The 71,793-nt window shown below is 41.1% G+C and overlaps 3 protein-coding genes across 6 annotated transcripts; 1 reads left to right on the top strand and 2 right to left on the bottom strand.

Moving 5' to 3' along the window:
- Positions 1 to 38,934: 38,934 nt before the first annotated feature.
- LOC116067246 (immunoglobulin superfamily containing leucine-rich repeat protein 2-like) lies at positions 38,935 to 45,320 on the top strand. The gene is made up of 2 exons (XM_031323618.2): positions 38,935 to 39,137; positions 41,204 to 45,320. The coding sequence occupies exons 1-2, from the start codon at positions 38,979 to 38,981 to the stop codon at positions 43,361 to 43,363; spliced, it is 2,319 nt and encodes a 772-aa protein (XP_031179478.1). The 5' UTR covers positions 38,935 to 38,978; the 3' UTR covers positions 43,364 to 45,320.
- Positions 45,321 to 45,598: 278 nt separating this feature from the next.
- LOC116067247 (receptor for retinol uptake stra6-like) lies at positions 45,599 to 59,332 on the bottom strand. 2 transcript variants are annotated; one of them, XM_035999227.1, is made up of 18 exons: positions 59,033 to 59,332; positions 57,883 to 57,949; positions 56,383 to 56,468; positions 56,154 to 56,293; positions 55,445 to 55,611; positions 54,592 to 54,699; positions 53,847 to 53,914; positions 53,612 to 53,691; positions 52,599 to 52,660; positions 52,308 to 52,470; positions 52,135 to 52,210; positions 50,988 to 51,121; positions 49,738 to 49,855; positions 49,532 to 49,633; positions 48,684 to 48,847; positions 47,689 to 47,826; positions 46,536 to 46,902; positions 45,599 to 46,491 (listed from the first exon to the last, which is right to left on the bottom strand). In XM_035999227.1, exons 1-17 carry the CDS (start codon positions 59,131 to 59,133, stop codon positions 46,622 to 46,624), a joined length of 2,055 nt encoding a protein of 684 aa, XP_035855120.1. In that variant the 5' UTR covers positions 59,134 to 59,332; the 3' UTR covers positions 45,599 to 46,491; positions 46,536 to 46,621. The 2 variants fall into 2 exon arrangements, with proteins under 2 accessions (XP_035855120.1, XP_035855121.1); XM_035999228.1 differs by having other exon boundaries at positions 46,536 to 46,881; positions 59,033 to 59,330.
- Positions 59,333 to 61,904: 2,572 nt separating this feature from the next.
- Positions 61,905 to 70,307, bottom strand: LOC116067333 (photoreceptor-specific nuclear receptor-like). 3 transcript variants are annotated; one of them, XM_031323757.2, is made up of 8 exons: positions 69,838 to 70,307; positions 69,070 to 69,220; positions 68,266 to 68,369; positions 67,593 to 67,886; positions 66,807 to 66,985; positions 65,300 to 65,540; positions 63,950 to 64,055; positions 61,905 to 62,462 (listed from the first exon to the last, which is right to left on the bottom strand). In XM_031323757.2, exons 1-8 carry the CDS (start codon positions 69,929 to 69,931, stop codon positions 62,330 to 62,332), a joined length of 1,302 nt encoding a protein of 433 aa, XP_031179617.1. In that variant the 5' UTR covers positions 69,932 to 70,307; the 3' UTR covers positions 61,905 to 62,329. The 3 variants fall into 3 exon arrangements, 2 of the variants coding, with proteins under 2 accessions (XP_031179617.1, XP_031179616.1); XM_031323756.2 differs by having other exon boundaries at positions 67,593 to 67,889; positions 69,838 to 70,306; XR_004896816.1 differs by lacking the exon at positions 61,905 to 62,462 and adding an exon at positions 63,627 to 63,724 and having other exon boundaries at positions 63,864 to 64,055; positions 67,593 to 67,889.
- Positions 70,308 to 71,793: the final 1,486 nt, after the last annotated feature.

The following is a 71,793-nucleotide window of genomic DNA, read 5'->3' as shown; positions in this document are numbered from 1 at the left end:
GGTTAGAGTGACAGATGACACAAAGATGTTTTTTGAGTGTGGTGTTGATGGACACACTTTTTGGTCCCACTTTGAAAATGCAACACAACTGTACTTACAGATAGAAAATAAAGTGAGGAAATAGCTCATGGTAGTGTAATAGCTCAGAAAAAAAGAAAAGAAATGTTGGCATTTAAATTTACTTTATTTTTACCCTAATTTCTAATTTAGGTTTTACATTTTTAATTCATCAAATAATGCAGCTCATTTAATGTTTGTCACACTAACTTCCTTAACGGTACATTCATTTCTTGAATACTAAATGGGGAATGACATCAGTTTAGACAGCTGCTTCATTCATGCTTCACTCGCTGCTTGGCTACCAGCTAGTATCCAATATGTTCATACAGATGTACAGTATGTATGTATGTACTCTGGATTGTAAATAGACAAAAAAGAAGTGCATTTGACATAACTTTATAACGTGATAATATGTCAATGTTGTGCTAGTTTCACTGGAGCTGACGAAGGGTCATAAATGCTCTGATGCATACTCCCATGTTCATCTAGAAATGAGCAAGGGTCAGCTTTCTCTTGCTATTTCATGTTATAGCACACCTAGCAGCAACGCTCAAACTGCAGCTCACGCTTGAGTTGCGTTAAGAATTTTGGGTGGCACGCTCCAGAACGCAACGACGTGTGAAATCGAAGCATCTGCGTTTGCGTACTTGCATGGATCATAAATGCCCTAAATGGACTTCATTTATATATAGCGCCTTCCTACCTTACCAGACAAAGCCCTTAAAGTGGCCATATTATGCTCATTTCAGGTTCATAATTGTATTTTGAGGTTGTACCAGAATAGGTTTACATGGTTTTTCAAAAAACACCATATTTTTGATGTACTGCACATTGCTGCAGATCCTCTTTTCACCGTGTGTTCAGGTCTCTGTTTTAGCTATAGAGTGAGGCATCGCGCTTCTATCACATCTTTGTTGGGAGGCGCACATGTGCAGTAGCTAGGTAACGATCACATCACCTAGCTGTTTGTTTCTACAACTTCAGTTAGTACAAGGCAGGATTAGCCGGGAGACTTCTTCTTCTAAACGAGGGCGCATTTCCAACTTTGCGTGGAATACCTGCAGAACAGGGACATGTAAGTAGATCTTTTGTAGATTATGGTGAACTAATGTGTGTTGTAGCAGTGTTTTGCCATTCAGAACGAGCTAGCATGCTAGTGCATGCTACGGTTAGCCACTTCGTTTCGGCTAGTGACGTAGAAAGCCGTGCAGATTTTGACCAGCTCACCCGGAGACTGAATGCAGGACACATTCAGAAACCATATCTCACTCAAAACAGCATGGATGTTTTTTTCTCCAAGTTTGTATGCATGTGGAAGCACCAGAGACACAAAATAACACCCCAAATCTCAGAAAAAGTGATTTTTTCATAATATGGGCACTTTAAAAATGTCTCATTCACCCGTTCACACACATTCATACATACACCGATGGTGGCAGAGCTGCCATGCAAGGCTGGCCTGCCCATTGGGAGCAACTTGGGGTTCTCAATGACACTCAACTCAAGACACTCAACGGACCACCCGCTCTGCCCCATGAGCCACAGCGCTCAACGCTTTTATGTCAATGTTTCTGCCGTAACTGTAGGTTAGCAGGTTTCTAGGCCTTTAGCTACATCCAACTGTCATCATTACTCATGCATTTTTAGGAGTTGAAAGCATGGACACAAACAAACTTGCAGAATTGAAAATTAAAGATTGTGTGTGTGTGTGTGTGTGTGTGTGTGTGTCCTGTAGCTTTAAATAATACATTATCAAACTTTTTTCAGCATTGGTAAGGGTCACATTGAAGAAATTAAGTTGTTTTGTCTAAAGTTTAAGTTTAGGAACATCTCTAGGTTTAAAACAAACTCCCAGTTGCAAACTTGGGTCATAAATTGGTGATTCATTTTGTATTTTTTTAAGTTTATTTTTGGAGCTTTTTATGGTCTTTAATTGACAGGATAGCTTGAAGACAGGAAAGGGGAGGGAGGGGGGGGGACGACATGCAGCAGAGGGCCGCTGGTCGGATCTGAACCTGGGCTGCTGCCAAAGACTCAGCCTACATGGGGGGCACACTCTCCTGGGTGAGCTAGAGGTCGCCCCATAAGTTGGTGATTGAACCACCGCATCACTTTCTTTTACTTATTGTTGTGTAGTCATGTCTCCTTCGTCTTATCCTTTCCGAGTAATGAAACTCATCTAATAAATGATGACATTTCCACACATTCCACAAAATGTTAGATTGCCAGGCTTTTGTTCCTGTGTGAGGAGAGAGTCAGTGGGCAGGACACCTGCAGCAGTGACCTGCTGTTGTGTTGGAGTTTGATGTATTCCTGCGTCGCTCCACGAGGAAGTGGCCGTTTGTTTGGGTGATAGATCCACAGCGGTTGCGTCCTTGCCTTAGCGGTGGCCCGTCTGGTGCTGCCAAGCTGGGTGATATCCCACTGCATCAGAGTACCGCTGAAGGTCACCACTGATGGGACAGAGGAACTAGCAGCGATCCATCCTGGGATGGGACACTGGTTTAACAAGGCTACAGGGCTGGGGAGGAGGGAAAAAGAACAATAAGTAACCCAAAGCTTTCTTTTGTGGATGTTGTTGAACCATTTGTTGGCAGCCTCATAGTCTGAACAAGTTGGTTTAATGAAAAAAAAACAGCCTTGACAAAATTTTTGATAAATATTACTACAAATGCTGTCCAACGTTCTTATTATTGAGTCACTGTAATGGATTTCTGTTGGTTTCACTTCATTTGATAGAGGAATGTACTGTAGAAAATAATAAAACTTTATTACAGATATAAAAAAAAATAAAAAAACAAGCACAGCAGACTGTTTAGGGGGAATGAGGGACAGGTGTGCAGGCCAACATGTTTGGGTCCTGTACAGTAAAATAGTGTTTTAGATGGCTAGCTGTAGTCTCGCTAAGTCCCGTGGGAATTCAGTTGTAGCAGGAAAAAGGTAAATAGCAAATTCCTCTGTACAGGTGTGATGAGATCCCACTCTTTACAGCACAGGCTTTCTTCCTTGGTAGGCATTGGGTCACAACACCCACACAAACACAACCAGTTGCCCGAAATCCATGTCCTTGAAGCAGATGCTTCATCTGCCAGTTGCCCCTTTGTCTGTCTCCTTCTTTCCAACTCTTGTGAGGCTAGTTCTTCGTCTGTATACTCGGGTTCGACTAAATAAGGACGACCATCAAACTCAAACGCCTCTTCCATGTGTTCAGTATCTTCTATATTCTCCAGTTACGTTACTCCAAACTTTTTCCCTTGTGAACAACTCCGATCTTCACTCTTCACACACTACGCTCCTCCAACCTGCACACTACTATTTACCTTTTTCCTGCTACAACTGAATTCCCACGGGACTTAGCGATACTACAGCTAGCTGTCTAAAACGCTATTTTACTGTACAGGACCCAAAAATAATTTGGTCCGTTTCCATGTAGCATAGTCACTAATATGGTCATAACCACTACAGTGCTCAATTATTTCTGAGGGGGAAATAAAATACAATTTTTTCGCAGCGAAGGCTTGAACGGTCTTCTGGAAGACATCCACCAGACCTGCGGGTGCTCGTTGGATTGTTGTCGGCCGCGTGAAACCAGGAGGGCGGGGAGGAAGCAGAGGCATGCTAGCCCGGCTAAGGAAACCACAACGATCGACACGGACAAGACTCCTACTCACCAACGCCAGATGGATTGCACACTAAATGGATATTTATGTTACAAATACACACGGGACTGCAGCGTGATGATTATTACTGGAGCCTGGCTGAACACACTCACTCATCCCAGACACTAGCTAGCAGCTAACAGGGTAGGTGAATTTCAACAATGGCTAAGTTGCTAAATGCATCTTGTTGTCATGTAAGGGCCCTGTTCATGTTGCACAGACATTTTAATAGCATTTTGAGTCTGTTAAGAGGCACAAAGGCACTCTTTAGCTTATGCCCCCATAACTGCAGTTTTAGCTAACGGGAGCTCTGGGCATTAGCTACAGAAGCTCCATGTTGCTAGCACCAATTCGGCTCGTGGTTTTTGCTATAGACAGTACTCAAAAAAGTATAGCGATCAAGATTAACGTAAAAATTGCCCGGAGTTCTCCTTTAATCGCATCGCGATTAACGCGTTAACCTAGTTTAAACCAATCACAATCGTCATGGGCGGCGCTAAGGAGCCACGGTGCCTCTGCAAAATAGCCTTGGGTAGGAACTTGTTTTGGTGGAACATGTGTACGTTCAAAAGTTGTTTTAGTCCTGCAACAGAAAACTCAGATTGGACAGATAGTCTAGTTAGCTGTCTGGATTTAACCTGCAGAGATCTGAGGAGCAGTTAACCATAGTCCTCATAAATCCACCGGAGTTTAAAATTCCAACACAAAGAAACCGGAAGGTACCAGACATCCAGCCGAAAAAGAGGGACTTCCGGTGGAATTTCCGGCAGCCACAGCGCAATCCGGAACGTTGTGGTTATAGACTAGTTTGGACCTAACTGAAATAAATGTTTTGCATCTTTGAATTTAGCCCCTTAAACAAAAATCACGCTGTACAGTTTTGATCATTTGTGTACAATTAAAGGGAACATTTTGATACCTAAAATAGTTTTACCATAAATCTTGGCGCCTCAATCCAGGCCGCTGATGCCTCAGGATCCCGATGGAGCCTTTCTAGGGCCGGCCCTCTCTAACTAGATCAGACCCAGCCCTCATAGATTCTATTACCCAACCACTCTATTACATTACATCTCCATTTACGAACCTTAAGCAGCTCGGAGCACGGCTGGGTCTTCGACCTTGTCAAAGAGGAGAAACTCTGACCGTATTGAGTAAGAGAGTGAAAGAGAGAAAGAGAGAGGAGAGAGAAGACGGAATAAAAAATAAAAACAGGGACAGGGCTGAAGTGTAGCAAGTGTGTTTGAGAAGATGGAGAGAGCTGGAGGACGGGGGGAGGAGGGGGAGAAAAGGGAAAATAGAAAATCGATAAGCCAGTGGGAGCAGGAGGATGAAGATTAAAGGATGATGTGGATGAAATTTGGGGCCTGGGGAGGAGGTGGCGTTTGAGAGATTGCGGAGTAGCTTAGGGCACTGACGGTGATGACCATCGCTGAAAACGTATCGATGAAGACGGCGTGAGACGGTGGGACAGGACGGACGGCAGATCTCAGAGGCGACCAGCTCATCTTCTGAGACATTGGGGGGTCACGGCTTTTTTCAACTTTACCAAAGAGACAGACAGAGTCTTCTTCTGGTATTAAGACCTGTTCATTTCCTCCCTCTTCTGATCTCAAAACATGTCTTAGGAACTCGTGAATCTGACACTCCATCCGCCTCACTGTCCATGAGAAAGAGGCGGACCATCACTTTGTCAATGATTGATCTTTTCAAGGTGTCTGCTACAAAAGTAAAAAACAAGTTGGTCAGTCCTCACTCAGAGTCCAGTGTCTTTGGCTGTTGAGATGAAGCCACTTCCTCAACAGACCAGAAGAAAAAGTAATTTGTTCATCGGTGATTGATTCATTTTATTTACCAGCTTGTTCCTACTGGAGTTAATACAACTGTAGTCTTGCATTGCCAGACCTATCTCCACAGTGCTGCGGAGGAAGGTCTGGCCTCTCCACACAATATTCCTGGGTAGGAGAAAAACGCGCTCTGGTTTATTGGCATTTCTTTAAACCAATCACAATCGGTTTTGGCGGTGCTAAGTTCCAGACGCAGCGGCAAACTCTGCAAAATAGTCTCAGGATGGAACTTGTTTTGGTGGAACATTTGCACCCCGCAAAAGAAAACGCCACATACAATATTAAATGTTAACTGTTGACACAATACAGTAATGTGAGCTACATAAATGAGCTGGATACATGGTTAAACAAAATTTTCTCTTATCAGTGTATCGCCATGTGTATTTTGTCCATAGCAAATCCCTGCCAATAGGTCCCAAACTGTCCCAGTTAGTAAGAGTAAATGCTGTAGACATATTCTTTGTAAATCTTTACAATACTTCCCCGAACGAACCAAGCAGGCCTGCCTTGTTGCACAATCCAAAATTTCAGCCTGTAATGCTGCTCAGAGGTTCTGGTTAATGTTGCTCGATCCGACTGTGTGGAGTTTAAAATTAACTCAAAGAAAGCGGAAAGTGAGGGACATCCAGCGGAACTTCTGGCGGCACCGGAACTATCCTGTAAATGAACCGTCATCGATATAGACTAGTACAACTGAGGTTCAGGAACAAGACAACACCTATCTCCGACTAGTTCAAATCTATGGTGTCTCTCTAATTGTAACTAATGCACTAATACAAATCACCAGTCCAGACCTGTATATGTGTGTCCAACCCTCTCTTTCTCCTGTTCATCTCAGTTCTCACAACACCCCCCCCCCACAACACCTTTTTCCAACAAGTCCTCCGAACCATTCAACGAAATAGGCCATTTATTCCTACCCTCTAATACGACCCGCAGCAGAGTTTTCCATCCTCGTATCTAAACCAGAGAGCGTAACTGTCGCGCCAAATAATCCGCTTACACTCCATCTTTTTCGATTCAAAATATGTCACACTGACCCCTTCAGATGAAGAACAGCGGGGAGACTTGTAAATGACTTTCCATTTGTCAGAATGAGCGATTGTAAATCGGAGGCATCCCTCTGTGATAGTGATGCATTTCCCCTGCCTCGGTCCACACAGTGATTATAACTCTCATTTGGTTCTTATATTACATCACTGGAAAGCTTGCCTGTGCTCATGGTGTGCATTACTTACAAACTAATGTACCCACCCAGCCCAGATACACTATCACCATGCCCTATTGTTGCCTGCTGCTCCATAATATGCCAATTATTTGCCAGCATACTGATGTTCTCTCATCATGTTTGGAAACTGAGGAATGTGTAGGCAGAAAAATATTCACATATGGAGACACACAAATTGAGCGTCCAGCGTCAGTTCTGACAGGCCAGGTAGTCAAGATGCCGCTAATAACTATTGGCCAACAACAAGGTTGCATCAGCTGATTGCATCAGTGCATCAGCTGGTCAACTCCCCTTGCTTCTAAATGGCTACACTCAAACAGGGCTTACTTAAAGCCGCTTTAGTTTGTTCATAACTGCTTGCTGCTCGCATCTATGCAACCCACCTCCTCCCCAGCTCCACCTTGTCGTGTATAACGTGGCATAGGCTTCTATGTCATCGTTGCTGCTCTGTTCATATGGGGTAATAGTTTAGCTCTCCCAGTCTTAAACTAAGCGTCCCCTAATGTTGCTGCTGTCCCCTGACTCTCTGCTTTTTCATGGTGCTCATGAAAAGTCAGGGGGCTCCTCTGAACAGAGCCATACCGCCAAATTTAATTCATAATTTATTCAATAAAACGTCCTAAACCATTTTTATTGTCTGTGTTGTTCTTGACTTTAATGGACCTGACAGAAACTCTACTTCCTCTCTTTCTGTCTGTCTCTCTGTCTACCCATCTCCCTCCTCTCCTCTCTATTTCAGAGGAAGAACCTAATGAATATTTCCCTTTGAGCGGGAGAGTGTAAAACAAACTCTCCTCTCCCTTTTTGGTGGTTCCTTGGAGGGAAAATGTAAGATGCATCGAAAAGCTGTGAGGCTGTAGATCACATGCAGTATTAGGGCATCTGCACTGCCTCCTCTCCTCTCAAATCCTCTCCAGTCCTCTCATCATCTCCAACAACCTGGCAAACACTAATGACAGAGAGCAGGGATGAGGCTGATGAGAGACAGAGAGATGCTGCTTAAAAAGGGATCTCTGCAACCCAAACTGAGCTGCTGATAACTCAGACTCAGATAACTAAGACATAATATAGATGCATGATGTTGGAAAAGTGAGAATCTAATCTAATCACAGAGTAAGAATGTGAAGAAGACACAGCTAGAAACTAGAAGTTGTTTGATGATGAAAACGTGGAGTGGAAAGATTTAATGGAATTACCAGCATGGTATCAAACCTCAATCGTTTCTGAGCTATGCCGGTTACACTCATAGACTGTATAAAAAGACGGACGACACGTCTCCACTTCCACCCACTGTACAAAAGTCAGGTCAAAATATCCTGGATACGGGCGCTGCCATCTTGTAATTTTGGAGCCAGAGTCTGCGCAGTTGTGATCGGGCGGTGGAGCCGCGATATCAAAGTCCCACCCATAAACCCGTCCACCACTGTTAATCATGACGTTTCACGCCGTTTTTATAGCATCAAATAACTAATAAAAAAAACTGAATTATAACGCTTGAACAAACATCAGCGTGATAAGAACTACCTAAAATGACAGAAGGCATCTTTGGGAAAAATGTATTTGACGTGTACTTTGATTTTTTTTTAACATGGAGGGGGCTGGACTTATAACCTATACTGTAGCCTGCCACCAGGGGACGATCCAGAATGGATCATTATCTCTGACTTTTTGCCCGGGACATGCCGCTTTGTCATGTATGTGCATGTTTAAAAAAAAAAAAAATCAGCTCGCAGTTTTAGTTAGCCTATACTAGCTGGCTACAGCTGATAAAATCTAGAAGCGACATTATTTTAGATGACAAAATCCACGGCTGTCGTCTAGAAATGAGAAGCCTGCTTTTGTTTACTTCCAGGGTTTCCCGCAGAAAATTTGTTAGTTAAGGTGGTAGAGTGGGGTTTGCCGACTACAGACTCTGTACTACATTTATCAATTATTTATTAAACACTAAATATTAAATTTAAATAATATGTAATTAGCTAGTAAGTGGCAATTTTTGGCAGCCAGCCTTTCAAAAGATAGAACAATTAAATGAAATGTTAACTGATCATTGACTATTGACCGACAAGCAGGAAACGGAGTCTCAGTTAACCCGTCCGGGAGGCTCTGACACGTTTTCAGCACTCTATGTCCGCGGACAGCTGTAGGCTTGAACCGGTTAATGTTCTGTGCATTGTCGGACACATGCAGTCACTTTCCTGAAACCACTTGCGAGACTGACAAGTCCACAGCAGCCCGTGGCATTTATGTCCAAGCCTGTCTCCACCGCCTCCACCTGCAGGTTGTCAACTGTGTGGTTTGGAATGAAAGGGAGAAAACAGGACAGAGTAACACGGCGGATATCGCGGACGTAGTTAAGGCGGCAGGCGTGTGTTGCTTAGGCGGCCGCCTTAGCTGCAAAGTGCTGCGGGAAACCCTGACTTCTGTGTGAAATCAAAGACACATTGTTTAAAAGATTACTGCAAATTTCAAGTGTTAAATCTACCGCAATTATCTACAGTATGGTATTTTATATCTCCTTCTCAAATGCCCCTACTGTAACCCTTGTAGCTACAAAATGGTGCCAAAAAACAGCAAATGTGTGCTGGGTGAAAGACTAAAAGATGAACTCCCAGTTCATGACAGCTTGTTCTCAACTGGGACATTATGTTTGCAACGATGTGCAGGAAAAGTGAAAATATTTTAGAAATAAAAAGTGACTGCAAGAAGCATTTGCATGACAAGGTTTTCATGCAGTGAGTTATATAGAAAAGATCTACGTCACTCATTTCAGAATGGGCAGTTTCACATGGTATTCTGATTGCGAGTTAAATAATAACTCCATGTAAACTCAGCTTATGTTACTCTCTGCTACCTCGCTGGTTCTCCAGGGTGGCTGCTTGGTACAGCAAGCCTCCCCGTGGCCACGCCTGGTGTATCGACTCTGATCAAAGGGGCTCCGGCGCGAAGACTACCCAGAGAGGGAGCACTCCAGCGGGGTTTCCGCCGGGCACAGATGGCACACAGCGAGCCTGGAGGCCCGAGGCAGGAGCTGGTGAGGAAAATCAGAGGGATGCGGGCATGGTGCTAAGGCCGTCTGGGGAGAAGAGCCCCCTGGCTGCTGACAGTCCATCCAAATGGAGGCAATTTTACAGCCCCTCAAGGGAATGGCTTGCAAATGTACCTTCCTACTAGCGTGCCTCTATCTCGTCCATCTGATGTATGAATGATGCCGAACAGGAGGGGCAAAAGGATGATGTGGAGGAGAGGCAGGCAATCTCTGTGTGTCCTTTGAAGCTTGTCTTATGGCTTTTCTCTGTCAGGTCTCTCTCCAGGGACACTCAGGGAATCTGGCTCTGGAAGGCATCCGTACTCTCAAAATCCGAGGCTGAGTTCATGCATCCAGCCTGGAAAGTCTCTGCATAACCTCCCAACATAACCTGTGACATTCAGACTTCCACTAGTACAGAGACAGTGACATGTGAACAAGGCACGTCAACATACACATATGTGGCTAAAGTAAAAATCTTATTTTTGTATTTTCTTTTCATGGCAGGAATGATGATAGTGTGCAACCCCAGCTGGGTGCAGGTGCAGGACAAAAAAACAGCATACAAAGGAAAAGGAGAGGTTTTCTGCACAAATTGATGCAACATTTTGATCTACAAGGCCTTTACAAGGCTTTTGTTCATAAAATGATAACATTTTGGAGGCTGGAAATTCACCAAACACAGCTTTACACCAGCAGCCATGAGAGCAATCAACACAAGTCTTTACTCTGTTCTTTCAACTTAATTGTTACTTCTCCATTGCACCGGTCAGGCCAAAGTCCTCCAATTTAAAGGATGAAATACATCTTTTGTAACTGCCTTCCAGAACAACACATATAAGTTTTTTTCTGATCTTACATCTCTATTGGCAAAACAACATCATTTGTCAGTGGCTTCATAAACGGTTACAAATAACGTTTCACAAGGTTTCAGCACAATATTGACTTTAGGGTTAGGGTTAAGGAATGACCGGTGTTTTGTCACGGCCACATGTACTAACATGCAAGCGGATTACAACACACAGAGAGGGAGCGTGACTCCATTGGATGCCATTACTCCACTCCATCTTTACAACGTTACATAGCAAATATTTGTTTGCTGCTATATTAAAGCAACACAAAGGCACTTTTCCTCTTCGGTCCCCCTACAGGTTGGAAGCGGAATTGTCCATTACCGTTCTCATTTGAACTACAGATCCGCTAGCCTCGTGAGACCGTCCTGATCTTGCGAGCTCCAGTTTTCCACTTGCAGATCAGTCTGGCATCTTGAGACAGAAAATTTGGAGCCGTTCGCCAAACGACCGACCAATCAGCGTTGGTTTTGAGGCGGGTTTAGGTGTGACGTAACGAGAAGCGACTGTTCAGTCTAAACAACATGGCGGCTTCCACGGATGAGATGAGCATAGCTGTCGCGCAAGTTTTATCCAAATTAGAAAGTATTCCTTCATTGAAAGAAGAGCAAAAAACAGCACTGGAGGCTTTTCTCGGAGGAAAAGATGTTTTTGCTCTTCTCCCGACGGGTTTCGGCAAGAGTTTGATATATCGTTGATCTGATTGGTTGATTTGACAGATGGTTTATCCAATCAGCTAACCAGTATTTTCGCCCCTTCCCAAAAGTTCTCCAACAGAAAGTTCCCAGATGGATATGCTGAGTCAGAGTCAGGTTACAGATCCGCTACCCGATCTGGCAAACTTGCATAGTGCGGTTATAGCCGATAGAGGGCCGCAAAGCGAATGCAGAAGTGCCGTTCACCCTGTTACGAGTTGATGAACTACTGAAACGATTTTGGAAACATTATTTTAAGGTACAAAATCATCTTTGGTGTTGCTTTAATGTTCTGACTGTTTAGTACAGAACCTTACATTTTGGACTGTTGGTTGCACAAAACAAGCAATGTCAAGACACCACATTGGGATTAATTGATAAGTGAAATAATTACTTGTTGCTGCCCAACTTTATCTATCAGCAAAATATGTAGTTTAGATAATTGCATTTAAATTGGACTTTTTAAAGAATTTTTTGTTGTCTGCCCTACAAAGAGATAAAAAGAGTAGATTCCCCAAGTCTAAAATCTTTGCAATGTATCTTGAGTAACATGTTATCAGGAATGTTGGCCACAACTAAAATAAGACCTGGGGTTTTAAAACCTGAGTTTTCTCTCTAAGCAGATCTAAGCAGAGCCTGAGCTCCAGTCTTTCTGCAGAGGTCTCCGGTCAAAAGCCTATCTTTAGCCTGCTGTGTGATTGTGGCAGAGCTCTGTAGGCCTTGTTTAGTCCCCTAGTGCAGAACTAATGTGCTTCAGATCAATAGTGGCTCAGAGGCAGGGGCTAAGATGAAGTCTGCACAACAGCAACAGAAACATGGCAACTGTGCTCTCACCATGGTATCCCTTCTCTCTCTCACCAACAGAGACAAATGCAAGGGGGGTGGGGGGTGGGGGGGAAATACTTCAGACTTCCCCTGTTTAATCTGAGTTTAAAAAAGTCTTCAAAGCTTCAAATTAAAGTGCACAGTGGCTGCAGAAAAAAAAAAAAAAACACACTGGGAATAGGTGCACTTTCTACTTGCTCTGATGGTTTCCAGCGTGACATATTTTCTCTCAAATGTCCACATTGATTGTCTTTTCTTCTTTTTCTTCTTTCAATTTCTGTGAGGCAATTCATGTATGGTATTCTTCAAGCTTGGTCAGGACTAAATAGCCTTATCTGAGGCTGCCTGCCGCCTTGTGTACGCCGTGTCAGAGACGATTGTTTTCGGAGGACATCACAGGCAGATAGACAGATACTGCCGTATGCCGACTCCTTGTCAATTCTCTGAGCGGCAGCATGTGCGTTCACTCTGTGTTATCAGGCGGGAGATTGATTTCTCTGTCCATCTTGTTTGCCCTTCCCTTTGTGTTTCAAAGCTCAATTTAGAGAGGCCTATGATGTATTGACGTGCGCACCGTGAATTACCCTGCTAAAAGATGCAAGCGCACAAAACATTTCCCAGAAACGGATAGGTTCTGTCCTTCCATTTGTGACGGCGGGTTGTTGCCGTTCAGGGCACGTCCTCATTGTAAGGCGATGTGTGATGCCTCGCAGAGATGAGGCTAATGTTTGGCAGCCAAATGTCTGACTGCAACAGCACTAACTAGATCACTTCACACTAAAATAGGATGTCAATGGTGACTTATTAAAAACTATTTGCCTCGCGGTGAAGCTTTTTCTTGTGTGGCTCTATTCGCCTTGCAAGCACATTCATCACTGAACAACACAATAAGTGAACAAACACCATCACTCTCTACAGCAGGAACCCACCACCCCCACTACACACACACACACACACACACACACACACACACACACACACACAATTTTCTCTTTCTCTTTATCCACTCTCCCGCCATAAACCTGGGCCTTTATTTCATTACCTCGACAGGTCGTTTGTAGGCCTGAATGCTGCACATCTAATTAAGAAACTTGCTTAATTAAAAAAGAGGCAATAAGCCCTTTAATGGTGACGAAAAATAATGACTGTCAGTGAGGGAGCCAATAATGACCAAATGAAATACTTATGCTTGTACTTAGACTGCTGTCTGCCTCAACTGCAGCCTGGACCTGCAGAACACTCAGCTAGCCGCCATTGTTGTTTGGTCAGGAGGACAAATGAGATAGTTAGTGGCTGTAATAGATGTGGCAGTAAAAACTACCATGGCCGTATTAGCTTTGCTGCCTCACCCATCAAGAGCCGGGCAGAAAATCAGCCGCTAAAGGCCTTGAGGAGAAGAGGCACGTCTCCAGAATACAGAGGAACATGCAGCTAAATGCCAGTGGGCCACAGTCATTTATCTCCCCATAATGTTTCACAACTATTATTACGCTCGTTCAGGCCCTCTGATGTACAGATTTGAGAGTTCATTGGTGTCAGATGGTTGTAATATTTTCAAGTGTTGAGTTTTTGATGCTAATTGTCAAACGTTTGACCTTGTTTCCCTTCACGCCATGAACAAACTGGAAGATATTTAAAACCCTGTGAAAAAGACTTGCAGGCTTAACGACTGAGTTTTGGAGATCACAGAGGTCTACATTCAGATTTCAGTCTCCAATAGTCTGAAACTACAGGATCCCAAACAGATTCACAGTTGTAAAAATCAAAAACGTTTGATAGAATCACAACTGACGAGTCTGCATGATATCATATACGGTCCTGTCCTATTTTGCACAAACCATTAAAGACTCTCTATTGATCATGAAACTCATTAATTATGGCCAAATAATGGTTAATACATACTCTGATAATAAATCAATACATACAATAGAAAAGCTCTAATTGCAAAAACATATTCCACACAAAAATACTGACTTACTAAAATACTGAGAAATATCAAGATTATTTGCTTATTTCTTCCCTTGTTTGACTTATTGGAGTATGATCTTAATATTTATTTATTTATGTGTTCAACATCATCCAACCGCAGTGTTTTCTGTATTTTTTTCAAATATTTTTCTATTTTCTATTTTTCTATATCTATTTTTGCTCAGTTTGTGCTGTGAAAAGCAAGGTACTGTGTAAGATGTGGCTGTATTCAAGATTTTTTTTTGATGGCCGCACAAGGGCAATAACCTCCTGAAGGTTAGCGGAAGATTGTGGTCATTGTAAAATAATAAAAATGAGACAGGATGTGAACCTGCATCAAAAGCTCTGAACATCTTGCAAATCAATCTCCCAGCCTGTTCTCATGAACCATTCTTTCAAAAAGCTACGAAAAGTTAAGCAATGTAATTCCTTAAGACACAGGACTTTCAAGACAGGGAGCGGAGTTTGCTTCCTGGGGGAACTAAAGAGTTTCACCCAGGAAATGCGTGTTCCTTGGGAGTGTTTTGATCCAAACCACGATCTTTTTCCTAATCTTAACTAGTAGTAGTAGTTGTAGTAGTTTAACCGTAATCTCCGCCGAAACGAGCGGCAGCTCGCGGTGCTCTGTACCCGGCTCAAAGTCACCCATTTTCAGCTAAACACATCAACTAGCTGCCGCTGATACGACCGAGCTGTGACGGAGGTCTGTAGCACGCTCAAAGTCACCCATTTTCGGCTAAACATATCTACTAACTGCTGCTGATACTACCGAGCTGTGACAGAGGTCCGTAGCCCACGTCGCGAAGCTCTGTAGCGGCTTAAACAACTAGCAACTGCCACTCGGCGTCATGGAGCTTGTAGCCAGCCGGTGTCATGTGACCAGCCGGTGTCACGTGACCAGCCGGCGTCACGTGACCAGCCGTTGGGCTCCTAAATTCGTAGGATAACATACGTTTTGGTATGCATACATTTCCGTACGATATCATATGGACCTGTTCATGACAATGCGTTGAACCTCCACATGTAAAGGATCAGTAAAACAGGAGACACAACAGGTAAGATGAAAGCAAAGTTTACTGCCAAAACAAAAACAAAAGCAGAAATCATCAGCAGGCAACAAAATCAAAAAAAGGGAATGCAACAAAGACTACTCACCCAGTAGAGTGTGCACCCTATGTAGGCTAAGTACTTGGCAGTGGCCATGGTTTGGGTCCGACCTGAGGCCCTTTGCTGCGTGTCATCCCCCTCTCTCTCCCCCCCTTTCCTGTTTATCTACTATCACAATAAAAAATAAAAAAAGCCCAAGAAATAATCTTGAAAAGAAAGAAAGCTATGGCTGAGGGGCAGGTGTGTATGCTCGGTAGCTGATTGGGCAATTAGGAGCAGGTGTGCAGGTGAGTGTGGAGATCGTGACGTGAAATGTGGGAACATTTTGACACGTTACAGTATGAAAAGCACTGGTGTGAATCATAAAATCAATGATGGCTGGAATCCATTTATAGGACGCTATCAATACATTCATGTATCAGAGGGGCCGCTATTAACTTTTAACTATTAAAAAAGAAGTAACATTAATGAAAATAAATCAGGAAACACCGTGATTTACTGGGACTCTTTATTCGAACAGAGCCCTCATTAATGTCATTAGTAACTCCTGTGCTTTTCCTTCTGACCAGTTAAAAATGTCCGCAGTGAAAAAGGCCTGTGAAGAGAGAGATTATTGACCAGCATTTCTGTCGACATGTACTCGTCATGTGTCGTTGCATGGATGCTGTTTAGCAGAAGCTACATAGTCTCTCTAGAAATGATTTACGTTATTTAGATGTGGGAACTGGATGTTACATCAATACCATCGATACAAAGACATGAAAATACTCCATTACAGGTAAAACACCTGGATTCTTACTTGAGTAAAAGTACAGAAGTATTATCAGCTAAATGTACATAAAGTAGCAAAATAAAAGTACTTGTTTGGTCCCTGTGACTGATTTATTATTATATTGTTAATACTGATGCATCAATGTGTAAGTAGCTGCTGAAGGTGGAGCTAGTTTTAACTTACAGTGTGCTAGTTTATTTCCCTCTGAAATGTAGTGGAGCAGAAACATAAAGTAGCAGAAATTGGAAATACTCAAGAAAACTACAAGTGCCACGACTGCCAGTTATGCACAGAAAGAAGAGAATTAAATGCACAAAGTTCCATGCCCGTCTTTTTCACATTGCGAGAGAGTTATTTGGTAAATTGTGCCTTTCAGGAGAGCCATCATAACTTGGGAGAGCGCCATAACTTTTGCAGTGTGCTATGTGCTGATATAAATACCAGCAGCGTGGCTTGTGAATGCATGTAAATACCTTCATGAATGCTAATAGCACATTTACAATACAAAGCAGAGCGTTCAAGAAGGTGAAGGCGCTCGAACATAATGCGTTTGCTACATAACAGATGGTTGCATCGGGCTGTAAATTTCCTCACACAAGGCCAGCATCTCTGCCATGATGTGACCCGGCCGGCGAGCAGAATGGGGAGAGGGAAGATGGAGGAGGACGAAGTCAAGGATGAGTGTGCTCTTTGCTCTGTTTAGGCCGAGCTATGATTGCTGGGCTCTCGTTCAACAGCGTTTGTTGCTGCAGTGAAGCGATAATCAATGCCTGTCTATCAGCATGAGGGAAAGAATTTCTGAGGCTCAGTGGGGGAAGAAAGAAATTTGTAAAGAGCAGCAGTCAGGGATAGTGTTGAGTGTGAAATGGCAGCAAAGGTCACAATCTGTCAGGCATGGGAAACAAGTCACAGTTCCTTTTTTAACCCAGACCTTGGTGATGAGAGTGAGCACAGTTTCTTACCTCATGATTGAAGAAATGTGTGTGATTCGCTGTGAACAGAGCACACTCTTCAGTCACACAACGTGGTGTTTCTTATTTCATCCAAAGCCGTCTCTGCAGCACAGCTACTTTATTGTGTTTCACTTTTTCCGAGTTGATTCAATAAACTAAAATGAGATGAGACACATTCATTCCTGCAGGACAGGACAAATGCTCTCCAGAGTAGAAACACTGACTGGAGCTTCAACCGAAGAAAAAAGGAGAAAGAAAATCCTCACGCTTCAAGGTTGCTTTTCCCTGCTCATGTAAAATGGCTTGTCATTATTAAATCAGATCAGATTGTGTTTCTATCTGAAGTTATAGCAGGGTTTTATTCAGGGTTTGAAGTAAAGTTTCACCTCATTTAATACATTTGCTGCCAGTTTTACTTGTTGGTCTCATATCTAATCAAGCACCTGAGTCACTTTTATGTGAAAATATTGAAAATCAATTTATTACAATTAATCCTGAGTGAGCAAGAATGTCTGCATTAAATCTTATCGCAATCCAACCAGGAGTTGTCGAGATGTTTCACTCAAATCCACAAATGTTAGCATCAGTCTGGGGATCATCATAGTCAGTGGGGTTTATTGTCTGGGAACCATAAATGTCTTTACAACATTTCATGACAAACAATCCAATAGTTGTTGAGATATATCTAGTCTGGAACAACCGAACAGCATTGCTGTCAGCGTGGCAAAGAACCTATGTGCCAACTGCATGGATGAAATTATGAATATCTAACAAAATACTTTGCAGACAGCGTGATGTCTCGCCATTCTAGGCTTGTCCTCTGTCGGACGCACATTTAACACATCAGGGATGAAATTGATGAGAAAGTGTCAGGGGATTTGCTGCCCCGTGCTTACAATCAGGGGCGCCATATAGGCGGGAAAAGTTAGGACAATTCCAAGGGCCCATGACTGACAAGGGCCCCAAAAAATAGGTAAAAACTAATAATAAATGATTAAACCATCATCATTCAGTATATATATTTCAAATATAATAATAATATTAATGATCTCTTTGTTTTTACTTGTTTTTGGCAGTAAAAGTTAAATATCCCCATTGACCAAAAAGTAAACATCCTTATTGACCGACCACCCCCCTGTATCTGCATGAAATGGTTTGGTCCTGCCTTAGCGCTCAGTGACGGTGTTTAGTTGCAGTCCGTAGATGCAGCAGAACTACAGTGACCACAGTGTTGCTAAGTAACGTTAAATCAAAATCTGGTTTTCAAAAAAGTTAAGAGAGAAAAGAGAGAGAGGAAAGACAAAGGAAAGGGTGTCAAACTGTAACCCAGTTTTTCACCAAGAAGGGTGGGTAGCCTATAGTCTGTGAGTGGTATTAACCTGTTGGCTTAATGTCCATAGTGAAATAAGCTAGCTAGCTACAGACTAGTGTTAGCCTACATTTAATCACCATTTAATCAGTGCAGGGAAACGTTTAGCAAGATATTGATATTAAATCATTGTCCCTGCCCCTTTTAGCAGACTTAACAACAGATGAGTCAGCAGCCCAGTCTCCCCCTAACTGTGCCCCTCCCTGTCCCAGTGAAGAAGGTGTGCAACATTGTGTTCAATGACATGCCAGTTAGCATCATAGCAGGGAGTCTGTGGGGATTTCTCTGTCTTTCATTAATAATTATAATAATAATTAATAATAATAATAACAATTTTGTTAAGAGAATTTTCAGTTTTGTCAAATTCTAGTACTAGTATTGAACTACAAGAAGCAAGACAGTTGCAAGCCTTTAATTAGAGTTATGTAAAGCTTTTGATGGGACAGTTAGTTCCTAGAGATGTGGTGACAACAGCTGCGCAGAGGGGGCCCAATTTGATTTTTTGTCATGGGGCCCAAAATTCCTGGCGGCGCCCCTGCTTACAATAGTAATAATGTAAGGCTTCATCAGCAAAATAGGTTTTAAAATCCTTCAGTGATACTGTTTTCCAGCGGGACACCGACGCACAAGACATCCTTTAGCGTCTGTATGGAAACCACCGGGCAGAGCAGTTGCATCATGTAGTATGAAGAGCGACAATGGCAGTAATTAAGACCAAAAGTCATGGGGGGTGGCATTAGCTCGACTTGGGAACCAGAGGGTTGCCAGTTCAATTGCCCATACAGACCAAGTACGAAGTGCTGACTGGAGCTGGAGCGGTACCAGTTCAGCAACACAGTGTAAAAATGTAATTTCCCCTTGTAAAGTATGTCCTCTTCTTCGTGTAAGGAGGGAGGACTTTCACACAGGAGACGGGGGCTCGTGTCTCCTTCATGTCTCGTGTGTCACTTAAACATACATCTTTTAACCCCACCCTAACCCCAACTAAGTGGTTTTACCCTGCACGTTGAAAAGTGACGCCAAGGGGTCAAGCGTCAGTATTTGACGAGTTGGGAGTGAGAATGTGTTGGCAAGGTTTAGGCTACTAAATATCACGCAAGCATTAGCTCTTTAGGTTACATGTCTGAATAACACATTACACAACATTTACACAGCAGACTCCTATATGTATGTCTGATTGACATAAAGCTATTACTTAAACAGGTGAAGTTGGCAACGTTACGTATTCAAAGTCTGCAAAGACCTTTGGTTTCACTGCTCATTTCTATTCCACACAGCACCACGACGTGACCTGCCTCCTCTGTCTGCCTTTCTTCGTGATAAACGGAGAGTTTCACACGGTGCTCTCAGTGTTTGAGCGTCTGATGAACGCACGGACAATGTAGCGTTAATGGGTTTGTGAGTGCTGTTTTAATTTCCCATGTGGAGGCCGGGGGAGCCCGTCCTCCTGACCCTGGCGTGTGTCGGATAGCCCTTCCAGAGCTCAGCAGAGAAAAACGGCCTTATTAGCCCAGTTCATTAAAATCATTAATAGTCATGAAATGAGAGGCACCAGAGTCCAAAAGGCTTAATGCTCCATCCATATTAATTAGACGCCCACAAATCTGAAGTGAGGGAAAGCGGGGCTGCTGCTGCTGCAGCACACACAAACATGCATGCACACACACACACACACACACACACACACACATACACACACACACACATTTAAGCAACCTGCCTACTGTGGCGTAACCTCCTCACAACCCCTCACCCTCCCCTCCCCCGGCTGTCACCGCCGCTACCCTCCTGTTACTACTCCCGATTAAATTCCGTTTTAATTAAAACTGATCACATTAAGAAACTGATGTGGTTAATTAACTGGACTCTGGTGGAAGTGGCTTCCTCTACATCTGACGGCTGCATTGTAAAACACTTTCCGTCGAGGGGAGCAGCGCTGCATGTCATACCACCACCGGCACCCCCACTGTCTTCCACCCTCACTCCCCTTCCCCCTCTTCACACCATCCTCATTTCTCTTTAAATTCACTGCGATACTCATCCGTCTTCACAAGTCATTGAAATCATTTTCAGGCCCCAAGACTCTTAATTCACGGGAAAATCTCCCAACCGGGTGACTGCATGTGCTGCAATTTCTCTTTTGAAAGTATTTCATGAAATGCCAGTATCTTTACTGTCTACTCATTAATACTCAATATGGCTCTATAGTAACGTCTAGTTGCAGCTGTAGGAAACTACAATTGTAAAATGCGTTTACTTCTATTTGCACAAACCTCTATTTTTTTTCCACCCAATTCTTTTTTTTGTAATCAAATGTTTTTTTATTCAACAAACAACATAAACACAATCAGCAGCTTGTTACAGGTAACAGAACATACATGTACCCCCCCCCCAAAAGAATTAAAACAAATAATAATAATAATTGATCAATTAAAATGAAATAAGCACTGTATATTTACATACGCAAAACAATATCACCCTACCCTCCCCAGGACCCCGTGGGCTGGCAACTGTAGTCACAGTCGGCCTTTTAATGTCTCTGCCATTAAAAGCCACATATCCACATTCACCTGTCTAGGACCATTGATGCGGGCTGTTGAAAGTTCCATATAAACTATTTCAAGAAAGGTCAGAAGCCACTGCTTAATGGTCAAAGTGTGTTCAGGCTTCCAGAACACCACCATCATTTCCTTTGCAGCTGTAAGCCCAGCAAGGACTGTCCTTTTCTGACATTTAGAAATCTGGAGTGAAGAAGTGTCATTCATTAGCAGAACTGGTATTGTCCCGGGAACTGTCCCAGAAACCAATGTCTTCAGTTCTGAGGCAACATTTTGCCAGAACCATGCAACAGGGGGACACTCCCAAAACATATGAAGAAATGTGCCCATGGTCTTTAGCAAACACAATGTGCATTAAGCATCACCAATAATTTTCATTAGGCATAGCCTACAAGCGGTCAAATAAGTCCTATGGACAAAATTATAGTGGATTTGCTGGTGGTCCGGATTTCTAGAAGCCAATTTAACATTATTCCATACATTGCTCCAGTCAAAATCCAGCTCTAGCCCTGGAAAATCCCTCCTCCATGCTAGTTCCGTCTAGTGGAAGTGTCTGGTGTGAGGATTCCCTTATATACTGATATAGGGTGGATACACTTTTAGTAATGAAGAGCTCGTGAAGCGGATGTGCAGGCAAAGGATGCTGCCACGGTACGCCATGCGCTTTAAGAGCTGCTCTAAGCTGGAGGTAAAAAAAGAAGAAGTAGATTAAATTCTTTCTTGAGGTCTAGAAAGGAGCACAGTCTGTTTAGACCGAAAACGTCCCCTAAAAGGTGAATGCCCCCCTTTTCCCATTGGGGGAAGGTGATTGGCTTACCCCCCCCATCAACATCCATCCATCCATCTTCGTCCGCTTATCCGGGGTCGGGTCTCCGACTGGGGGATCCCGAGGCGTTCCCAGGCCAGGTTGGAGATATAATCCTTCCACCTTTGAGTCTTCTACAGCAACTTTTATGGTCAACATTTCAGCTTTGATTAAGCCAATACTCCCTGAGAGCGATGCCAATTCAGTTCAGATGACATCCAGCTTACTGTCTGTGCCCTTAGCCAACTCATTCAGCTGCGTGAAGCGAGATTAAAAAAATTCCACCTGTTTCTCCATCAGTGCGTCTGTAATGGCGCCGAGCTCGCCCTTTTTTTGTCTTCGCAGCGGCTCCACTTGCATTGTTTCTCTTCACAGAGTCGGCCATTCCTACTCCTAAAAGCTGAACACTGTTGAGGCGACTGAGAAAGTCAAACTTAATGGGATAAATTAGTCAAGGAGGGAGAGTCAGGCGAGAGCGAATATCCTAAGATGCCATCTTGTCCAGCCGGCCACGTGACTCACCTTTCCACCAAATTCTTACTGTTTGTTCTGCGCTAGACTGACATATTCTTTAAGCTTACTACTTGTTACTGACTTTAAAGATAAAATAGGTTGTTTATCTGCCTAACAAATACAATCTTAATTGTGCATCAGTGTTGAAGTGTTCGGTAAGGTTTTATGGAATTTAAAACAAGTTCAAAACACATCGTGGGTAGTTCAGGGAGCCTGGAAATTACAGTTAGAGCTTTCAAAGCAAATACACGGAGGGTAGTGTTCAGTTCCTGAAAATGAGGAGTTTTACCAGCATATACACAGAGTCAGTGTGCAGTGGTGTGCAGAAATGTGGAAGTTTCCCGACAAATGCAGAGCCAGTGTGTAGTTTACAGGACATGGAAAGGTGGAGTTTTCCCAGCAAATACCCAGGGTACCGCATGTGTTATGCCTGTTTAGAAAGTTTTAATTCTCTGCAAACATTAAGGTCATACTAAAGTGTCTGGCACTGAGCTACAGCATTTGATTAAACCTTGATGATATATAATGGTGCCAGTAAAATATTGCTGATTGTACCTCTAAATGAGACAGAACGAGGCTAATCCCTGCATGATATAAAGAAAACGATTAGACGTTAGATCCTTTATGGGACTCAATAATCGTCTAAATAGCTGGCTAAGATGATTTTTTCAGTGTTGGCTCAACACTTCTCTTCCCCTTCTTGGTCTTTAATGGATGCTTTTTATATTTCATGCTCCATCCTTTTCAACTTCGACACACCCCTCTTCTTTTTCCTTTCCTCTGCCCTTTCCCTTTTTCCTTCTTTTCTTCCCTGTCTCCTCTTTGTTCATCTCCCCTTTCGTCACTGCCTCCCTGTCTTTCGCGCCAGCCTCCGACTACACGGCGCTCTTGCTAGCAGTTAGAAGTTATGGTTTGTGGCTGGTGAGCTGACAGCGCTACAGCAGAGGGCGAGATAAGGCTGTGACCTCTCTGGCCGGAGAGGATGAGATGAATACATTTACTCCCTGTGTGATGGGAGGCTGGGGCGGGAGGAGAGGAGGGAGAGGATGGGGGGAGTTGATGTGTGCCGTCTCTTGGTACCTGGCCCCACCAACTAAATCTGCTGTATCTGTAACAAGGGCTTCAGACAGTGAAATGGGGAGGAGGAAAGAGGGATGGGAGGGGCAAGAGGATGGAGGAAAGGGAGGGGTTATGTGCTTGGGGTGTGTGTGTGTGTGTGTGTGTGTGTGTGTGTGTGTGTGTGTGTGTGTGTGTGTGTGTGTGTGTGTGTGAGTGTGTATTGTCTCGTCTTTTTCCCCTAGGCCTGATATTGGATGATGTTCCAAAATCAAGGCCTCCTGTCACGAGGCCACGATTCATCACCCTGAATATATGTGTGTGTGTGTGTGTGTGTGTGTGTGTGTGTGTGTGTGTGTGTGAGCTTGAGTGAAAGTATCTGTGTGTACAGTACCGTATGTGCGTGCATGCCCATGTCTTTTACGATCTGTCGACATCTCATTTGCCTTTTTTGACTTTTCAGCGCACACATTCTATAAATAGGTTTTAGTATCTAGCCTACTTCTACTTTATTTTTAAGACCTTTACTTGAAATTAACTCATTTAACACTTAAAAAACACATATAGGACAAAGATGTCATAATAAGTTTTGCAAGGTGTCCTGTTTTTGAGATTATTTCATCAAGGAGAAAAGGAGAGGAAAGACGTGATTGACAGGAAGTAGAGTAATATAATGCTACACAGTCAAGTTGGAGTTTTAAACGATTGTTTTGCTCAGTTGACGTGTTTTTGATACTGAAGAAGAGAAAACAGCAGATGTCATCTTCTGAAGAAGGAAAACGAGCTGACCTAAAAACAAACAGTTTTGCATTATCTTTGCCCATTAGTTGCAAACTGCCTATACTTTACATTTGATCCTCTTCAGAAGCATACCAGATGCTGATTTCTGTTCATTTTAGCACACAATGAAAGTCTTTGCAGAGACTTGAAACTTGCTTGAGAAACAGTTGATAAACCATCACGTTCACACTGAGCATTTCTCCTTAAAGGTGCATTCAAGGACACTCAGTCAACAGCATAGTACCGATGATCTATGTTTTTATAACAACCAAACCAAGAAGACAAACAAGATGAGAAATAATAGGATAATATGAATGTGTGCACTCATTTATTATAAAGGTTACGGTTTTACAGTTGACACTGAAATCTCAATTGAAGCATCCTTGAATCCACTTAGAGAGAGTTTTCTGAACTGTTGCTGCTAACAGCTTTATTTCTATACAGTGACTAGCTCACTGAAAGAAAATGAAATCAATAATATCTGCCTGCTTTGAAACTGTTTATTAAAATATGAAAAACTGCCAGTATGTTGCTTTAAGTGTTGACATGAAAATACAGATACACAAACTCTTCAAATCATGTTTCTTTTTGACCAATTTTGAATTTAAGCTATAAAGTTTTAGATGTTTGAGGTGTATTTTTTCTACCATTCCAGACAGCCAATGGTTTCCATTCATTTGTAAACCTTTTTAACCTTATGATGACCCACTACAAATATGCATCATCTACACATGTAGCATATGCCAATGTGTTATGAGTAGTTCTACCAAATTTTTTCATTCTTAATTTTTTTTCATTTTAATGACTTTTAGAGGTCTAAAGAGGTAAAAGTATCACGTTTCTCATAAGAAAAAAGCAAAAATTAGAGAAACATCAGAAAAGATAATTTTTTTGTATTTGTGTGTTTCTTCTCTTCTTCTTTGAATCATCTTGAGACCTCTCAGGTTTTATCTTGCGACCCCTTAGTTGGGTCCCTACCCCCAGGATGGGAAACATTGAATCAGCAAACTGTTAGTCCGGCATTGCATGACCTTCCTCCACAGCACTGCGAAGAAAGGTCTGGCTAGTCCACACAGCACTCTGAGATAGGAGAAAAACATGCTCTGGTTTATTGGCATTTCTTTAAATCAAATAACTAATATAATAAGCATGTGACTCATTTCAACTCCACCCCTCAAAGAAATGGAATCGAGAATCGATAATAACTGGAATCGAAAGGAAGAATCGGAATAACCCTAACCCATCAAAACCATACCCAACCCTATTCATTTCTGTGGTAATGCTGTTTAAGGCGGATTGTTTTTTAAAAGTCTGCGCCACATTGACTTGTAACATAAGTCTGCTAAGAGATTTTTTATATCATATGAAAATGAATTAAAATCACTGGATGCTTGAAAACTAAACAAAGTATTTTCTTAAAGACAGCACAATTTTGCAGTAAATCTTTGCAGTAGATGCACTAAAACATGCACAACCACAGGTACAGGATTCTCCTTTTGTCTTTGTACGAGTGTGTGTGATTGTGATTCTCTTTTGAATTGTGTGTGTCTACCAAGGGCATCATTTATCCAGCAGCCCAGAGGCAAAAACAACCTGCTGCCAGTATTGATGGTCCGTCCTGCAGCACCTGTGTGGATTGGGTTCAGAGGTCGCCAGTCACAGGCAATCAGGAGTAAATGGAGCCTGTGTAACACTAGACAAACGGCTAAGAGCTTCAGAACAAGCCAAGGCCGCCGTGCTGTGTGCGTTGCTGTATACAGTATGTGTGTGTATATTACTGCAATACTCAGCCTCCCTTATTTCACTCAGCCTGTAACAGGATTCATTCTTGTTTATTTCCAAGCGTCTGACCTTCCTTATGATCCATTTATCCTTACTTCTCCAAATGACTGCAAACCTCACCACAAAAACTCACATCTTTTTTTATTTAACGACTGCTGGGTGAGCCACTCAGCAGCCAAAACACATTTCAAATCCTTTTATCCCCTTAGTAAGGTTTAACACTCTCAGCTCCTACAGTCAGCCTCGTCCCCTGTTCATCTGCAGACTAATCCAACATAGTTTTATTGTCTTATTGACTCTCTGAGCCTGAACGCCAAGAATCATAACAGCTTGTGGGAAGCGCCACGAAGGCAAGCTGATGAATTCGGCATCTCGGAGTGGGGTGGGAAGGAAGACACATATCAAAGAGGTATTAAACGCACCGATCCATCGTGCCTTAATTCACTCTTACATCATCATAAAACATCATCCAATTTACCAGCACTGTCAGAGAGGAACCATAAGACATTTGCATAATGCAGCGTCTTCACTATGTTAATTCTCTCTCAACTCAGCCATATACAAGGACCCTTTTTTGTGTTTAGGCTTATTCCACCTCTCTATTGTGTGTGCATGAGTGCATGACACCATGCTAGCACGTCGATGACTGAAAGATTATGGAGGTAAATGAGGCTCTCCAAAGCCCTCCAAGCGCTCCACACAGCGGTGCAGCGATACCGCAGGGTATCACAGGAAGAGCAATAGAAACGCATTACCGCCGAAATCACATTGCAACTGAGGGGTGTAAGTTACCGGGGAAATGGATGGAGCACACAGGGGGAGAGGTGGGGTTGGTGGAGGTGAGCCGAGCTACAATTTGCTTTGACACTTGTGATCTCTTTTTAATTTTGTGTCTGTTTGAAATATGGAAGATGACTTGATTAAATTCTGCATCGGCTGGATTCTGATGCAAAGCAGAGCGCACTGGCTGGCTGTGAAACCACGTCTGGTGCATTTGTAAGTTCAAGTGTGTTAAAGGGAGAAAATGCTCCTTCAGAACCTCTGACACTGTTTTATATCATCAATCTGTGGATTTCTGTGATGAGCAGGAGACTTTTTAACCTGACACGTCAGATGGTTTGTTACACAGAACCATCTGAGAAGCCGTCATTGGAATCTGTTTGGAAAAGGGCAGGCACTTTCAAAAAATACCTGGCAGGGTTAGATTCTATCAAACTTCCACCAGTCGGGAGAAGAGCAAAAAACAGCTTTTCCATCAAGAAAAGCTTTCAGTGCCCTTCTTTTGCTCCAGTTTTGATGTAACTGATATTGCAGCATCTACACTAACCTCTTCAGGACAGCCATTGTTGTTTTGAACCAGGCCTCCAGGAAGTGCACTCAGCCTTGCAGCCAATTTTGTACATTGGCCAATCACGGTATTCCAATGAAAAATTCCCCTGCGGCATAAAAAAAGGATTTTTCCCATAGGCCACAACTGTAAAAAAAAAAAAAAAAAAAAAAAGACGTTTGTAAAACTGCTGCCAGGACACGTCGAACTGCAAACAGATCAGTTGAGTCTTTTTTTAATCCATGGACTTTTTATATTTGAAAAACTTGAAACGATTTAAAAACTTGTGATTCAATTCAATTCAATTCAATTCAATTCAATTTTATTTATAGTATCAAATCATAACAAGAGTTATCTCGAGACACTTTACAGATAGAGTAGGTCTAGACCACACTCTATAAAGCCCCAACAATTCCAATAGTTCCCCCAAGAGCAAGCATTAGCAGTGGCTATTGCGACAGTGGCGAGGAAAAACTCCCTTTTAGGAAGAAACCTCGGCAGACCCAGACTCTTGGTGGGCGGTGTCTGACGGTTGGGGTTATGACGGTACAGGATGTAGCGTGGCACAGCAGAGCATGGGTGGACGCGGTGGACGCAGCAGGACGTAGCCGGGCATTGCAGGGAATCGCAGAGCGTAGCAGGGTGTAGCAGGTCCATAGCCACAGCTGCACCCAAGACCCAGGTCTTGGTGTCGCCCTAATCCGAGGCGATGTTCTGGGCGAAGAAGAAACATAAGGACTCTGGGGAGTAAACTCCCCAGAGCTAGGTGAGTAACAAGCACTTCTGAGACAGGATGTGCATAAAAGGAAACAAAAGAAAAGAGCGTGTCATAAGAAGGAACTTCCTCGGCAGTCTAGAATTATAACAGCATAACTAGGAGAGGCACTATATTATTGATTATACGATAGGTAAATCTGATGACTGTACAGAGAAGCAGAGAAAAGCAGGGGTGCTGTGTCTGCAGCTATACACCCTGCCCCGCCGGTCTAGGCGTTCACTGCAACTCCTCGCTCCCTAACTATAAGCTTTATCAAAGAGGAGAGTTTTCAGTTTAGTCTTAAATGTAGTGACGGTGTCTGCCCCCCGAACCCAGACTGGGAGCTGGTTCCACAGGAGAGGAGCCTGATAGCTGAAGGCTCTGCCTCCCATTCTACTTTTAGAGACTCTAGGAAGCACAAGTAACTCTGCATTCTGGGAGCGTAGTGCTCTAGTGGGACAATAAGGTACTAAGAGGTCCTCAAGATATGAAGGAGCTTGACCATTTAGAGCTTTATAGGTCAGAAGAAGGATTTTAAATTCAATCCTGGATTTTACAGGAAGCCAATGGAGAGAAGCTAATACAGGAGAAATATGATCTCTTTTCTTAGTTCTTGTCAGAACACGCGCTGCAGCATTCTGGATCAGCTGGAGCGTCCTAACGGACTTATTTGAGCATCCTGATAATAAGGAATTACAGTAGTCCAGCCTGGAAGTAACGAATGCATGGACTAGTTTTTCTGCATCGTTTTGAGACAGGATGTTCCTAATTTTAGCAATGTTACGAAGGTGAAAAAAGGCTGTTCTAGAGGTTTGTTTTAGATGGGCGTTAAAGGATAGATCCTGATCAAAAACGACTCCTAGATTTCTGACAGTAGTGCTGGAGGCCAGGGCAATGCCATCCAGAGTAATTATATCTTCGGCTAATGAGGTTCGTAGGTGTTTCGGGCCCAGCACAATAACTTCGGTTTTGTTTGAGTTTAACATCAGGAAATTGTAGGCCATCCATGATTTTATATCTTTAATGCAAGCTTGAAGTTTAGCTAGCTGGCTGGTTTCGTCTGGCTTGATTGACAGATATAATTGGGTGTCATCCGCATAACAGTGAAAGTTAATTGAGTGTTTCCTAATAATATTGCCTAGAGGAAGCATATATAAGGAGAATAGAATTGGTCCAAGCACTGAGCCTTGAGGAACGCCATGGTTAATTTTAGCGTAATTGGAGGGTTTATTGTTAACATTAACAAATTGCGATCGATCAGAGAAGTAGGACTTAAACCAGTTTAGTGCGATTCCTTTAATGCCAACTAAATGTTCCAGTCTCTGTAAGAGGATGGTATGGTCAATAGTATCGAATGCAGCACTAAGATCTAATAAGACAAGTACGGAGACAAGTCCTTTGTCTGATGCAGTTAGAAGATCATTAGTGATTTTCACCAGTGCCGTCTCTGTGCTATGATGCTTTCTAAATCCTGACTGAAAGTCCTCAAATAAGCTATTGCTATGTAGAAAATCACATAACTGATTAGCGACTACTTTCTCAAGGATCTTGGAGAGAAAGGGAAGGTTAGATATAGGTCTATAGTTGGCTAAGACCTCAGGATCGAGGGTGGGTTTTTTCAGTAGAGGTTTTATCACAGCTACTTTAAATGACTGCGGTACATAACCTGTCAATAAAGACATATTTATCATATCTAGCAATGAAGTGTTAACCACGGGTAACGCTTCTTTAAGTAGCTTCGTTGGGATGGGGTCCAAGAGACAGGTAGATGGCTTAGCTGAAGAGACCTTTAGCACTAATTGTTGAGGGTTTATAGGATAAAAGCAATCTAAGTATATGTCAGGTCTAGTCGTTCTTTCTAGCAGTCTGTCAGTTAAAGGTGACCCATTAGAGGTTGGGGGAAAGAGGTGATGAATAGTATCTCTAATTGTTATAATTTTATCGTTAAAGAAACTCATGAAGTCGTCACTACTCAGAGCTATAGGAATAGATGGCTCAATAGAGCTGTGGCTATCTGTCAGCCTGGCTACAGTGCTGAAAAGAAACCTTGGGTTGTTCTTATTTTCTTCTATTAGTGATGAATAGTAGTCTGATCTGGCCTTTCTTAGGGTCTTCCTATAGGTTTTCAGACTGATGTCACCACAATGTAAAGTCTATGGGCCAAGCAGGATCTCGCGGGCAGGACAAACAGTACTGCACATATTCAGTGGGCCACATATCATGGAAGTAAACCCGTATATTATGGAAGTAAACTCATTGAATAGGCACCATTTTTGGATCCGGTGTCCAGTTAATATAATACATCCATGTTTTGAGCGAACAATCTGCTCTCCGTGTCATCACACATTTAAACCAGGCCCGTAGCTGCCAGTAGCTTCTCACAGGACGCTGATTGGTCCAAGTCACTGTGGCTGGGACGAAAATGCATTACTTAAAGCTATACTGCGTAGTTTCTGTTTTGAGTTGTGTGGAGCTAATGGTCTTAATTAGCTTTGTAGCAACTCATTTGGCAATGGCTTGAATGTAACGGACGTTCATTAATATCAAAAAGTTACGCACTAAAGATTTAAAGTGCCCATATTATGAAAAAATCACTTTTTCTGGGATTTGGGGTGTTATGTTGTGTCTCTGGTACTTCCACACACATACAAACTTTGAAAAAAATTCACCCATGCTGTTTAGAGTGAGATACGGTTTCTGAATGTGTCCTGCCTTCAGTCTCTGGGTGAGCTGTTCAAAATCGGCACGGCTTGTGACGTCACAAGCCGAAACGAGCAGGCTAACCGCAACCATTAGCTCGTAGCGTTAGCATGCTAACGCTATGGCTAACGCTAGCATGCTAACGCTAGTATGCTACCTCGTTCTCAATAGCAAAGCACTGCTACAACACACACAAGTTCACCATAATCTACAAAAGAACTACTTACATGTGCGCCCTCATTTAGAAGTCTCCCAGCTAATCCTGCCTTGTAACTGACCAAAGTTGTAGAAACAGCCTTTCTTTTACTGTCTATGGAGCTAGCTAGCTGACATGATCTACATCTGAGCTACTGGGCATGTGCAGTGCAATCAAAGATAGTACAGAAGAAGAAGAAGAAGAAAAGAGGTCTCACTCTGTAGCTAAAACAGAGACCAGGTGAAAAGAGGATCTGCAGCAGTGAGAGAGAGCACTGCAGTAAAACACAAATATGGTGTTTTTTGAAAATTAAACCATGTAAACCTATTCTGGTACAACCTTAAAATGCAATTATGAACCTGAAAATGAGCATAATATGGCTGCTTTAAAGCCTGACAAGATGGATTTTCACCTGATAATGTGAAATTACGAGAATCCAGCTGCCTTGCAAGGTAAGAGACTTTTAGCCATGCTAGCATAATGGCTCCTATTTGATGCATTGACAAGAAATTTTGTGCAGACATTCATGTTCCCCAGATAATGAACATTAGTGACTTTGGTGATCCCCTGAAATCTCCTCTAGTGGTTTTGAGTGAAATGTCAAATTAAACGTAGTTTAAAAGTATTGGATGGATTCTCATGAAATTTGGTTCACAAATTCAAGTCCGCCTCAGGATGAATTGAAATAACTGTAATAATGTTCTGACTTTTCCTTTTAACGCCATCATCAGTCAAAATGTAATTTTAATTTATGACTAAAAACCTGCAAAACTAATGACATTCCCATCCGCCTCCGCTGTACTGGTTATTGCTAATTAGCAAATGCTAGCATGCTAACATGCTTAACTATAATTACGAGCGAGGTAAACATTAAACCTGCTTAACATTTGCATGTAAGCATCATTGTGATTCAAGTGCATGTTAGCATGCTGACGTTAGAATTTAACTTCACATACAGCCTCACAGAGCTGCTAGCATGGCTGTAGACTCTTAGTGGTGTTGAACCCAGGAACCCAGGGTCATGTCTAGATGGAAGCCAGCTTGTATCAAAGCTAATACTATGGCCAGTACTCTAAAGTACAACAGGACACCTCAAAACATCCACTTATTTAAATCAGTGTACACGGTATATTAAACTGCAGCCCAGTATCCTTGAGAATCATGTTCATGTTGGACAATTCCGCAGCTCATGATTTACGTCAAATGCCAAATTTCAGTGTCAATAAGGGAGGTAGCAAGGCGGAAACTAAGGGTGTGGAGGTTGGGGGACTAAATAGAGAATGTGAAATGTGTTGCACATGGTGACAAACCATGAGAAAATTACCAATAGGCAGATCCCCTCAGCTCTATGGAGAATTGTAATGTTTTCAGGTCATTGTTTTTTGTCTCATTAAACCTCCTGTATGTTACACTGCTCAGCACTAAACAGCATACAAAGTTAGCAACTAACTGATGAACATAATGGAGCATTTAACAGCTAAAGAGCCAGGTGTTTTCTGGAGAAAGGAGAGTGAATATTGGACTTAGATTCATCAGGTGGACACAAACACAGCTCCAAAGGAATGTGAATGTTGCTCTGTATCTGCTTGATGTATTATTAAGCAACTGTTTGCTAACATGTTCACCCTATCAACTTTTTAAGGGGGGCCTGACATATTTGGTATTGGAAGCTTTGAGATTTTGGCCAGCATTTCAAATACAGTTTTGTGGGTTGGAAAATGGTTTGTCCACAACATATAAGTTTACAGATACTGACCCCTGGTGGGTCAATGAGGCTTTTTAAGTAAAAAATAATTAAGTGCACACCACAAGAGACCCAGAAACAGAGTGAACGCAGATTTGTTAAGAAATGGTCTGATCTCAGTAGGCCTCTCTGTCGGCCTTGATCACATCAGTTTTTAATCCCATGTGGTCACCACTGTTATCAGAGCTGAAATGCTTTAAGATGCAGTACCACTAATGGCGAGGCAAGGCAGGGCAAGTTTATTTATACAGCACTTTTTAGCAACAAGGCAATTCAACATGCTTTACATAAAACAGTAAAAGCACTGAGACGAAGTGCAAAAGAAACACACCACAAAAGGACATTTAAATACAATTAAAAACAGTAGGTGCCAAGAGAATTGGAAATAAAAAACAAGCTGGAGTTGGAGTGCAGTGTAGGAAATTAATAATTATTTAAAGGCATTGTCATAAAGTCTTCAGCCTTAATTTAAAATAACTGAGAGTTGCAGTGGACCTGCAGTTTTCTGGGAATTTGTTCCAGATATGTGGTGCATAAAAACTGAACGCTGCTTCTCCATGTTTAGTTCTGACTCCGGGGACAGAAAGCAGACCTGATCCACACAACCTGGTTCATGACGGAGCAGAAGATCAGAAATGTATTTTGGCTCTAAACTGTTCAGGGATTTATAAATGAACAGTATTTTAAAAGGAATTATTTGAGGGACAAAAAGTCAGAGTAAAGACCTCAGTGATGTGATCCACTTTCTTGGTCTTAGTGAGGACTCGAGCAGCAGCGTTCTGAATCAGCTGCAGCTGTCTGGTCGATTCTTTAGGGAGACCTGTAAAGACATCGTTACAGTAGTCAAGTTTACTGAAGGTAAAAGCATGGAAAAGTTTTTCCCAAATCCTGCTGAGATATAAGACCTTTAACCCTTGATATATTCTTAAGGTAATAAGCTGATTGTCTTAATGTGGAAAGTCAGGTCTGGATGCTGGCTACAAAAAACTCTCTTTAGAAATACAAAACTTTTATTGTTGTGGATTGTAGTGCCATCTTCTGGAGAATCTGGTTCATTACATATGCGGCATATGACGTGACTTTTAAAGGAACATACCAGGGATATTTCACGTTTACCCTCTTTATTACAAATCTTACGCATTACTGTCAGCCAAGTTAACTTTTTGGGCCACACATGCTTTATACCAGCTTGTCTCATAAAGGTGAAATACAGGAAACACATGAGCATCGTTTGAACATGATAAGAATACACATTTAAGTGCTGCCAAGTTATTAACAAAATCAATATAATAAGTACTCTTTTTTTTTTTTTTACTGCAGGGGTCTCATCCAGAAGAGCAGACACTGCAACTTATTGTGTGTAGGTGGCTTTTTGATGAGTCATGGTCCTTAATTGCTTCTAATTTTAAATGTTTAGTCCTGATTACAAAAGGCTTTAAAATGATTTAACTTCACTTTCTCTGAGCAATACACACAACAGTCTCTGCAGTATCCAACATTTGTTCTGTACTGCTGTCATAAATCAGCCACCTATGAACATTGCTGTTATTGCCAACTGTCCACTTGCCATTAAAACATATTCTTTTACTTTTCTTAGAATCATCCTCATGTTTTTTTTGGTTGCTTGTTTCAGCCCAACCTGATCTCACAGAATTTCGTGAAATGAACACAGCCCCTTAGTTCAAAATCTGTGGCAGTTTCACGGAATCGCAAAAACTTCCGTGATGGGCCCATGGAAGAATTCCATGAAATGAACATGGCTCCTTAAATTAAGAAAAAGGTCGTGGGTGGGCTCACGTTTCCATGACACGCGGGACAACAACGGGACAGTTGGGTTTAGGAAAAGAAGAACGGGACGGTTGGGCTTAGGAAAACAATAATGGGACGCGGGAATACAACGGGACGGTTGGGTTTAGTGAAAGAAAAAAGCGACGGTTGGGTTTAGGAAATGTGACACGCGGGACACGATCCCCGGTCTCCTGTGTTGTTTGACCCATCCACCACCCCAACCAACCTCCCTACGTGGATTTTCGGGCTTTCATACTACTCGCTACCGTAGTCCCTCTTAATGCTACGTCATCTTCTCATTGACTTTACATTGGCATTGTTTTCTGTGGTGGCCACACGGAATTTTCACACATTCCGTGCCACCACCACGTTATGCGGTGTTAACAGTTCGTGATCATTTCACGGAATTCTGTGAGACCAGGCTGTTCAGCCTCTTAACCCCAATAATATGCCGCCACATTTTTTAGCTCAAATCCAAGAAAATGGCAGACTTGGTTGAAATGTGAAAGAACAACAGTGTCAAAAAACAACCAATGAATCACTCAATTCTCTTTGGCTGCCCGCCAAAGTGGCAGGTAGATTAACAGTTAAAATGCCAATAGCTAAATTCATTTGCATATTATTTAATAGGACAGATGAAGACAGGAAAGTGGGTAGAGAGACATGCAGCAAAGGGCCGCAGGTTGGACTCGAACCTAGGCAGCTGCGGTAAGGACTGAGCCTTAGTACATGGTGCGCATGCTCAACCAGGTGAGCTACTCCCCATTTCTTGGGCATGTCATTTTGTTTCAGTACGAACAGTAAAAGAAACTGGGGAGAGAGGAACAGGTGAGCAGGTGGATGAGAGAGGGACAGTTGGAAAAGTCTGAGGGCATCTGATGGATGAATGGATGGATGGATGGTTGGATGGATGGTTGGATGGATGGATGGATGGATGGATGGATGGATGGATGGATGGATGGAGTTCCCAGTAGGAAATGTGCCTAAGGGCAGTGAGAAGTGTCTGGAGACAGACTGAGTAAAATGCAAACCACTGAGGCAGACATTGCATCAGGTCTGATGATCTTCTTCATCCAGCCTACTGATTAAAAAACATGCCTCCTCTATGATTTAAAATGCCATATTAGATGTGCAACCAGGCTTCTCTGCTCAGGAAAAGAGAGGTCCCAGCTCCACATTAGTTTGCTCCTCCACATTATAAAACTGAACTCCCTATGTTTCACATTGTACTGCAGCCTGGGCATGATGGATCAAATTGTGTACAAGTGAATCTCTAAGAGGTGACAGGTTTCAGTCACTTCACGACATTGAATGTTTTCTGTTCGGTTTCACAACTTTCTCCAGGTCTGACTGGTCCTTTGCTGCCCCCTAGCAGACACAGAGCTGCTTCACATACAGCACATTAAGAAGCATCAAAGGCTGAGTTTAATTAATTTCTTGATTAGATGGAAATGTACGTCTTGGATACCAATTGTATCTTCATACTTGAGGATATTATTCCATTTTAATGTATGCATTTTCACAATTGTTTATTATTTTAGTCTCTATTTAAATATTTCTACTGTTTTGTTAACTTTCCTTGCTCATCAGAAATCTGTTTTAAAGTCTGGTGTTTTATGAGCTGTTGGACTGCATAGAACCACCATAAAAACAGAACAAATAGATGCAACTGTGGTGAACAGAGCCGTAATGACAACTCAAACCTCATATCTCCTTTTGTTTGATTGTTTTGTCGGATGCTCTTCAACCCATTTAATTGAAATAATAAAATAACACATTAAATTGTTCTTTTTCATTTATTCTCTATCATTTAACCTGTTGTTGTTTGTCCTCTTGTCTGATAAAAACAGCTTATTAACAGAGTATTAAACTAACTCTGATGGCTGCAGACTCAGGTTAAGGAAACACTCATGATTTCACTGTGCAGCTGTAGAGAAACCCACATCTGTGTCTTTAAGTGATAAAAGAAGAAGTCGAAGAGACCCAGTTCTGCTTGTCGTACTGATGCTGAAGAGATTTCAGGTGAGATTAGATCTGAGCTAAATGAATCAAGATTTCTTCAGAGGATTCATATTTAATCAGCTACTGCATGTACACACTGCACACACACACACACACACACACACACGTACGTCTTAGGTGGCGCTAAATGACGATGAATTGTGTGCTTTGGTCCAGAGAAACGCCTTTTATTAATCCTATTATCAGACATGTTAAGCAAACGATTCCATAGCCTAATCATTTCACATTTTCTCATAATTGAACCTAGCCTGGTCCTACCAGACTCTGGTACATTTCATTTGTACAGAGAGTCTGGCCACTCTCCATTGACAAGTGTTAACTTCCTTGAAGGCGGGTACTCTGTTGAAGTTTAAAACTATTGGATCTGCCCAGAGCCACTCTGGATCTGCCATAACCAATCCCTAACATTTGGTCGTGACGTATGTCAGGCGCATGTGCAACAAGAGGGGAGACCGACAACAACTATCGGCTTATATTTAGCATTAGCATCGCTAGCGTTAGCCTTAGCCAACTCATTCACCACTAAAGGCAGTTACATACCAACCAGACGGCCGACCGTTGGCAGAAAAGGCAGTTGGACTGATCAGTAATGGAGCGAGCTGGAAAATCAAACTTTTCCTGAACCCCGTGGGGAGGAGGGCCACAACATCATGGCCACCAACAAAACTCAGCAAAGATTGTTCTTGCTCGGGCTTTAACTTCTGGATATTTGGCAGCGTTGCCAGAACGGACCGAATGGCTTCGCTCGCATCTTTCTAGCGCACATCCTCAACTTCATCGTTCTCAGCCACTCCCTCTGTTCACTGATTGGACCGCCAAATGTTTGGCCGGAGAAAATCCAAGGGGGTTAGCCTCTTCCCGGAACGCGTAGCTCCTATGACGCCATTTTGATGCTACCAAGCACTCACCCCCCCGTTAGCATCCCATTGACTGCCATTCATTTTGACATCACTTTGACAGCGAATAACTTTACATCTGAAGCGTTTAAAGACTCTATTTGTCCATTGTTTATTTCTAAAGAAACACGACAATGTATAAAAGGCTCCGTTACCTTGTACCTCACGTTATGGCTCCGTAGCAGACGCTTTTGTAAAAATAGGCTAACGATTGTGTCATAACCACGTGACTTACTGTCGCATAGTAGAGGAATTACCGTATAGTACAGGAGAAGCTCGCAGGCAGTTTCGTCTCACATTAGCTGTTTAAGTTTAATTACTAATGTTAACTAGCATTTTAGTTAGCAATAATTAGCCTGTGCCCATGTTATCTCCTATACCTACGCTCTCCATCTCTGTAAGATTGGGAATGATTGAGATTTCTCTTGGCACAGCTACCAGAAGAGTTACACTACATCGTCTCTCTCAGTTGGAGGCTGGGCAGTAACGCTCAGTCATCACCCATCACCAGAAAAGTGCTTCTAATGGCCTTCACTGGTCTCCGTCCAGAGCAACGGGATCTGTTGGTCCAGTTTATATATGTCTATGAGAAAACCCAAGAATATACCGCAAATCCAGACGTAGTAATGAAGGAAAATGAAAATTGAGCGGAAGTATGTAGGAGGGCGGAGCCAGGATAAATTGAACCAGGAATTCAACCCATATCACCTTGAACAGCCGAAATAGGAGCAAATTTATGAACTCCTAAAAAATAGCGAGCAGGTCTATTCTGAACAGAGTCTGCTGTTTTAGAAACCCTTTAAAACTCCAAATCCCAGACGCATAAATTAATCTGAGGGAAACGCATGCATCATAAAGTTATGAATAAGTAGATAAGTAGATATAAGTACCCAAGGTCTTTACATACTTTAAGTTTGTTAACAACAGACCCTAACGCTCTTCCAGCAGAATTGGCAAGGGTTTTAATACCAGCTTCATAGGTTAAGAATTCATCAAGAGTAAAACCCAAATATTTATACTCTGCTGTATACTCTAGTGATACAGTCCCAAAAGTGAATGTCTTCCTGCTTTTCTGGATACCCTTTTTCCTGAAATGAAGGAAAACAGTACAAGCTTTTTTCACATAATGCAGTAGAGCTCCCAAAGATCTGTAAACACACTTATGAAGTTGTATTATAGTTAGTATTTTTACTGTTTGTACCCTAATGTAGATTATTGTATTAGTATGGAAGATTTTAAAAACAGGACTTTCTGACCACTGAATGCACATGTCCTGTTACTGAACTCTGATCATTGATTGTTTGATATAATTTGCTGTTTAAGTTTGTTTGTTTTTATGTTGAAACTGTTTATGCTGCTGTCTTGGCCAGGACTCCCTTGTAATAGAGACTATATGTCTCAATGGGAATATTCCTGGTAAAATAAAGGTAAAATAAAAAATAAAAAAAATCATTGTTACTGTTATTATTTATACAGTTTTTTTAGTTGTAAAAGACGTTGCATTAGTATTAATAGTATAAGCAGCCTATGCTTATATAAAACAATCAGCCATCACTTCTCTCAGCCTCAGCCTCCTCTCAGTCATATTGAAGGACGTGTCCCCTTTAAAACAAATTGTGAAAACGCCGATGCTCTTGTGTCCAGAGATGTGAGGAGGGGAGGGGAGGAGAGGGGGAGATAACTCAGTATGACATACATATGCACAAGCAGCAGAAGTTCCGCAGCGCACACGCACGTTTTCACCATGTAGAAGCAGACACACGGACTCCTCTTCCTCTTCAGACTTGGAACCAGCATGTACCCTGCGCTGCTCTGACTGGAAACATTTTCTCTGCACAGATCAAAACGAAAACGCAGGTAAGCTTGTCACGCAGTAACGCAGAGGTGAGGATATCTTCTTTCCTCCCGGGAGCAATTATTCATGCGCGACTGCTGCGTCGAGGTATTTTTTTACGGGGATGAACTTTGTTCTTGGTAGCGTCAGGACATTAGACATCTAGGCCTATATGTTGTTTTGTTTCATAGAAAGACTAAAAGAGTGAATCCCGGCGGTGTGCATGTCATGCAGCGGAGCAGACTGCTGTAAACAAACAGAGCAGACATGCGGCTGCCTTGCAGCACCGAGGACAGAGCACCAGAGGCTGCTGCGTAGTTTAAAAACCAGAAGCTTCTGCCAGTGACACAACACACAGCTTTACTGTGTCCTCTGTTAATTAAACAGTTCAGACAGTTTATCAACCGAGTGCATCTTCAGAGCTTCAAAGCGAAAATCGTAATCTCTGTTAGGATAAGCTGTAAAATTGCTTGCGCACCAGTATTCTGTTTTCCCAGACACCACAGGGTGTGTGGGTGTATTCCTCTGTCCTCACAGTAGGCTGTACACAGCTGTCAGTCACAACTGCCAGTCAGAGAATATCATTTTATCAACGGAAGAATGATGGTGTGAGGATGAGTAATTAAGGATGAGCCTTTTAGTTATATAGCTTGAAAACACATCAGAGGGTGTCACATCTGTACAGCTTATAACACTTCCTATCCTTAGGAACCTCAGGAAGAGCACCATAGGATCCCTTTTCCCCTGGCAACATTATAATATGGATAATCAGGATGACAATATTACGTATATATAGATGCAAACATATATGAAGAATATGGATCTGGGGAGACGTCCAGCAGCTTTTAGTTTACTGCCAAACAGGCAAAAAGCTGGACATCTGTATGGAGGTGCTCTAGATTTGTACCTAGCTTCTGCAATCTTTATATTGACCAAAAGTAGCTGCTCTGTCTCTCTCCTCCAGTAAACAGGTCAGTCATATCATGCAGAGAAAAGATCACTTACCTCTAGCCATCCAGACAGTTTGGGTTTTATGTATGTAGGTATTGTGATATCTGTGACTGAGATTTCTCAGTATGTTGGAGGTAGATGAAATGGCTCAAACGAATTGAAGGATTAAATTAAAAGATTCTGCAGTAAAAATCAATTTCCAGGAACAACTTCCAGGTTACTCTGCAATCCACAGACGGCACAGTCAGGAGTCTTCAATCGCAATATTTCCAATAATTACCTAAATATTGAAGGCAGAAATGTCGGAGGCAGTGATGAAGAAAACCTGAAGTCAGTCTCTATTGTCTTATGTGAATAATATATTTCATTTGGCACCTGCCTAGTGAGAAACGTACACACAACATGGGAAATATGAAATATGCTTGAGTAGGAAACCTCAGGCCATTTGGTCATGGCCTTAACATGAGCTAACAATTCCAGTCAGAACCTGTTTTGTACATTATCTTATGATGCTGAGATATCTTCAAAGTTTTTGCATTATAACATGAGCAGATGATTCAGTAGTCATTTCATGTACATTTCAGCAAATTCTACCACTGGACCACAATTATCTGCATGATTAGATGTGGCCAGAAGCGAAATTTTTTTTTTGTTTTTTTGTAATTTGTCTGGATCGACCTTTTCAATGTCAGTTTGCCAGTAGAAGTCATCCTTAAAAACAGACGAGGATCTGGTCAGAGGATTATATGAAACTTCTTGTGCTCCCTTTCTTTTATTTACCATCCTGAATGAAGCTCCAGCTCTGCAAATTTCCTTAGTTTGTTTCCTATAAATGTCATTAACACAGTCAGGACTTTACAAGCTATCAGTATGTTTGAAAATAACTTGAAGATTCTCTAAATAATATGTGAATAAGCCTCTGAGTATGAAAAGTCTGTCAACAGGCTCCATTATGTGCTCTATCGTCTGCAAATGGGGCTAAAGTTAAGCTGTCTCAGTCTATATTTTGCTTTGGTGTGATATTTTCATTTTAAATAGCTATTTTTACTCTTCTTCTACAATCACTTTGCATTACATCTGTTAAATAAATCAAGATTAATCCACTGACTGATAGATGGACTGTGACGCTGTTTTACAGGAGCAGAAAATGGCAGTCGCAGACATCCTCTTCTTCACTTTGTGGATCGCCACAGTCTTCACCGCCGGACTCGGATGCCCTGAGCTCTGTACCTGCTCAGATAAATACGGCCGCCATTTTGCTGAATGCTCCTACAAAGACTTAACTGAAATCCCAGACGGTTTGCCTCCTAATGTGACAACTGTGAGTCTTTCTGCCAACAAGATCAGTTGGATACCACTGGGCAGCTTCGACAATGTCACCCGGGTGACGTCGCTTTGGATGGCCCACAATGAGATTGTCTCTATCGAACAAGGGTCCCTCACGCCTTTGGTTCATCTGCGTAACTTTGACATCAGCCACAATAGAATTGTAAACTTTCCTTGGGAGGATCTGCAGAACCTCACAGGGTTGCATATGTTGAAGATGAACCACAACGAGATGGTCCACCTGCCAAGGGACGCCTTCTCCAACCTCAAAGACCTGAGGTCCCTCCGACTCAACAACAACAAATTCATAACCATAACTGAAGGGACGTTTGACGGTTTGGTGTCTTTGTCCTACTTGCAGGTTTATAAAAATCCTTTTGCATGCACCTGCTCCCTCAACTGGCTCAGAGACTGGATTACAACAGCCACCATCTCAGTCCCGGACCAGCATTTGATCATTTGTGCAACTCCACAGAAACTTAGAGGCGAAGTGATCGTAAAAATGCCCGAGTCAAAGTGCACAGGCACAAATGTGACAATACGAACCGAGCCAAATATCCACAACACGACTTTCTACGAGGGCAGCACGTTGGTGTTGACTTGTGAATTCACAGGAAACCCAAAGCCTCTGGTCATGTGGAATATTCACAGCAAAAGCCAGAAGCTAGAACTGGCTTTGTCCTTCACTGAGGATGACTCGGCAGAATCAGATGAGGACTCCTTACTGTCCTATAATCCGGTCAAAGTCTTTAATAATGGGACTCTTATCATTTCACACCTCAGGAAGGAAGACGGCGGCAATTACAGCTGCTCGGCCACGAATGAGTATGGAAGAGACGAAGATTCAGTGTCAGTGGAGGTGGTGCCTCCACCTAAACCAACATCCGTAAAACAAATGACCACAACACCTGCTTACGCTAAAACCCACCCATCTACACATCAAACAGACAAAACGTCTGTTTTTGATTTTGTGCGTATCCCTGATTTAAAGAGAAAAGACATCATGAACATCACACCCACTTTCCCGCCCATAGAAGAGATCCAGTCTTCCGAGGAGGCAACAACGTATCCATCGCATGTTAGTAAATGTGGAGTTACGGCTAACACAAGATACATTTCGAGCTATGTCTTTAACGGGAGCCTGGATGATATCAAGCAGTACACATTTGACTTTGGCGTCATTGCATTGGGGGTGTCAGAAACAGAGGCAACAGCGCGACTCAATCCCCTTCTCATACCCAGAGACAAGAACGCCAATCGGGCCGCCAACGCCGCCACCACATCTGATGAGAACGTCAACGCTGACAGTGAAGAGCGTCACGGCCTTTCAGATGTTGCCGAAAAAGTCAATTCAAATGGCTTGTATCTGTGCGTCACTGCCGACCACAAACACTCAGCTGTGCAGTGGTCGAGGATCAAAGAGGGCGTCAACACGTATCTGTTCAGCGGTTTGCACCCCGGCACAAATTACTCCCTCTGTCTGACCTACAGAGGGGAGGACTGTGAGGTCCAGGTGCTGTTCACCACCAGGAGGAGGGTACCGAACCTGCTCATCATCATCTCCGTCAGCATCTGCCTCCTGACCGTGTCCACTGTACCTCTCCTCGGAGCGACGTGCTTCCACCTGGTGTACAAATACCGCAGCAAGACCTACAAGCTGATCCTGAAGGCCAAAGACCAGTACCACATGGAGAGGAACCTCGCCGCCAACTTTAACATCCGTGCACCTCACACCGAGTCTCAGAGGAAGATTAACGGCAGCCAGCTGGACATTGAGGAGGGGGAGACGGAGAGCAGAGATGGAGAGAAAGAGGCGGATACAGAAGAAAGTATCATGACTGAGTCCTTCTCTTTGTCTCAGTGCAGGGGGAATTTAGACAACTGTGAGGTCGGATCTGAGTATAGTGATAGGTTACCTTTGGGAGCTGAAGCAGTGAATATTACAAGCAACTACATATATCCAAATCAGTAACTATTGACATTGTTTGCAGTTTACTTTTGCATGTGGTTAAAGGGTAGAACAGGATCATTTTTCAGTTTGCGCCGATGGTTTAGGTTCCCTGTAGCAGTGCAAAGGCAGCCCAGACATATTGCTTTGCTCCACAGTGATCTGACAAGACTCAAAATACATTTGCTTTACTTGCACAGCTGCATCATTCAGTCACTAGACAGGCTACCAGCTGCAAGGCTCTATCAATTGTCAGTGGATGTTTTCCAGACATTTTGTTTTTTCCAGAGATTCTAGTGAAAGCTGAACTAGGCTGTGTTCACCTTGTTGCCCATATTTTGTTTTGTTGCTGGATATATCCTTTCAAAATAGGCAATTTGTGATGCATTTATGTACAGTTCTGAAAAACAACTTTCATAAACAACGCTAGAGAGCTGGTTATCTTAGCTTAGCACAGAGACTGGAAACGGGGGTAAACAACAGCTTTAGTTGGCTTACTAAAAAGCACACAGAAAGTATGCACCTTAAACACAGCTGTACAATTCTGGATCCAGATCTGTACCAAAATACACATAGTGATAGACAATCATGGGATGCATGAACCAGATATTTTTCCAATATATTTAAGGAAGTACAGTAGTTCATAAGTAACAAAAACGTTCAAAAATACCCCTGTAAAATATTTCTGTATCTGCCCATGTTCTTCGGTCCAACTATCGACCAAATTTCTGTAAAATCTGTTTTAAATTATACTTGAATGATAGAAATGCAGAAGAAAGGAATTTTTAGAAAAGAATATAACGTCCTAATCAGGGTTATAATGAAACAGTAAACAGGCTGTTCATTTGTGCTTTTTGTGTGTAATTTGTCACAGTGAGAGACCATCGATCATACAGCTGCAAAATTGTGTAGCAGCGTTCAGTTTGATTAGCTGGCAAAATGTTCCTGGAGACGATAAAGTCAACCCTGAAATAAACAATAAAGGGGTCCTAAATTCTTTCAAACATTCGTTTTTTATCAACAAAGCAAACTCCTCGAGGAAGAAATGGAAGTTTCTGCCAGAAAACAATGTTGCAAAATGTTTCAGTTATAATTTGTATTAGTCATATGTAGGTTAACACAGGGTCGGTATAATGAAATGTATTGGAGGAGAGAACAGGTCATTATAAACATAATTATTGCTTCTGTCTATTTATTAAGAGCATCTTTGTTAAAACCTGTTCCTAATAAATTGCTAATGAGTAAAAAGTTGATGGACGCAAAAGAAATGCCCTGATTTCTGCCAACTGGCGTCAGGATGAGGACTAACGAGGTTGGACAGCAAAAAAAGATGCGTTGAATTAAATGTAACAAAGCTTGCATAGCTAACTTATTAGGAAATACTGTATGTCAACTACATGTAGGAAGTAGTAAATGGGTTAACTGTAACTAAAATGTACCTATATTCTGCTTTAAACTACTTGCAGTAAATCTGTGCTGTCTTAGTAGGAGTGCAATCTAAAATACAGAAACGTAATCCTGTCATACGGGAATTTAAATGTAAAATGTAAAACTGTGTTGTTTCAAAGAGAACAGTTGTGTCCTGCAGCTATGAGCTTGTTGTCCAGTTATACTGTGAACATTCCTATGAAGATAACTGTTTTCATGTTGCCGGTCAAAATGTGGACAATACTATCCCCCGAGTCTAATGCAGTGTGTAACAGTACAAGCACTTCTGAGTGCTGAAGTTATTGCCTTGTTGTATCTGGGTCACCCTGGTGTATGTACAGTATTAGACCTGCATGCTGCCTGTCGTTGTGAGTCGCAGTATGCCGTCTCTTGTGAAAATACTCTTGACTTGAAGAGTAACTTTGGGTCTTTGTTTGTCTTTCTTTTCTGTTTTATACCCCTGTAATAAAGGAAGTAGTAGGATTTACCAAAGTGTTTAAATATCCTCTCTAACTCTCCTCATCCTATGTGCCTCAATAAAGTTTTAGGAATACTCTATGATTGCTCATCTATCTGTCTCCCTTTTTCTCTCAACACCTTTAGATTAAAAATAGTTACTTAGTAAGTGTGTTGTTCTTATTGTGTTGATTTTTCTTTAATCAAATGAAAATTAAATGATAAAAATAAATAGGTCAAATAATAAACCAAGTAACTGAAAATGAGTGGGATGATAAAAAGGGAAAGATTAAATTAAAATGCTATTTAGTAACTGAAAATTAGTACAACTCATACACACTACACACAATTCAATAATAGAGAAAAACATTTTGATGCCTTTACACATTTTATTATAATTTTAAAATGGGATATACACAAATTTCTATTTGAGCCCAAGCGTGTATCTGTCAAACGTTAGGAAAACAGTTTATTCATGTGTATATATATATGCGTTAAAATACATCATGTAACAGAAAAGTATGATCTGTCTATGTGAAAATATGCAATGTGATTAACCTCAATATCTCTTCATATGATTCATCCCACAATAATAGCGAAGCTTAAATAGAAGTAGAAACTGTTGCACACACAAACCTCTAACAAATAATATTAAGATAGTATATGTACAGTAATTAGTGGCATGTAACTTAAAAGTAACAATATCGTATGAAATTATTGTGACTCCAGAGATTTTCATGTCTTTGCTTTAAATGAGAAATTGCATAGTTCTTTCTTGGTTGATACATTTACAAACCCCCTCGAACGTCATTAAATTGCATGGTGCACTGAGAACACATTGAGAACCAGCATGCGTCGACAAACTGTACAGTAACTGCATTAACCCGAGGCCTAATTTAACCTTCATTAAAGACTCTTTGGATAAACCTTGACTGACTTTTTAGTTTATTCTTGTGTCCTCATCTGGACTGTGTAAAAATCTAGCATTATGTCAATGAGAGTACACAGTATACTCCAAACAAGATCACACTGGGCGCATTCATACACAAAAACAAAATGGCAGGTTTGTAACCAAATAACACAGCTCTGCATTTGGCATTGATCACCAAGCCCAATATCACAAGCTTTCCCTAATCTTAACCAAATGTTTAAGTTGCCTAACTCTAACCATACGTTAACTATGGTTTATGTGCCGTTACAACGATCTTTCTCTAATCTTAACCATATTGTAGTTGCTCTGTGCAGATACTGTAGAAAGCGAGAATTTTTAAAAACGGCATTAGATGATGTGAAGAAGAATTAAAAAACTGTTCATGTATAACTAGATTTAGCGACATATTTGCTAAATAGGATTTTGTTTGGAGTATACTGCCAACCACACAATATAGACTAGGGATCTCAATCAGTTTTATCTTGGTTTGACGGGGTCTCAGTGGACTGGACTGGCTCGGCAGCAGGCTTGCCAGTCTCTTTCTTGCTGCCTTTCTTTGAGCTGCATTTGGGGGTCCCGTTCAGGAAGCTCTCCGAGGTCTGCAGTGTCTGGTAGTGCTTCCTGGAGCCCAGCAGGGACGGGTTGTTGACCAGCGTGTACAGCAGCTGCCAGCGACAGCGAATCCTCCGACGGCTGGTCGCCTTGCTCGGCCTATTCTCTTGAATCCCTGAAAGCATGGAGGAGCAGGCTGTCAAGGCAGAATGAGACACCACACTGAGGAATGAATGAATATACTGCATGTCGCTTTAAAGATGTATGTTTTGAAAATCTTGCAACTTCAATCATAGCCCTTTCAATGTTTTATAAGATCTAAGTCTTTCTGTTGGTCACTCGGTACAGCCATTCATGATCAACGGAGGATAAAGGCTACCGACTTTGAGGATCCTCTGACTCTTCATCTAGTACCACCAGCAGGTCTCAATTTTTCCGTTATCAATTGAAAGATTTCGACAAATTTAAGTACAGACATATTCACGTTTGTGGTTCGACAACTGTTGGATGGATTGTCGGGACATTTGGTGCAGACAATGTTTTTTGTAAACTTTGGTAATTCCGTGACTTTTCATCTAGTGCCATCATTAGGTCCACATTTTCATTTGTCGACTACCAAGTCTATCTTTCTAACACTTTGGTTGTCTTTACAATAAACATTACAGCCTCAGGGGTGCATTACATGGGCTATAGTGTATACTGTTTATAGTAAGGGTTTCACGATTCGATTCAATTTGTGATTTAAACATGTTTTTTTTCTACAGGGACAGCAATGCCACTCTAGCAACTAGAAAGCAGGATGGTACTTTGCAACAGTTTGAGTTTCTCAGAGTTTAAAAAGGTGCACCTGAATGCACCAGAGAGTCCCAAGGGTGGAAAGAGAAAAACATACTGGGAGAATCCTGCTGATCCTGCGATTTTGACTATCGAAATCGAAAGCTCATTTGTTTGTGTGTGTGTGTTTGTAATTCAGGGTCTCTACCTTCCTCTGCGTCTCTTATTTTCTGTCCAACTCTGCCGCCTTCGATCATTATGTCCAGCAGCAGCCCACAGAAAGCCTTCATCACCGGGTGTGACTGGCTGACCTCCACCTTCAGGGATTGGGCGTAGTACCGGTAGGCTGGATGGGGTCAAAGGTCACAGGGCATGGCAAAAGTCCGACTAACCATGGCCAAAAGTGGCCTGACGATTGATATTTAGGTACAAAACTAGTAATTAAGTTAACAAGTAGTGTCTGTACCTGAAGCTTGATATATCTTAAGCCCTATTCGCACAGGATTAGTATTACCTGGTGACCTCTAGTTATTTGTAATAATTACGGAGGTTGGCTGTGATCTTAATCCCGTGCGATGTCTGTAATTTGTGAAATAAAAATTCCCTTGCAAATGACCTACCATATTCCGGCAAAAACAGAGGTCCTGTGATAATATTAGTCCCGTGCGAATCAACATGTCTTTGATTTTGTTTCCTATGCGCCTTTTTATCCCTCGCAAAAACGGATATTGGATCGCGGGAGGCTGCGAACGCCACCTTTCATGGCCAACCTAATCTGGACCACTGCCCAACCGGAAACCTCCGGCCCTGAGTCGACGTGCTCCCCACGGCTTTGTCCGATGGCTGGCGGTGATGCTGTGTTGGTGCCGCCGTGGCAGGGATAAGGTATGCGCCTCTGTTAACCTCTACCGAGCCTGGCACAAATCGATACAGAACCCCGACCCAAGTGCGGTGCGGCGGCCTCGTCCAGGCCGTCCTCCGTGCAACTCCGGGTAGCCAACTCTCGGGGTACAGATATGTCAGGAAATTCAAGTAAAAGCAGGCTTTACTTATCCCATGCGAATGCGCGACACACAAAATGTGGGAGGGTAATTTCTAAATTACACGAGTTCCCCAGACGATACTAATCCTGTGTGAATAGGGCTTTATTCCTCTTTGCAATAGGATTCCATTGTTTAAGAACTATAAAAGAGTAGCTTATACCTGGGTCGTAGGACTCTGCAGTGCGGTGCAGAAGACTGATGTCAATACGACCAAGATGGACGATGTTGTACAAAGCTGTTATCACCATTCTCCATATTGCGACTACCAGTCCGACCAGGGTGTTGATCAGGAACAGCAGGTACGTCAGGAGGAACAGACTCTCTCTGGAAATCCCCATAAAATATGGTTTAATGATGTTTGTATTATTTTTCTGTATTCTGGTAAAGGGGCACACCACTGATTTTAGATCAATTTACTTGGCATTATATGTACTATTCAGCCTGTGACAAGGAGACTGTCCTTCCCCAAAAAAACACCCACATAAGTTGTTTGTTCAAGCAGCAATTACGACATATTTATGTTTATAGTGTTGGCGCCATCTAGTGGCCGTAGTAATTATGATGGGAGCAATGCAGAAATTAAAGAAGGAAAGCCTGATTTTTAAAAATACCTTTGTAGGCTATGTGTGGACTAGTGTCCCCCTGCAACACCCATAATTAGCAATCAAATCATTATAATATCCCAGTGAAAAAATGTGATTTCTCTAATATTTAAGTCCTGTTTTCCAGTTTTGGGATGGAACAAACCTGCAGCGCTGGGAATGAAGCCGTTAAGATAGTGGAGTAGCAGAGTTGAAAAGTGCATATATACGGAATGTATTTATTCTTTTTTAAGATAAATTAATCATTTACTCTGTAAAACAGCACAAATTATAATAAATACCTGGGAGGTCTCATCCTGAAAATGTAATCTTTTTCTGATCAGCAGCCAAAAAAACAATGACAAGGGATTCATCCATAAAGCATTAATTCCCTTATTATCACTCCACACATTAATGAGCATCATACCTGTTGTTCAAGTCAGTCGTACCAGCTTCTTTTTTGATAAAAGCAAACTTAGCAGTCACATGTTGAAGCGCTGTAACAAGGATCAGTGTGACCCAGCCCGGCCTGAGACATCAAAAAGATGGAAAATGAAAAAAGATATTAAATATAGTCTCTGTTTTGATAATTAATCATAAAATTTAAAAAAGAGATAAAGGTTGCTGACTCACCATGCCTTCCCAGCGATTTCAAAAACGATGATATTGCGGCCGTAAAAAACAGGGATAATGATCAAAAACACCAGGAACAAGAAGCAGATGAAAAACACGACAGTCTGAATAACCATTCCTGCCGACACAACAGAGAAACAGGCCATTTTTCTAAACACATTTCCAAAGGGTATTTTCATTTTTCTTCAAAGCATTCTTTAATAAAACAGCTGAGGAATGGATTCTCTTATTTCATTCTTGACTTCTAGCATTAACTAAAAGGATAAGGCTGACATTATTCTATATTTTTGTTATATATTGTCAAAAAATACAGAAATACAAAAGTCTGTCTCTGCATACTGTTCAATTTATAATCTCTTTCTTTTGCATTCAGCCCCGTAAACCATTTGTGCCCGAAGATGTACATTGTAAACACAGATCAAAAATATACATTTTCATTTTTTTTAAAGGATGATTCATTTCCTAAAACAGCTGGTCACTGTAGTTTTCATCAAATGTTACTCAAACAGGATGACATTGCAAAAGCATTTGTTGGGGACTAATTTCAGCGGCGAATTAATCCACATTTGATGCTCTAGGTAGTATTTGTGGCAGCAGGACGGTGTGTGGTCAAAATAAACTACAGTGTGTGTGTTCATGTTAATGCTGGTGCAACAGTGTGGCTCACTGATCTGTGTTTTTAATAGTTTTTGGACAACAATGGAGCTCTATGGCACAGAGGAAGAAGCTTTCAGGCTTTAGCTAGATACAGTGTATTCAGAAAGTATTCAGACTATTTCACTTTTTCCACATTTTGTTAGGTTGCTGCCTTTAAATTCACTTTTTCCCTAATATATCCCCAGTTCAGGTGCATCCCATTTCTCTTGATCATCTTTGATTGAATTCCCCCTGGGGTAGATTTAAATGATTGGACATCATTTGAAAAGACTTACACAGCTGTGTATGTAAGGTCTCACAACAGACAATGCATATCAGAGCAAAAGTGCAAGCTTTGTTTTTGCTTTGACATTTTGGCTTATTAAATGTGGACTGATGTTGTGACAATTTTAGCCTAAGTAAAGGGGTCTGAAAACGTTTTGAGTGTGCTATGCAGTATCCTTTCAATTGATCCTACGAGTGGGATTAATTCACTGTTGGTGTGTGTCTCTTTATGAGATGTGTGTACAATAAGAAAACTATAGAATATTACCAGCATTTTCCTTCAATAAAGTAAGAATTTGTGTGTATTTTTCTGTGTATTTGAGCTTCACCGAGGCAGACGATCGCAGCCTGGTATCCTGTCAAACCCATCCAACAGACAATACCAGGTTTAGAAGGATGGATGGTCTTCTGGCTGTTATAAATGCTGTAAATGTCTCCCTTATACAGTCCTTTCAGGTTTGACCTGAAACAAATTAAAACAAGGGATGCATCTCAATCTCAAGAGAAGGAGAGGAGATCAAATGTGAAGTGACTGGCTGTTTCCAACACTTGGATGGACATGAAACTGGTTGAATTATCAGTGCAAACCGTGAAACACTGAAATAAAACTGATTCACAAAGTCCCAGAGAGCATTGCATGTAGGAACATCCAATCACATAGCTTAAAATTGTGTTACCACGTAGCAGATATTTTTCTCATCGGTTGGTGACCAAAAAGACCAAAGCAGAGCTAAAAAAACCAAAGCAGAGCGAAAAAACAAAAGACTCCAAATAAATATAATTTTTTTCTGTGTCTACAGGATGTGTAAATAGGCAACTGTTTGCCACCACTTTCACCATGTAACCATATTAACTTTATAAGGTGAATATATGTTGATACTTGTATTTTTTTGTAATTGCGGAGATATGTGAAATCAGCAAACCTGTTTAATTCTGTAACCGTAACGTTTCAAGATATATAGTTAAACACAGAAGTCCGACCTGTGCTGATTTAATGTACTGTGGTATTTTGCTAGCATCTTTGATAAACCAAATATTACTAACAGCAACATCTCACCACCGGCGGTCATACTGACTGCTAGTTTGTGTGTTGTCATTTTCTTAAGTCTATGGCCCAACAGGTAAATTAGGTCTCCAACCTAATGTTAGTGAAAATGAGATGAGAGAATATCCAGTTGTTCCTCATCCCTGTTTGCTCAGCGCCTTTAAATTGTATGTACAGGACACTGGGGTTTTCTACCCGGAAGTAATTGTAAGCAAACATTGTGATTGGGTCTATAAAAGAGCTTCTTCTGTAACCAGTGACTCCTCAGTGTCGTGTCCAGACTTTTTTGACTAGGGTGGCCCAAGTGGGGCACTGACTCATGCAGTGATGGTACAAAGTAAACCTATAAATGAAAGTCTTGTTTATTCATCAAACCAGGCAGATAGACAATTTATGATAATGGTTAAACACCAAGGTTTTACTGCACGTACCTGTGAAGTATCATGGACCTCATGATCATGATAAGACTGACCAAACAAGACAGGGTCACTGCACAGAGGAAACACACTAACAAACAACATGGAGGGGAAAAAAAATAAAAATTAGGCAATTGTTTTATAACGACACACTCCCAGATTTTGTTTGTTGTTGTAGCCCCACATACCTTCCAGCAGCCAGGTATAGAAGGTCAGAATTTTGACGACCTCCATCCTGTCGTCTGACAGGACGATCCCAAAGCCCAGTAACAGGAAGTACATGTTTTCATCGATACCAGCACGGACAATATGAAGAGTGGGGACTACCAGGACGACTAACAACAATGCTATCTGAAACACATTGAACAGTGAACACATTCACATGATACATTTATGCTCCACAATGGCAGACAGCAGTAACTATATTTTGTCTGATTTAAGAGGGTAAAGGTCATGACGGCGGTGTACATACAACTTACATGATATATTGCCACAAGGGCAACAAATGCTGATACTGCCAGTTTTAGTGGAAAACAAAACACTAAAGAGAAAGAAAAGAAAAGGAAGAATAACTCACAGTCACTTCTGTTACAGTGGAGTTTATCTCAGTCATTTGGATTCAACATCACTGCATGACTTCAAAGATTTAGGCTGCATTCACACCAAATCAACACCAGTCCTTTGAATGTGGGTAGTGCATTTAGTCTGCACCAGTGGGGAGAAAAAATCCTGCGGCACAAAGTTGAAACGTCATGCTGCAGTGGCCAATCACGTAAAAACATGTGGTACCATCAGACAAAGCACAACGTACTCTAACATTAAATTTCACGTAGTGTTGCCAACTTGGCAGCTTTCTCCCTCTCTTTTCAGACCCTCTTAGCGACTTTATTTCTAAAAAGTGACTAGCGACAAATTCAATTTTAAATTTAATTGCAGTCCACGGCTTCTCTGCCAACAGCACGATTCCCTCTCCCTTTCTCCTTCGGCCATGAGCAGCAGGCAGTTAGCCAACACAGCCACGAAGCTTTATGCAAATGATACGCAATGGCGCCACCAATATGCAAATGAGCATCATCTGGTGATTTTTAGTGACTTTTGGAGTTAGTGCTGCTACTTTCATTCGAAATAAAAACGAGCTTGCAACACTGTTTTCACATGAAGTCACTCAATTTGGCCTTGTGCAGCAGTTTACACTGAAATGATAGGCCTCACATTCTGGTTATTGAAAGTAAATGTGTCTTCTTAGTCGATGCAGATAGACAATCCCCTGCATACTAGCAGCATGGCTAAATGTTAGCAGCATGGGAAACACAACGGAGACAAAAAGGGGCTATTTAAGTGACACTCCCACACTGCTGCACAACCCTACATTAATCACGCCTGATTTGGTGTGAATGCACCCTTAGGGACTAACATGTGTACTGTTCACTGAGCGGACATAGATAAAAAAAATAATATTTAAAAATCTCTACTTGTATGAGTATGCTCACACCTTTTTCTGGTATATAGATATAACTCTTAGGCACCTCCAGTATTCTCTCTGCCAGCGTTGGTTTGTCTGTCGTTAAAGAGCTACAACATATATAATCACAGAGAACATATCATGTTAGCCGCATGCAGTATGAATGATCTTTCTATAAATTTTAAGAAAGATGACTTCTGTACCTTATTTAACAATCTATATTATCAAATTACATTAAAAAAAACCCCACTTAATCTCCATTCACCTGGCATTTGAGGACTTTTTCTTGAGAAGTAATTTCACATATTTGGTGTAGTAGCTGCTGTCAAGGTCCTGTGAGCAGAGGGAATCAGACTTCACATCAAATGATCACTTTATGATGAGTCACTGTATGAGAGGGTGTTATTAGTAGAAGGTCAGGGGTTTAATTTCCATAATGATTTACAGTGAAAAACCTTACTAAAGAGACTCAGCATCATTTCAGTATGAGAAACATTATTGTCTGTTATATTCTGAATGATTTGGAGTCTTGATACTGCCCATTCTTGTTAATCGTGGCCTAAAAAGAAAATCCTCATTCTCAGTGGATGAGCAATAACAATTTGTTTTTAACAAGCATAAATAAAAATACCAGAAAATATAGATTAGTGACTGAAAGTGCTGGTTTTATTGCTTATTCGGTGACTCTCATCACAAGGATTTCTCTTCTAAATTATGAATGAAAACTGTAGACAGATTAAACCTGCTGTTAAAACAAAAACTCTGTTTGTTGTATTAATATGTTTGAAAGGGAAAAAAATAGCAACTCCCTCGTCATAATCTGCTCAAGGACGCTGAGTTAAACCCACTCTGTTCTGCACAAGCTGCTTACAGTAATCATGGTTCTGTTTTACATAGTTGAAATTCATGTTTTTCTTGCTTCAGTTGCACCAGAGATTAGTTTACATGTTGGTATTTACACTTATATCAGAGAACAAATGGTAGTTTTGTACTGGCTGAACTTTTCTCACCTCGTCAGTCTTTGGTCCTTTGACAAACAGCAAAGAAAACTGGACACAGAGATATGCAAGGCAGGCCAGCTGAGGCAGACTTGCAAGCAGAGCGTAGTACTTATAGATCTGTGAGGAAAAAAATAGAAAGAAATTGAATGTTTTGAAGAATCAATTCACTTAGAATCCTCCCGAAAACAGTTGTGGTTTTATTTCACCATGGTTTGAGTGTTGTTACATTATAGTCTCGCATTGCCAGACGTTCCTCTACAGTTAAACGTGCTCTGGTTTATTGGTACTATTGTACTATTATTTGTTTAAACCAATCACAATCATCTTGGGCTGTGCAAAAAAAAATTAAGACGTTTAAGTTTGCTGCTCCCTCTATCTGGAACACGTTACAGAGATCCATGAAATGTAATGAGTCTGATTAGTTGGTCTCATTGGTCGCTTTTAAGAGGATGTTGGTTGACTTGGAGGCAGCCACATCTGGCTGTGGATATTTTTGCCTGATGCGTTTAGGATTGTGGTAGACTTTGAGGGATTTGCTGATTCAGTTGTTTTATGTTTTTAGTGTTTTTGTGTATTTCGTGTTTGTGTGTATGTGTGGTTGAACTGCTGCCTGTCTTGGCCAGGACACCCTTGAAAAAGAGATTTTTAATCTCAATGAGTCTGTTCCTGGCTAAATAAAGGTAAAATAAAAATAAATTAAATAAATATGCGACAGACGGAGCCACGGTGCCGCTGCAAAATAGCCTTGGGAAGGAACTTGTCTTGGTGGAACATGTGCATGTTCAAAAGTTGTTTTAACAATCCCGGAAGTTAAACGTCATGGATATACACCAGTTACATTGAGATGTTGTTGGTGTCTCACCTCTGGAGTCACTGGACAGTCGAACTTCTGCCACACCAGGACCACGAAGTGAGTGAAGGAGAGCAGCGTCCCGAACACGTAACCTGCTTTGTGCTGCAGAGTGCAACAGACCAACAGAGGATAATACAGGACAGGATAGTAGAAGATGGCGATTATCTTCATGTACTCTGAAAAACAAGGGATAAAAGAAAGGGATGTATTATTCCCTGATGTGCGACCTCTCATGGGATACTTAATATTGACTAAACAAAAAAGAGGGACCTGAAGTCCTGCCCCATTTCCAAAGTATCTTATAACTATAACTATAACTATAGTACTAACCTTTGACACATTTGACATATTTTATCATCAAACTGTTATTTACATTCAGTCAGGGTCCCTAAACTTAAATTAAAGCCACTATGTGTAGAATTTGCATGCGATTATATCACTGTCACAGTTTATGTTACTACTTATCATGTGAATTAATCTTAACATAATATGTTAAAAAGCTACGAGTCATTTCAAAAATGAATTAAAAACAGATTACTCCGTGTACCTGCGCATTCTGAGAATTTCAATTACAATGATCTAAAAATATCTCTTTTGAACCATGAATGTAATCCTCAAAGCACAATAGCAAATACAATTTCGACAACAACTCTTGACAAATTGTAGCCTTTAAATGCAGCTCTGTTTTTCAGTACAAATTAAACATCCAAATGTCCACCTTTAATGTCCGCTGGAGTATCTTTAGAGAAAGGCAGAGGGTCTGGGGCGATCACGAGCATTGACAGCTTGCTAAATACCTGCCCAAAAACAGCCATGATCAGGCCTTTTTTCTGAGTCTGGTCCAGGAAGTTGACTGGACTGTGAGATCAGGAACAGGAACATTAAGTTAATATGAGACAAACCTGCAGTCTTACGTCCCATGTATGCCTAGACTTCCCAATAGTCACCTGAAGATACTGGAGGATCCTCTTGTAAATCCTTGGCAGAGTTTGTTTTTCCTGGTGAGAGCTGCCAGGATTAACATGACCACCAGCTACAGGGCAAGTAAAGTAAAATTATCAGGACCTGTGTTAGGGTTATAACAGTATATCTTTGCACAATACATATTGGAATAAAATAGATTGGTGCATCAACCAAATCTTATCACTGTTTCCTCCTGAAAGGGAGCCCTTTGTCAGTCTCAGCTGCTGCCTGAAAATGTTGACAGGTTTAGACATTTGCTCACATCATCACAAAATAGATTGTGACATGTGGTTAAAAGTGTGGGGTCAAAAGCTAGTAAGTGGACTTTGAGTTAAACGACATTCTCATCTAGACAGGTTTCATCATGTTAGTTTTATGGAAAGAAGATTCTGCTTGTTTAAACTGATTCAAAGATTCTGTTATTTGTATTTTGCACTGAAATAATAGGAATAGGTTTATCTCTATTTAAACGTGAATCTGAAACCAAAACGTGCTCAACTTAGATACGTGATACCCTTTTTTGTAACCTTAGGCTACTTTAAACATTTTTGCCTTGCTTGTCTGTCATAGCACTTTGTATACTCTGTTTTTAAAGGTGCTATATAAATAAAGTTATTATTATTATTATTATAATATTATTATATATTATTGTCTTAATTTGCTGCTGCAAATTTTTGTCTGGCACGTCACCAGCTGATTGGTCGATATCGCTACATAACTCGTATAAGTAACTATTTAAGTCATACTGTACTGTACCTCCTTTAGGCCCAATAATTTGAACTTTTCTAGTCAATACTAAATTACATTTTTCAAAGTGTTTGCCAGCTACAGTATCTCATGGAAACTACGTGAATAACAAAGCAACTTTGTAGATGCAATTGGAAATTGGGGTACAGCGGCGAATTGTTCATGAGTGTCTTGAAAAAAGAACCTAATTTCTGAACTTTCTTCAGACTACGTCTTGTTATTTTTGATCAGCTGCAGTGACCCAGCTGTCACAGTTTGTACACATTGTTTTTTCTTAAATAGGTCAATGTCCATTCTGTGTGTACAGTATGAGGAGTTTTCTGACGTGGCCTCCATTTATAATTGGGTAAATCATCATTATATTGAACGTCTGCCTGAGGTAAAGCGTGCTGACGGATTCATAGAAAAAACACTGAAGGATTTGATGGAAGATGTAAAAACTTCAGGACACAATACACAGTCACTGTATTTCGCTCATGCTTTACCTAGGAAGACATTGTAGGGGAAAAATGGTCATTTTAACTGTAATTCCATCCATCAGTAACACAATGACAGAATATATGACTATTTCGGTCATAGGTTACATACACTTTCTGTACTATAGCATCTAAAAGCACAAATCCTATCAGATGTAAAAAAGACTGTGGTCTAATCTACATCTACACCCAACAAAATGTGCTTTTACTTTGCAAATGTAGGCCTGCAGTCGATTTTTTTTTTAACTTGAGTATACTTACAGATATTGACAGCATGCATACGTGGAAGAGCTTGTCGTCCACTGTGGGGTCACATGGTGAAATAACTCTGTGACAAAGAGGCAACACATTAAAATAAACAAGCTGAATTATTGGCAAAAATCTGTAAACCAATAATAAACAGATACATGTTGTTAAAATTGTTGATTTATTATTTGCACAGCTGATAACTATGCTTGCTATTGAATAAGTGATCCACATGATTTGATTAGTTCTTTATTACATTAATCATGGTCTATATCCACAACATTCCACTTCCGGGATTGCTCCGATGCCGTCGGAAAGATTTTGATTGCATAGCTCATAGGTTTTAGGATGTGGGAACGAGTGAGCCCATGATAATTTTATTGATGCAATTTTGCACATTATTGTAAATTAGGTGTGAATGTGTTTGTAAAATTGTATATTCTGATGTTTTGTACTTCACTTTTATAGTATATGTATTGTTTCACCTACCTGCCCAGGGACTACGGGCCGAGAATAGCAATTGTGCTACAACTTGGTACAATGCATCTCTCCTTGTTCTTATACAAGGTTAATATTTAATTGTACATTGTCCCTGTTTAAATACAATTACATTACATTACTTTATATATGCTTTTCTTTTACTACCAAAAATATTCTGGTCAAGGGGTACTTGACTAAAAACATATTACAAATGGGGCAAATCAGTAAAAAAAGTTTGAACACCACTGAATTCTTCCTACCACATCTTTTCGTCCGAACCCAAGCTGAACTATCTATTTTATCGGTTGAATTTCCTTTTACGTTAAGCCACTTTCTTATTATTACAGGGTATGGAACAAACGACCCATATTGTGGTATGGTTCGGGGGACTTTGGGGACTTTGGGGACTTTGGGGACTTTGGGGACGTTGGATTTTGTGGTTTCAAGTAAAATCCACACTTAACTGTGCAGGTATCAGAATTGCTTTCATCTTTGAAAATGTTCAAATTAAGCACAGTAACAAGTAAAATCACCTAAAATCACCACTTTGCTGCCATTATGAAGTTATCAGCAATCAACTAATCAATTTCCCAAAGTGCACTTGTACATAAAATCAATACTACAGCCCCCTTTGACACCTTTAGTTCTGACTTAAACATGAAATTGTCTTCAGGTTTATACTCACTCTTTTGGTGGATTGGTTGGCTCTGCGTTGTTCGTGTACCAGTCTGAATAATCATAGTAGGAATATTCAAAAGGCTCAAGTTCGACCTTGCTTTGATTCATCGTAGCTGTTCAGTCGTGTCAAACAGGATGAAGCAGGACGGTTAAAGATCCAGAGGACTCCGGATCCTCCTCCTCTTCTTTTAGTTAGGTAACCTCACTCAGTGATCTGCTGCTGCTGCTGTAACGTGTCAGGAGAGTTTGGCCCAAACACCCAGACACATTCCAGTTCAACTGAGAGCTCAACACAGATTAACAACTGCACAGAGGGGAGTAAGAGGAGAGAGAGGGTCAACAACACAGTGAATAAGAGAAGACGTGGAGGAAGAAACTTACCCAATGTGGTCTCTGGTGATCCTTTAAGTTATGTTGAACTCAGGCCTCCTATCTGTCCAACATCTCAACTTCAGTTTGGTTTAAATTACAGATGTTCAGTGGCTAACACTTGTGCAATTTAAGAAAACTGTTACCTGTTTGTTTTTGTCGGTGCAATGTTATCCCTATGGAATGTCTTTGTAACCAACCCATGTGACTCCTAATATTATTGTACCTTTCATATTTATTCTGTTGATTTGATATTGTGTGTAATTCTTGGGGGGGATTTTTTTCTCTTTCTTGTCTTTTCTTTTCTTTTTAGTATTTTTTTTTTTTTTTACCTTTTTTAATTGGCTAATGCATTGGAGAGTGCCCGGATTAAGTCCCTCTGAGGGTTTTTGCATCTCTCCATCACATCTTTTATTGATTATGAGTATATTAATCTGTAGTATTTGTATATGTGTAAACTAGTAAACTAAACTAAACTTAATTTGTTTCTTCTGGATGTGATCTTCTAAATCATCACTTAACTTCAATACTACAATTCATTTAAGATAGGATTTAAGTACCATTTATTCAGTGGTTGAGTGTAACTAAGTACAGTTACTCAAGTACTATACCAAAAGTAGAAACAATATTGATTTGCTTCATGTTATCACAATCACAATGTCTGATAGAGTGCATATGTTTGGTGTATTCACGTTGAAATAAAGCACTCTATGGGACTCGTGGTGTAAACTTGCTGCCTCTCGCTGCCTGTTACTTAAGAGACTAATCTTATAATAACGTGGAAATCTTTCATTTAAACAGGGGCAACCTTTGTGGGAAAAGAGCTTAGGAAAGGCCGAAATGAGAATGTGGATCGTTTTACACGTGAGGTAAGTACGGTGGCCGACAGGGGCAAACGCTCTGCAACTTAAAATGTTCATATTGTGGTCATTTTCAGGTTCATAATTGTATTTAGAGGTTGTACCAGAATAGGTTTACATGGTTTAATTTTCAAAAAGCACCATATTTTTGTGGGGTCGAAAGTCAAACTTAGCGCTCCCCCTAGAGGCCTGGAGAACTTCTGTTGTCTGAACTGGATGCAGTGTTTTTCTGTTGCATTTGTTTTCCGGGTTTATGTGCTTTTCATTTTGCATCATTTCTGTATTTGCAGCACGATTATGTATATGGTTTTGCTGTGCGTGTTCGCAGCGCGTTTGCTAAATGCTGCGCATGTGTTGTCAAATTAATGAAGAGGTTTTCTTGATTTTCTTGTGTTTTGTCTATTTGCATGTGTTTTTTTTTGTTGCAGTGCATTTGTCCCTGTCAGGTACATTTTGCAGCACACTTTGCTGTAAAATGGGACGAATCTCATTTGAGAGTGGAAGGTTTCTTAATCTGGATGTGTGAGCTCGCTCATATGACAGAGGCTGCCGAAGGCCAGCTGATCTGATCAGCAGGATTTTCTGAGGGCCTTGCACAGGACCCACTTCACTCAACTGCTGCTATTACAACATAAAAAGGCCTCCAATTATGTAAAGACAAATGCTCTTAAAGCTCTTAGTATTAGAGTAATAAATAACTTGACTAAAAGCCAAGCCGTGAATTGCCTTCTCTTGCCCAGAATCATCTTTTACAATTCCACTTGCAGCACTGGCCTACGAAACTGAATGGGTTTGATGTTTGTCTGATGTTTTTCATGTGTTTGATTTAGAAGGTGAAGTCAATACTGAGTGACGTCTCTTATCAGACTGACATTTAGTTAAGGAACACCAACACTCACTTCAGTTACAACCATCTGCATCTCATTTTAAAGTAGACAAGACTATTTCGATACGTAATACTGCAATACTGTCACTATACAGGGTGTCTAAAGATATGTGGCACAGAGTTTCACATCACGGTAATGGTAATATTTGGTACATTTACCATTAACAAATAAGACCGAAGCCCCCTTTCTTTCACTGTATCCATCCATCTCCTAACAACAGCCTCTCCAGGCAGATTTATTACCCAAAGACAGGACTCCTGTTTGTAAAAAGCATTTATTGTAACAGGCCCTTAAACTCAATATGTCTGTTCCATAGAGTAATTGGAATATATAAGTGAAAGAAGAAATTGGCATTTGGCAAACAGGGCAGATTATTTCTAATGATGCATCTGAACATCTGAGAAAAACTGCAACTCAACTCTCATCTTGTACTTTATGTTTAGGCTGTGTGTGTGTGTGTGTGTGTGTGTGTGTGTGTGTGTGTGTGTGTGTGTGTGTGTGTGTGTGTGTGTGTGTGTGTTTTTTGAGGGTTTTGTGTGTTAAAGTAAACAGAAGAGGGCGCTGTTTGGATGGTTCTCTGCATTACAGTGTGTCAGTAAACTGACTTTTCACGTGTTGTAGCTACCACATCATATTTCAAATATATTTTTTCCTTTTTTTCACATTTATATCTTTAAAACACCTTAAAATATTTCCCCTAAATAGTGAAAGTCTTAAGGCTACATCATCTCCTGTCAAACTCTTATAAAAACTGAATCGAAAACCATTTTCAAGCATTGTTTTTTACTTTATCAAGGCATGAAAACATGAATATAACAGTCACATTAATGACAGCAGGGATATACAGTCCATCTATCACCAAATAATAAAGATCTGCATTGTAAATGTCACAAAAAAGACAAAAATAATGATACACTAGATGATGAAATGTGATCAGGAGTCTCTTCTGACACAAATCAAAGTCTAAATATGATACAAATAGACAGCAAGCATGATGATAGGAACTGAATTTGATTGTAGAATGACCTGACGTGGAACCAACAAACAATGATAAAGTGGCCTTTAAAAAAATAACAGCACGCAGATTCTCTGATATGTATACAGGAATACAAAGCAAATATCTGTTGAATATCATCGCTCCACACATGAAGATTGTGGATGACTCAACGGGTGTGTGGGTGATGGTTTTTAGTTTTTGAACATGTCACACAACAGTTTCTCCATGGGAGTGTTTCCAATGGTCCTGTGGAAGAACAGCAGCTCTATCCGCTCAGAATTCACAAAACGCAGAGAGGGAAGAAGAAGAAGCAGCTTTCCAAACCTGAATAAACAAAAATATGATCAACTTCTGCATGCAACAGGAAATAGTACAGCATTTATAAACAATGTGTAGCCAAATTACAAGTCAACATGGAAGTCTTTTAGGTCCTAATGCTAACCAGTAAAATTACATTTAAACACCAAACTGTGTTCATGCATTTTTAATAATTCAATGCACAGGGCTAATATTTATTAATTTTTGTTCCACGTGATTTTAAGGTCAAACCTCTTAATTTTTGTGACAAAAGTCTGACTAATAAAGTCTTAAATCTACAGCTCTCAAAATTCAGGGAGTTTGTCTTTATACTGGCATAACTTATACAAAATATATAATTTACTTTCTGAATGATTCTGAATTAACTATTTAATTAGCATTTCTTTTAGGGGGGGGGGGCGTCCGGCAGACGTAAGTAAGTCATTTTGGCTTGTATTCGGACTCTAAAACATTTACATTAAATCATTTTGGCATCTGTCCTCCAAGATTTTAAAGTGAGACCTTTAAAAAATCTCAAAAAGGGACAAATTCATTCAATAGAAGGGGAAAATTTAGAAACCAATTTATTTAGAAACTAATTTCTACTGTAACAGCTAACAGCCCTTTTTGAGGGTTGTTGATAGAAGGAAATCATTAACTTAAAGCTATAGTGCGTAGTTTCTGTCGCCCCCATGAGGAATTCTAAGTAACGACAACAAAACTGTTGGCACGTCCACATGATACAAGCCTTCCGTGACCGCACACAGCCCCCACCCCTCCTCCACGCAGTTGCTAGTAGCCAAGGAAGAAACAGAGGATTAAAAAAACAGGATGGACTCTTCAGAAGAGGGAATTATTTTCACTTGAGTTTCTGCGCGGGAAAGTCACTGGACGACACAATCTTCTCAACATAGCCATACTGAGAAATACAGAGAGAGTTGTGTGGCGCTGATAGTCTTCATTAGCTTTGTAGCAACTCATTTGGCAACGGCTTGAATGTAACGGATGTTCATTAATATCAAAAAGTTAGGTGTTTGGTGTTTTAAGCCCCCAACGTCGCCTTTCAGGCAGGATTGCCTGGAAGGCACTAAGATTAGGCAATGGTTAGGGTTAGGGTTAGGTTTGGGTTAAAACGGTTTGGATTAGGTGCCTTGAAGTCGAATGTCGCAGCGCTGCCTTGAACTCGACATTGGGGGCTTAAAACACCATCGAGCAAAAGGTTACGCACTGAAGCTTTAAATGCAAAGTAGAGGAAGCAGGGGGACAGAAAGATTACTAACCTAAAAAGTTCATTTTTTACATTACATTACATGACATTACATGTCATTTAGCTGACGCTTTTATCCAAAGCGACTTACAAATTGCTATATATGTCAGAGGTCGCACGCCTCTGGAGCAACTAGGGGTTAAGTGTCTTGCTCAGGGACCCATTTTCCAATCGCAAATCAACTCTTGTAACATAGAAAAGACTACAGGTAAATGAGATGTGACAGTGTAAATGCATTTAAAGGTACCTGGCTGGTTGACTGGGGTAGTGGGAGCGGATGTGTTGTCCCAACATCACTTGAGACTGATCCTGCAGGTTCTCCACTTGTTCTGGATCTTTCAGACCACGGGTCTCTGTGGAGGAGAGCAAACACCAACGTGAGTCACACAAATTCAGACAAATACTTTTAAAACAATACTGAAAGAACAGATGTGTAATATGAGCTGGTGGTGGTGTCACTCTCTACACACAACTACACTCATTTATATTGACCACTGAATTATTTATATCTAAAATGAACAGAGAAAAGACCATGAAGTCTTTAACGTGAAATTGGTTTATTACCATGAGACCAAAAATGTTCTCAGCCAAGGCAGTAATCATAATGTAGCCTATATTGTAGGGGACACACCCCCACCAATATTTAAATATGCTACAAAATGCAGCCTTCTTCTCAGCTATATTACAAGCATGCATATGTGGTGGGCTTTAGGTTATGTTTTAATATTGCATTTGTGTGATTTGTATGTGGTAGCATGTATTTTTATGTATTATTAAGTTCACATGTGTGTGCAATGTATGCTTTTCCAGGCTGCAAGGCCAATTTCCTTTAAGGGACAATAAAGTTAAAGTGGAAAGTCAAAAAGATTATAAAATATTTTGTGTGCCAAGCAGACATTTTGGGTGTCAGTTCAGGGTTGCGCAAGAGGAAAGTTTCTGTCTGAGGTTTCTGCCTGTTTAAAGTTTGTTAGAAGATTTGACTCGCCCTTGTTGCACCAACATTGTTTCCTGTAAAGTGTCCTGAGATAACGTCTGCTATGATTTGACACTATAAATAAAATTGAATTGAAAATGTAGCATGCTCATCCTCTGTGGAGAATGAATTTGCCCAGCAAATGTTATGGTAATCTTTCTTTTTCAAGATTATTGATGTTTTTGGGCATTTTCAGCCTTTATTTGGATAGGACAGCAGAAGACATGAAAGGGGAGAGACAGGGGGAATGACATGCAGCAAAGGGCCGCAGGTCGGAGTCAAACCTGGGCCCGCTGCGCCGAGGAGTAAACCTCTATATTTGGGCGCCTGCTCTACCAACTGAGCTATCCAGGCGCCAATGTTACAGTAATCTTCCCATTATACAGTATGTTCAAAATCTGATCAGCAGTGGTGCTAAAGAAAAAGTCAGGGAAAAACTGAAATCCTTAGGAACCTAAAGCTAATCTGCCCAGTAGTGGTTAAGATTTATTGATCTAAACCAGTCACTTAGGCCCTTAGAATGTTATTATTGCAGTGCAATTATTAGATTGTAATATCACCAAATAGAAGCCTGAACAACGTCTGTATTATTTATAGTGCCGGCCCCTTAGAATCCTGTTCTACCTGGCTTGAAGAGTACGATGGCCTTGAGGCAGGCAAACTCAGTGGGATCGACGGCGAGGGCCTTGAAGCGGCTGAAAACCTCCTGCAGGAGGCGCAGGTCCAGGCTGGTGTAGCTGGTCTTCCCCTGCATGCCGGGGCAGAGGTCTGGCAGAGAGAGCAGCGGGCAGCTGTCCAGAGGCAGAGACCACTGGATGGCACAGAGCAGGAAGAGCTCGCTCCACGCCTCCTCCAGCAGGATCACCTGGTGGGACACCAACAAGAGTCGGGTTGTCAAAACTGTTTGTGTGGCTTGGCGGTTCAATCCTAGGCTCCTCCGGCCACATGTCATAGTGTCCCTGAGCAAGACACTGAACCCCAAGTTTCTCCCCAGATGCTGTATGTATATATATATATATATATATATATAGCTGTTTACTGCTTCTAATATACTTAGGATGGGTTAAATTGCAGAAATCAAAATGTACTACATTGTACTGTGTGTATGTGACAATTAAATAAAGTTTCTGAACGGTTTGCCAGATTGGATGTATATAGTAGAAAATGGGGAAAGTACCTGAGCTTTCTGGAGGACTCCTGGGAAGCTTTGTGCTGGGGAGAGATGTGTATGATGGGCTTCTGATGTTGTTATTTATACATATGTTTATTAGGTTTATGGTTTATTGTTTGTTTTGTGACTATTTTGTTGAATGATCTGGAATTATAGTTACTGTGTCGTCTTTTCTTGATTTTTTTTCTGGGTGGGTGGTGATGACAAAAGGGGGGGGGGGGGGTTGTTCATGTTGTGAGTTGTATGTTTTGTATTTTGTTTAAAAAAAATAAAAAAAAATGGTTAATCACATAAAAAGAATAAAGATTCTTTCAGAAACAGATGTAGCTGTTTTTAGCTTCACTGGTTAGTCACAGTAGTTAGTAGTGTTATATGGAAGGCCATTCCTGCCAAAAAGACATCAACATGTTGATAAATGATAATATATATTTAGAAAATAAATCATTATCAGCAGTAACAGTATGAATTAATATTGCACAGTTTCCAAAATGATAGTGTTTCAAAATAATTAATTTGTGTTGTATGTTGTAAGGTTTTTCTATATGTTTATGTGATTAAGTATCTCATTTAATTATGTTTTTATAACTAATTCGTAAGTCCTGATCTACAAAGTCAAATTTACAAGATATCACAAGTTTATATTTTGACCATTCATAAAAAAAAAAAAGTTGTCAACCAGTGCAAATTATGTCAATGAAAACTATGACCAAAAATATTTGACAACTAAAATAATTATATACTAAAAAATATTTAACAATTGACAACCTTTTTTTTCTTGACAATACAAGACTGGACAAATGGACAAATTCAATAATTGTGAATGTTTTTGGTTGTTGTTTACCAGAACTAGAGTTAAGATAACTAAAATCAAATGAAAACATCAATGTACTTTTACTTGTCAAATCAAAACAAAAAAATGTAAGAATACGATATTCAGTACAGTATATGTATGAGTCTCACCTGGTCTCTGAAGGGCAGGTTGGAAAACACCGGCAGGTTCTTGGCCCACTTCACTGACATGAAGAGCAGCCTCGCCGACGTCTCATACACGTTTTCGGAGCTGGACGGGTAAAGAGCCATGTGGTACTCCGAGGACGCTCGCTCCGGCTCGTTGCTCGTAACGTCAATGTTCTCGTCAACTGAAAACAGAAAAGACGAGGTCAGGCTCATGCAGAACTCAACCTAGTTTACGTATGCATGTTAACACTTTAACTTTGGCCTGTTAGCTTGTTAACATTCTACTGGCTTGCTACATGCTGAATATTACATGCAAAACGGAAGTCTTAATCAGTAAGTTATGTCATATTTTGTACAGTATAAAATCAACTCTAAAACGTGAAAAAATACATTTAAAACATGCAGTAATTTAGTGATTAAGACCCACAGTGAAATTAGCATCCTATAAACATCCTATAGGTATTAATTTGTTCATATTCTTACTAACTTGGCATGTTACAATTATGTAGACTTTTGGCCTTTATATGAAATTAAATGCTATACAAAACATGTTTTTTGACCAACCCCTACCTCTCCCCATCCAATAAAACTGTCTTCCTCTCCCTCTTTTCTGAATGATTCCCTCCTGCATCATGTCTCACCCCACAAATATTCAAGTTTACGGATACATGCTCTTAAAATTTACATCACAGATTTGGATGCAAAAACTGGGGTGACGTAAAGAATTGCACCATAAAATGAAAGCATCCCTTCTGTCTAATCTGATCTCAAATCCCAAGCCCTCCTCACCGTCCTCAGGCTCCAGCTTGGCGCAGGTCTCGGCTGTCATGAGGCTGGCCATGAAGCGGTGGTTGTTCTGGGGACTGGTGCAGCGCTGGGGGGCCGCGGAGGAGTTGATGGACACAGAGGAGGTAATGTGGGGCCACGTGATGACAGAGGAGGAGGAGGAAGAGGAGGAGGAAGATGAGGAAGAGGAAGAGGAGGTGGGCTCCCGTGTGGTGGCCAGGTGCTCCTTCTCAGGGTCCACATCAATGGAGTCCAGGCGGACCTGAGCTGTGCTGCGGGGTTGCCGCTCGTTCTGTACTGCTGCAGAGAGGAAAAGGACAGGACGGGGAAGGAAAAGGTGGAAATAATCATGAGATATGTGTGTAGTTAGTGTGTAGTTGTTAGCGTCATCTGATGTATTTTTTGCACGTTAACCCCCTGAGGTCTAACGGCATTTTCTGGATTTTTACATATCTTCTTAAATATTGTATTGTATATTTGCATACAGCCTGATAATGTATTTTACATCACAATGTTCAGAACAAACTCAGCTGGTGAGCTAGTGATGCCCAGGTATGTCCTAGAGCAATGTGTAAAGAGATTATTTGGGCCTAAAGCTGAAGAATTGATGTTCGCTTTTTGAAATTCTTCAAATCTCTTGGTAAAAAACACCTTTACTCATGTTAAACACACTTACCATCCTTATTCATGCCCGCCTGCAGGCACTTCTTCAGCCGACACGCCTGGCACTGGTTGCGATGAGCTTTGTCCACTGGACACATGCCTGTACCGGCCTGGCACCTGTTAACCCACAACCAAGACTTTAAAGGGAGAGTCCACTCAAAACTAACAGAAATACTGAATGTGATCATTAAAAATACATACTTATGTATCTGAAATTCCTACACACTTGTATATGAAATTGAAGCCACAATGAACAAACCTTTAATCCTAACCTAAATTTAAAATACGTAATAGCCTGACCTTCACCAAAATAACTTACAACCAATTTAAAGACACCATCTATAATTAAAATCTAAACAAATAAACCGCTTTTTAAAGGGATGGGATCTTACTTTTAATCCTAAATTGAATTACAGGGTTTTTAATACACAGACACACTAAACAACTACATCTTTATTAAAGTTAGTCATGTTTTATGCCGCTTTAAAAAGTTTGTTTGCATTACAATGCTCAAGAGAAACAAGCGTATATATTTTCAATTACAATCAGTTGAAAAAATAAATGATTTAATTTTGTTTTGATGTGACAAAAATGTACATTTCGTTCTGAAAAAACATGGCCATCTTTTCCTGTCCGATATTATACAAAATGTGTGGGTTTTGTTGGATATAAATCTAATGGCTGTGAGAATGTTTTGGATAAAAGTGCTTAAAAGGACCCTGGCCTTCCATATTGTATTGCACTTTGTATACTAACTGGCTTTTATGGGATGGGGGGGGGACATTGTTAATCTTGGTATCTGAAGTTTTTCTCTTGCCTGTAAATGAGCCTCCTCCTCACGCTGCGTTTGAAGAAGCCGCTGCAGCCGTTGCAGGCGTAGATGCCGTAGTGTTTCCCGCTGCTGGTATCTCCGCACACTTTGCAGACCAGAGCCGGGCTCAGGGCTTTGCCCGGGGATGGACTCTTGGCTGTGAGTCAAAACACAGTGACAGGGTCCTGTCGGTTAGTGCCATTCACGTGCTCTGGTATTGTTTCATACGTGTGCCTGCCATCTGTACTGTCAGCTCAGTCTATTGCCACAGCCGTAATTAGGCCTGAAAATCTCATTTAGTGGATGATCATGAAATTAAAACAATAAAATGGCTAGAGGCAGATTAACAGCTAACACAAACGATGCAGGGATACTGATAATAATCCAATAAACCCATTCATTATACATACATTCAGATGGAATTGCTTACAGTTGCATAATACGTATTTATTTTGGTCTTGCTCTACATTTAATTAAGTATATTTGTATTTAAGAAATGCACTAAATTAATTTCTGTGCATATCATCATGCTTGTGTGATGTTTAATTGAATGCAACTTTCTTTGAAGGATGGTTTTTGTGTTAAATATTTAAACAGAAAGAAGGCACAAAAAAAAAGTTTTATGAGAATCTCAAACAGAAACATAAAAATCAAGATGATCAAAAACCTCCGTTAGTCTACTTTTGTTTGTTTTTTACTACAGGCCAAGTTTGCGTCCCTTCTTTCAGGCTTCCTGGACACCTGTTGCTCTTGGTCAACATGTGAAACTCGTACCTCCTCTGCTGTCGTCCATCCCGCCGCTCAAAGAAGACTCACTGGGGGAAGAGGACGACATCATGGGGAGCTTCAACAGGTGATCCTCCATCATTTCTTTATTAAAAAATGTCTCCTGGAGTGATGGTGAATGATAACAAACTTTGTTGCAAAGCTATTAGTCCTCTTCTCTGGAGTTTGTCAATTTTCAAGGTAAAATTTCCAGGAATGACAGGCGAAAAGTTCAAGTTCCTTCTGGGTTTGTTGTAGCAAAACACTTAAAATGTGAAATAAGTAGCTGTCAGGCCTCCAGTGGTCCCCAGTGGGCAGATGGTAAATTGAGCCTCTACTGTGTTGTAGCTTCTGATGTGGAGATGCAGATGGGCTGGGGTCCTGCCATGAGCTCCAGCTCACACTTGTTTCACGTCAACAGGTTGCGTGTCCTCCCTCTGGCCGCCGGGGTCCGTCACTGTCTGTGGGTGCTTCCTCGGTGGCAGCTCCTCAAAAGGGAGCACGGGGGGGGGTTGCAGGGGAAGGATTAGCCCCACGTGCTGTGTAAGCAGCATGCTTCTTTGTCATCCTTTTAATCTTTACTGTTCATCTACTGGATCAATCAGTCACATTGCCAGAACACTGGTGCTGCTCAGACTCGGATCTTCATTATGTCTGCAAACAAAAACGGAAAGAAACAGCTACAGTAACTGTTGTGGAAAAATTTCTTTGGGAAAGATTACAGAGTCGATGATGTGATGAATCAGATTCTTTACTTCATGCAGCATAGAGAGCAGTCCTGTAAAAGGTGTTCTCTCCTGACTTTCAGAGCAGCTTGCCTTAAATGTCATGAAATGTAACAAAGGCACCTCATGACAATGTCGATTCAGTCAGGCATGTGCGACATTCAGTTGCTGAGCCCTTCCTAAAATCAAAAGTCAAGTTTATGTACCTCACAATAACCTTTGGTGTGTCATAACTGCCCCCCTGGTGTTACCCCCTAACCATCTCTGTGGAAAAATGACTCTTCAGTCCGTTGACTGTCAACGCACAGCTGACAAAAGTCTGACTTCACCAGAATTAATACAATGAGTACTAATAATCTAAAATCTAAAATGTTCATTTCCCACACAGTGATGATGACTCCTAAAGCTCTCTGCTAAAAGAGTTGTTGTAACTTTAGACCAGTTCCCATGCAGCCCCGTCTCCTCGCGTCTCCTCTGTCCACGAGGGCATCCATCAGTCAACACTCCTCTTCGGTATCTGCATTCAAAGGGATGATTACACGAGGTGCACATTATTATATTTACCAGCCTCTTCAATTTGTATTTCCGCACTTTTTTTGCCTCTGAATTACAGCTCCATTTCCCCTTGCTGTATATTTGATCTGTGTGATTGCCTGCCATTCATAATGACCCTCAGTGTTTGCTGAGGAGCTGCCTATTAACTCTCATTTCACTTTTTTGACAAACTAGAGATCATCCGCATCCCTCTGGCTGCCAGAAGAAAAAGGTCACAGAGGGAATAATAGAGTTTTGAATGGCTGATGTTTTAGCTGACACTAATTTAGCTCAATTCAAGAGGGTCTCCCATTTATTATTAAGAAGCTAGAGTCATCATCCATGTGGCATTTACATAGGCAGCAGTGTTGAGCTGCAGCTAACAGGAGACTGGAGGACCAGAGCTGCCGAGAACCAGAGAATATGAACCATGGAGTCTTGTAATTTAAATGAAATTGACTGGTTGTTTAGCAAAATGTCAGACAATTTGGGGCGAAATTAAAGCACTGTACCATAATGCCGTGATTAAGACAAGAAAGGCTTGAAAACGAAAGACAAAAAAAGCCATTAAAAATAATCTTGATTGTGAAAATCAAACTGGGGGAAGAGTCATAGAGGATCTCTGTGAATGCGGAAATGTTTCAGTTCATAAATCCAAAGCAGGTGTCAAACAATGCTTCTGTTGTTAATGATGTTCCACTGACAC

The sequence above is a fragment of the Sander lucioperca genome, chromosome 3, assembly GCF_008315115.2.
Source record: "Sander lucioperca isolate FBNREF2018 chromosome 3, SLUC_FBN_1.2, whole genome shotgun sequence".
NCBI classification, from domain to species: Eukaryota; Metazoa; Chordata; class Actinopteri; order Perciformes; family Percidae; genus Sander; species Sander lucioperca.
The sequence above is the reverse complement of the archived record's forward strand: the minus strand, read 5'-3'. Positions and strand labels throughout refer to the sequence as shown.

Bases quoted from the DNA above. Each gene is read 5' to 3' on its own strand.
- LOC116067246 (XM_031323618.2), top strand. From the start codon at position 38,979: ATGCACAAGCAGCAGAAGTTCCGCAGCGCACACGCACGTTTTCACCAT. The intron at 39,138-41,203 runs GTAAGCTTGTCA...GCTGTTTTACAG, and splicing joins AGATCAAAACGAAAACGCAG to GAGCAGAAAATGGCAGTCGC.
- LOC116067247 (XM_035999227.1), bottom strand. From the start codon at position 59,133: ATGAATCAAAGCAAGGTCGAACTTGAGCCTTTTGAATATTCCTACTAT. The intron at 57,950-59,032 runs GTGAGTATAAAC...TCTTTGTCACAG, and splicing joins CCAACCAATCCACCAAAAGA to AGTTATTTCACCATGTGACC. The intron at 54,700-55,444 runs GTGAGACACCAA...TTTTCCTCACAG, and splicing joins ACTGTCCAGTGACTCCAGAG to ATCTATAAGTACTACGCTCT.
- LOC116067333 (XM_031323756.2), bottom strand. From the start codon at position 69,931: ATGATGGAGGATCACCTGTTGAAGCTCCCCATGATGTCGTCCTCTTCC. The intron at 69,221-69,837 runs GTACGAGTTTCA...TTTGACTCACAG, and splicing joins GATGGACGACAGCAGAGGAG to CCAAGAGTCCATCCCCGGGC. The intron at 65,541-66,806 runs GTGAGACTCATA...GTGTCCCACCAG, and splicing joins ACCTGCCCTTCAGAGACCAG to GTGATCCTGCTGGAGGAGGC.